The 72,089-nt window shown below is 36.0% G+C and overlaps 3 protein-coding genes across 3 annotated transcripts; 1 reads left to right on the forward strand and 2 right to left on the reverse strand.

Moving 5' to 3' along the window:
- Window positions 1-13,856: 13,856 nt before the first annotated feature.
- On the reverse strand, window positions 13,857-15,696 carry LOC107610918 (uncharacterized). The gene is made up of 5 exons (XM_016312895.1): window positions 15,596-15,696; window positions 14,851-15,273; window positions 14,570-14,807; window positions 14,226-14,374; window positions 13,857-14,166 (listed from the first exon to the last, which is right to left on the reverse strand). Exons 1-5 carry the CDS (start codon window positions 15,694-15,696, stop codon window positions 13,857-13,859), a joined length of 1,221 nt encoding a protein of 406 aa, XP_016168381.1.
- Window positions 15,697-25,445: 9,749 nt separating this feature from the next.
- Window positions 25,446-27,583, reverse strand: LOC107613657 (coiled-coil domain-containing protein SCD2-like). The gene is made up of 5 exons (XM_088496397.1): window positions 27,547-27,583; window positions 26,636-26,746; window positions 26,410-26,513; window positions 25,783-25,932; window positions 25,446-25,514 (listed from the first exon to the last, which is right to left on the reverse strand). The coding sequence occupies exons 1-5, from the start codon at window positions 27,581-27,583 to the stop codon at window positions 25,446-25,448; spliced, it is 471 nt and encodes a 156-aa protein (XP_088352523.1).
- A 6,164-nt stretch (window positions 27,584-33,747) lies between these two features.
- LOC107610919 (uncharacterized) lies at window positions 33,748-43,952 on the forward strand. Its single transcript, XM_016312896.3, has 3 exons — window positions 33,748-34,235; window positions 41,216-41,371; window positions 42,478-43,952. Exons 1-3 carry the CDS (start codon window positions 33,833-33,835, stop codon window positions 43,950-43,952), a joined length of 2,034 nt encoding a protein of 677 aa, XP_016168382.2. The 5' UTR covers window positions 33,748-33,832.
- Window positions 43,953-72,089: the final 28,137 nt, after the last annotated feature.

A 72,089-nucleotide genomic window follows, 5' to 3' on the forward strand; every position in this document is an offset into this window, starting at 1 on the left:
GCAGGTAAAAACTTTTTAGCAATGTATAATAGTCCATACTTTGCTTCAGATTAAAAGGCCCAAAACTGGCGTCCAACGCCAGCCTCCTGCCCCCTTCCAGGCATCCAGCGAGCAAAGGAGAAGACCAAGCATCCAAACACCCAGAGAAGACCCTCTAGCCAGTGTTCAATGCCCTAGAGGACTCATAACATGTGGATCTCATCAAAGCTCTGTCCAAACACTCACCAAGTGGGCTCCAGAAGTGTATTTTAGCACTAAAAGACTGTTTCACCCTTTCTTATGTAATCCTTAGTCATTAGCTTAGTATTTAAAGAACTTTTACACCTCTCATTGAGAGAGGTCTACCATATTTTATTTTTACCATTGTATTTCCTATCAGCATGAGTTTCTCCTATCAGTATGAGTTTCTAAACATCCTAGGTTGAGGGAAAGAGCCCTGCTGAGTTCTATGAATTAATAAAAGTATTACTATTTCTCTTCAGTCTGTGTTTGATTCAAATCTAAGATGTGTATTCGTTATTCAACATGATGAATGGGATGATCCGTGACAATAAGCTCCGTTCTTCATACTAAAACCGCGTGCCTGACAACCACCCGTGTCTACTTGCGTTCGTGTGAATACGAGCCAGGAAAGCATCGAACCACCAGCTTGATTATACATCTCTTAGATGGCTAATCCATGACTTCAATGGGGACTTCTCGAGACACCAGTTTAGCCAATTTATGGGGAGATTAGGGTCTTTGTGATAAAAGCTAGAACCCAAAGATGCAGCATTCTCTGATCCGAAAGATCCGACCTTGTCTGTGGCATTTTGAGTAGGATCATTAAGGAGAATGGACTGTAAGAGCTTCACCCTCAATCAGACTGGATGCGCACTAACCCTGGTGTTCAGATCTAGAGATTGGCGACCGCGGCCGTACGACGTTGATCACATACAGCCTGCCATAGAAGAAATCATTTACAATTAAAGGAAACAGTAAGACCAGAGTTAATCCAGAAGGACAAAGCAACTCCAAGCCTCATCCATCTAGGTTTCAAGATTATCATTGTAATTCCATCTTCCAAATCAAAATCAACAACTCTTCTATCCGCCTGACTAAGACCTGCAAGATAACCATAGCTTGTTTCAAACCACAATCCTCGTGGGATCGACCTTGACTCGCTCAGGCAATTTCTTGGACGACCCAGTGCACTTGCTGGTACAGTTGTACGAAGTGTGGGGATTCGTGCACCAAGTTTTTGGCGCCGTTGCCGGGGATTATTCGAGTCTAGACAACTGATGGATTATCTTGTTCCCTAGATCAGGTATTATCTTTAATTTTGTTAGAGTCTTTTATTTTGTTTTATTTTCTTCTTCTTTATTTTCGAAAAAATTAAAAACCTTTTTCAAAATTATTTTTCTTTTCTTTGTTCAATCTTTGTTTTTGGTTTGAGTCTTTTGTTTTTATTCTTGTGAATTTTCGAATTTCTTGAGTTTTTCTTCTAAAAATTTTCAAAATCTTTTTTTACCTTTTTCTTGTGTTCTTTTTCAAAAAATTTTCAAAATATTTTCTTTTCTTTAGTAATGTTTGCCTTTTGTTTGAGTCTTATATCAATCTTTGAGTTTGGTGTCCCTTGGTCACTTTGGTTTTCATTTCTTTTAACCTGTTCTTGGTTTTTCTTTCTTCATATTCGAATTATTCTTGGTTATTTTCCTTGTTTGATTTCAAAAATTTTAACTTTGGTGTCTTTTAGTATTTTTATTTTAAAATTTTCGAAAATAGTGTGTTTGGTTTTCAAAAATTTTTAGTTTGGTGTCTTTTGCATGTTCTTATGTTCTTTGAATTCTTTGAATTTTGTTCTTGGTGTTCTTCTTGATCTTCAAAGTGTTCTTGTTTTTCTTTTTGCTTTGATCTTAAAATTTTTAAGTTTGGTGTCTCTTTGTGTTTTTCTTGTTAATTTTCGCACACTAGGTCCCTTAGATCTAAAAATTTTAAGTTTGGTGTCTTTTTGTTGTTTTCCTCTTTCCTCATTAAATTCAAAAATAAAAGAAATATTTTTTCTATCTTTATTTTAACTAAAATTTTCGAAAATTACATAAAAAATTCAGATTTTAAATTTAAAGTTTTATCTTATCTTATCTTAGTTTTCAATTTTCAAAATCAAATCTTTTCAAAAATCATATCTTTTTCAAAATCTTATGTTATCTTTTTATCTTCCTTTAAAATTAAAAAATTTAAAATTCAAAATTCAAAATCTTATCTTATCTTATTTCAAACTTTAAATTCAATTTCAAAATTTAAAATTTAAATTTCAAATCTCAAATTTCAAAATCAAACCTTTTCAAAAATCAAATCTTTTCCAAACCTTTATCTTATCTTGCTTCAATTTCAAAATTCAATTTTCAAATTCTTATCTCATCTTATTTCAAAATTCAAAATTTCAAAATAAAAGTTTTGCAAGATTCAATTTTCAAATTTTAAATTTCAAATTTCAAATTTCAAAACTCAAAATTTAAATTTCAAATTTCAAATTTTAAAATCAAATCTTTTTTAAAATTCAAATTTCCAATCTTATCTTCTTCAACTTCTTTTCAAATTTTTTCTTTTAAAATTTGATTCTTTCTTATCTTTTCTTTCTTTTAAAATTTAAATTTCAAATCTTTTTAAATTAGAAACTAACTATTTGATTTTGATTTCAAATCTTTTTAATTTAAAACTTATCCTTTTTTTTAACTTCCTTATCTTATCTAACTTATCTTATCTTTAATTTAAAATCTTTTCTATCTTATCTTCTTCTAAATTTTAAAATTAAATTTTTTCAAATCTTTTCAATTCTTATCTTATCTTGTTGACTTTTTCAAATATTTTTAAAATTAAATCTTTGCTAATCTTCTATCTTATCTTATTTTCAAATCTTTCTTAATTAGTTACTTGTTTTCTCTCTCTTCTTTTTCAAAACTTCCTAACTAATCTCTTCTATTTTCTATTTTCGAAAATTCTCTTCTACTTCTCTCTCTTCTATTTTTGAATTTCATTAATTAATTTTCAATTTTTTTAATTAATTAACTTTTATTTTTGAATTAATTAAATAAATAAAACAAAAACAAAAATATTTTAATCATAATTTACATCTTATTCCTTAATTCTTCTTCTTCTCCTACCTTTCTTCATCATGAACCCAAATAGGAATGAAGAGTTTAGAAGAACCCTGGGGTCCTATACAAACTCTATTGCTGACTTCTATGGAAGAAGTATTAGCATACCTCATATCAGAGCAAGTAGCTTTGAACTAAACCCTCAACTCCTTGCTTTAGTGCAACAAAACTGCCAGTATTATGGACTTCCACAGGAAGAACCTACAGAGTTCCTGGAAGATTTTCTAAGGATTACTGACACAATACATAATGAGGGAGTAGACCAAGATGTCTACAGACTATTGCTCTTTCCTTTTGCTGTAAAGGACCAAGCAAAGAGGTGGTTAGATAACCAGCCCAAATCTAGTTTAAAAACTTGGAAACACCTAGTGGACAAGTTTTTAAATCAATACTTCCCTCGAAGGAAGATGATCCAGTTGAGACTGGACATCCAAAGCTTCAAACAAGGAGATAATGAATCTTTTTATGATGCCTGGGGGAGGTATAGAAGGATGCTAAGAAAATGTCCCACTGAATTGTTTTCAGAATGGGTACAGTTAGACATTTTCTACTATGGACTTTCAGACATGGCTAAAATGTCTCTAGACTACTCTGCTGGTGGTTCCATACACATGAGAAAGAACATTGAAGAGGCTCATGAGCTTATTGAGACAGTTGCTATGAATCAACATCTGTACTCAACTGCTGAGACTTCTATGAAAGGAGAGGTTAAGGCAGTATCTACTGAATCTAACTCTCTGGAATAGAATGAGTCTTTAACTCAGCAACTACACTCCCTTGCACAACAAATTTTGAAATTGCAAGAGATACTGCAAGAAGCCCGAGCCTCTAACAGAACTATAGAGGCACAGTTGAGTCAAACTAGACAACACTTATCTAAACAGATAAGAGAAGAGTGTCTGGCCCTCATTAGTACCAAAAAGGCTGAGCCTCAGATGGTACACACTGTTGAGGAACTAAATAAAGAAGAGACTCAAGAAGAGGCTGGGAGCACATTGTTACATGCCCCTCTTATGGGAAGAAAGCCTGAAGTACCACACCTCAGATGCCCAAAAAGGAGACCAAGGATGAACAATGCTCACAATCCTTGGAATGATCTGAAAAGATGCAAATCAATATTCCTTTTGTTAAGGTTGTGGAACAATGGTCTCTATCAACTGGAAGAAACCTCTCTGATGTTGAGAGAGGTGAATTAGTAATGATGTTACAGAAGGATTACATGGTTATCAAGGTCCTTCAACCTCCACTACCCCCTGACAAAGGAGGTACTTCCATACAGAGTACAATACTAGAGCCTCCTCCCCTGGTGAAAACTCATACAGTTTCCCCAGACATCAAACTTAAGTTTGGTGTTGGGCAGTCATCACCCACCAAGGAGGAAGGTCCCAAGAGGAAAATGCATAGAGGATGGAGAAACAATACAACCCCTACCCTGACAAGCAAGGAGAATCAATCTCATCACACTAAAAGAAAGCTTGTTAGGAGGAATTCAAATCTGAGGGCACTAATCTCCTCCTCTTCTCCCTTAGAGTCATTTCTATTAACCAACTAAAAAAAGAGGAAGAAAGTCAATAATCGAGTGTTAAGCTAATGACATTAAAGAAGCTCTTGGTGGGAGGCAACCCAACCATAAGTAATGTATTTCTGTTCTTTTTTCTTTTGTTTATTTTCATTTTAGTTTATTTTTAGAGTTTTCCCTTGCTTTTTAATGTTTGTGATCATGTGTAATAGTTATAACAGAAACAGAAACAGTCAGAGCTAGAAACAGAACACCCTGGAGCAGAAACCTTGTTGGCATTGAACGCCAGAGAAGGAGCCAGAGTGGGCGTTCAACGCCCTCTGGGGAGCAACAAGCTGGCATTGAACGCCAGCCATGGTGTAGCAGCTGGGCGTTCAACGCCCATATGGAGGGCAGGGAATTCAATTGTCCTAACCTCTCAGGACTAGTAGGTCCCACAAAATCCCCACCTACACCACACCCTTCTACTCTATTCTTTCCCATTGTTCATATTTGCTCGAGGACGAGCAAAACTCTTAAGTTTGGTGTTGCAAAAGCTTTGCCTTTTGACTTCTACCACTCCTAAAGAGCTATGAGGGAAGAACAACAAAGATAAAGGAGTGACATTGAAGAGATCAAACACTACATTGGATCCTCAAGGAGGAGCCGCCACCATCAAAGGTGGATTCGTTCTCTTTACCCCTTCTCCTTATGTCAATTTTTTTTTCTATTTTCTGTTATATTTTTTGTTCTCTTATTCTTGTTGCAAGATCATCTATGTCTTAAAGTTATAAAGTGTTCCATATGTCTCTCACCTTGCTTAAAATGAAAATTTTAAAAGAATTGAGAGGTACATGAATTTCAAGTTTATAATAAGAATAGTTCAATTATCTTGATGTGGTGGCATTGCTTTTATTTTCTGAATGTATGAATAAACAGTGCATATTTGAAGTTGAAATTTTAGAATGTTGGCTCTTGCAAGAATGATGGAAAAGGAAAAGTATTATTGGTAATTTGAAAAATCCAAAAAAATTGATTCTTGAAGCAAGAAAAAGCAGCAAAAAGAAAAAGAAAAAGCATGTTGCAAAAGAAAAAAATTATATGCATGCTAAAAAAAAAAGAAAAATAATAAATAAGCAGAAAAAGCCAATAGCTCTTTAAACCAAAAGGCAAGAGCAAAAAGCCAATAACCATTTAAACTAAAAGGCAAGGGTAAAAGGATCCAAGACTTTGAGCATCAGGGGTTAGGAGGGCCTAAAGGAATAAAATCCTGGCCTAAGCGGCTCAAACAAGCTGTCCCTAACCATGTGCTTGTGGCGTGAAGGTGTCAAGTGAAAAGTTTGAGACTGAGCGGTTAAAGTCGTGGTCCAAAGCAAAAAGAGTGTGCTTAAGAACTCCAGACACCTTTATCTGGGGATTCTAGCAAAGCTGAATCACAATCCGAAAGGGTTCACCCAGTTAAAGTGTCTGTGGCATTTATGTATCCGGTGGTAATACTGAAAAACAAAGTGCTTAGGGTCACGGCCAAGACTCTAAAAGCTGTGTTTAAGAATAAAAAAGAACTGAACTAGGAGAGTCAATAATATCATCTGGATTCTAAGTTTCTAAAGAGACCAACATTTCTGAGTTTCAATGGATAGTGAGATGCCAAAACTATTCAGAAGCAAAAAGCTACTAAGTCCCGCTAATCTAATTGAAACTGAGCTTCATTAGAAACTCTGAGATTTATTGTATCTTAATCTTGTTTTTATCCTACTGTGTTTTTAGTTGCATGGGGACAAGCAACAGTTTAAGTTTGGTGTTGTGATGAGCGGATATTTTATACGCTTTTTGGCATCATTTTCATATAGTTTTTAGCATGTTTTGTTTAATTTTTATTAAGTTTTCATAGGTTTTAGTGTTAAATTTATATTTTTGGATTTTACTTTGAGTTTGTGTGTTTTTATGCAATTTCAGGTATTTTTTGGCTGAAATTGAGGAGTTGGAGCAAAAGTCTGATTTAGAGAAAGAGAAAGCACTGTAGATGCTGTCGGGATTTGACCTCCTTGCACTTGAAAGAGCTTTTCTGGAGCTACAGAAGTCCAAATAGAGTGTTCTCAACAGCTATGGAAATGTGACTTCCAGAGCTTTTCAGCAATGTATAATAGTTCATACTTTGCTTCAGATTCGAAGGCCCAAAATTGGCATCGAACGCCAGCCTCATGTCCCCTTCCAGGTATCCAGCGCCCAAAGGAGAAGACCAGGCGTCCAAACGCCCAGAGAGGACCCCCTAGCCAGCGTTCAACACCCTAGAAGCCTCATAGCACATGGATCTCATCAAAGCTCAGCCCAAACACTCACCAAGTGGGCCCCAAAAGTGGATTTTAGCACTAAAAGACTATTTTACCCTTTCCTATGTAATCCTTAGTCATTAGCTTAGTATTTAAAGAAATTTTACACCTCTCATTGAGAGAGGTCTGCCATATTTTGTTTTTACCATTGTATTTCCTATCAGTATGAGCTTCTAAATCTCCTAGGTTGATAGGAGGAGCCCTGCTGAGTTCTATGAATTAATAAAAGTATTAATGTTTCTCTTCAATCTGTGTTTGATTCAAATCTAAGATGTATATTCGTTCTTCAACATGATGAATGGGATGATCCATGACAATCATCTCCGTTCTTCATACTAAGACCGCGTGCCTGACAACCACCCATGTCTACTTGGGTTCGTGTGAATACGAGCCAGGAAAGCATCAAACCGCCAGCTTGATTATACATCTGTTAGACGGCTATTCCACGACTTCATTGGAAACTTCTCGAGACCCCAGTTCAACCGATTTATGGGGAGATTAGGGTCTAGAACCCAAAGATGCAGCATTCTCTGATCTGGAAGACCCGACCTTGTATGTGGCGTTTTGAGTAGGATCATTAAGGAGAATGGACTGCAAGAGCTTCACCCTCAATTAGACTGGATGTGCACTAATCCTAGTGTTCATATCTGGAGGAGATTGACGATCGTGGTCGTACGGCATTGATCACATACAGCCTGCCATAGAAGAAATCATTCACAATTGAAGGAGACAGTAAGACCAGAGTTAATCCAGAAGGACAAAGCAACTCCAAGCCTCATCCATCTAGGTTTTAAGATTATCATTGTAATTCCATCTTCCAAATCAAAATCAACAACTCTTCTATCTGCCAGACTAAGACCTGCAAGATAACCATAGCTTGCTTCAAACCACAATCCTCGTGGGATCGACCCTGACTTGCTCAAGTATTACTTGGACGACCCAGTGCACTTGCTGGTACAATTGTATGAAGTGTGGGAATTCGTGCACTAAAGACTTAAGAAGACCATTCATGAGGTGGTCAAACAATATCTACATGTAAACGGTCTCTCTGTAGTCATGATACATGACAGAGCACAATGGCATCGTTTGATTCATGTAGCCGACCCCACCTAGTGGAACAAGGTTTTGTTGTTGTTGTTGTTGTTGTTGTTGTTGTTGTTTGTTTTGTTGTAATTTATTATAATTTTATTATTTAATTAAATATACTACATTAATTATAATTCGTTATATTAGTTAATTGATTTATTCATTTATAAAGTCTAAAATAAAATAAATAATTTGTTGTTTATTCTAATTAAATTCATTAAATTTAATTATATATTATATATGAATTAACGATAATTGATAAATCACTTTATATTATAATATTCAATAAAATAATTTGTAAATCACTTTATATTATATATATATATATATATATATTAATAAAATATTATATATGTATTAATTAAATATTATATACGTACGGTGCAATGAATACAAAGGTGGTTTATATAGTATTAATAATATTACATATGTACAATACATTTTTTTATTTTGGTATTATATAGTATTGATAATATACTAATCCCAAAAAATCTACCATATCCTATTTCAACTCGCCCGACCTAAAGAATGACAACTTCAAAATGACAACATAAGAGCTTTAAAGACGAGAAGACTGGTTACTCCTACGACAACGAGATGACAATGAAGTTGTGCCGGCGAAGAGATCAAGGACAATTGGAGATGTTAATGTGATCAGAGAAGGTAGATAGCAGACTGACAAAAAGAGACTTTCACTGATGCTGTCGTCGTTTAGATCGTCGTCGCATCGAGACGCTTCCGATCGTGTAACTGATGAAGGTGAGTTATTGAAGGAAGGCATAGATTCAGTCTCACATGCACAAGGGAAGAGGGAATCTAGCTTGAAATCTGGGTCGGGTTGGGTCAGAGGGCTTCTGTTCTGGGTCTAGGCCATATTGGTGTCTTGGATCCATGGTAAAAAAGAAAGGGATACATGAGTTACTAGCTAGAACTAATCAAGAAGTGGAAAGAGATTTGAGTGAGGGATTGAGAAGGAGAAGAAGTTTTTTTTGTCATGGGCTATAAACCCAACAAGACAAACCCATCCAAAAGCCTAAACCCACTACTCGACCCGCTCATCATCCCCAAGCTATCTGAAACAAACCCCAACCATGAACCAAAAAAAAAAGGAAACAAGGAATGTGATAACAGTACGCATGACCAAACTATGAACATGGAAGATAAAGATAGATGTGGCATTGAAGATTTAAGGTAAGAGAACAGTACGTATATAGCTCTTTGAACATGCATCATTCTTGATGCCCACGAGTAGCTGTTTCCAATGGTTCAAATTTCCATTTACATACACACAAGTTCTGAGCCTTCTAGATTTCCCAGCAACGACAAGCCACTAGCTCCATCTTCTTTATAGGTAAGTTGTTATAGAGCTCCTTTTCGATAGTTCTTGTGATTCACAGTACCTAATTAGTGCATATAAATATGGTCATTTTTCTCTTCTGTGTCACGTTTGTCGTTTGTGCAACTCTAAATATGGTAAGACATATTGCTTCTTATTTTAATAAAATTAAACTCCATCTTGCTATGTAAATGGAACACAATAAAAGTTAGTCGTTAATTACCATCCTAAATTTGAAAATTATTTTATTGACTTAATTCAGATTCTTTAACCTTGGATATTGCAAAAATTTTCTTTTTTTTTTCTTAAATGGATTTTGATAGATACATCAAGACTTCTGCAATCTTTGTCAATAGTGGGACTGAATAGTGCTGTGGCTCTCTATTAAAATAACATAAATGATCACCATACTTACTCTTTATTTATACTAAAATTCATAGTATTTTGGTAATTTTGTTGTGCAGGTAGCAATGGCAGCTAGATAAGTTCATGTGCTATGTGGTGAATTTTATAATATTTTTTATCTTTTGCTAAATCTGAGGACCTTGATTTTTAGGTATGATATCATCAAGCGTATTAATGCTGGTCCAGAGCATAAGGTGTGAAAGCTCATAGTATGTGTCATTAGACTTTGGACCGTTTTTCATTTTGTAAATTCTGGGATGAAGGCACCTATAACCTATTGAGATGGTTGTCCTTGATGAAGAGGTAAAATTTTCTCTTTGCATTTGAGATTTTCTTTGGTAATGATTGAGCAATAACCTCATTTATCTATGATCCTATAAAACTAATGCATTCAGCGGGAGACAATTCAATGCTCTATTAAAGGCATATTTGTTTTTATCTTCGAGAACCTACTCGTTGAGGACAATGTGTACGTGGTCACAAATTTTGCAATTGCTTTGAATACTATCAAGTTTAAGCCTACTAGACACGAATTTAAAATCCACTTCAAGAAGGACATGATTGTACCTCCGATACAAGATTTTTTAGTTTCGTTGAATGGATTCAATTTTGTTTTATTCAAAAATATTCATACAATATCTAAAGAAGATGGTTATTTAGTTGGTACGTACTTTGTTAGAGTAATCTATAATGCATGTGATATTTAATTCCTTGAAAGCTAATTTTTTAAGCAAAATAATTTATCAATATAATTGTATTACATAATATGTCTATATTTAATGTATATTATTTGAATTGGCTGATGCGTCATTTTTGGTATAGGTATAGTATCAAAAAAATTATTGTATTATTTAGTAAAACTTTTTTTCAATTCGGTAATGACTTTGTTTTTTATTCTTATGCGTTTTATTTTAAGATATCTAAAGGCAGATTTCATATATAGCAATTAAAGAATTGGTACCTTTAAAAGTATCGTTAGTAACAAAAAAATGTTAGAAATTATTGAATAACATCAATGTTATTAGTTCAATATATTTTTTAAGTTTTTTTTTTCAATAGAAGTATCACACAGTCAACGATAATTTCTTTTAATATCCATATTTAATTATTTGTAATTTTTAGAGTATCAATTTGGGTCATTGTAAACTAATTTATTTACTATAAGGCATTATCCCATCTTATTATCCAAGATGAGTTATTGTAATAAATTTAATATAAATTTATCTATGTGCATGTGTAGTTAGTTTTGATTGAATTAGTTTTTTTATAGGTAATTTTTTTGTGTTTTCTAAGTGTTTTTTATTGTTAGATTGGTCTTGAATAAATGTTTGTATTTTATATTTTTTGTGAGAATGTCTTTGGTTGTACTACTTTTGAACCTTCTTATTTTATATTGGATGGCAGTGAATCTTTAGCTTATACATATGTATTTTCAGTTTAATTTTTATTCTACATTTGCTTTGTTCAGTAATATTTTTTAATTTATTTAATTTGATTAATTATCTCTTTCTTATTTTATACTAATTTAACTAATTAAAGTTAATAAATTTCAGTTATTTTAATTCTTGCAATTTTTTATTCTAATAATATATTTCAATTAATGCATTAATACAATTTTAATATTTATATGTCATTAATAATAATAATCTCATTTTAAAATGACATTTTATCCCCAATATATATTGTTAGAGTATGATTAGGATCAATTAGGATTAATTAGATCAATTAGTATTATTTAGTATATCTGAATATTTATTATAGGATATTACGTCTTTATTATTTCGATTCTCTTAACACCTATAAATACATTTCTATATTGTATGCTTTTACACAACTTGAATTCACACAAATCTTTTCTCTATTCCGCTTTCTTTCTCTCTTACCTTTCTAACATGGTATTAGAGTCATGGTATCCTCCTTGAGGAGGATAAGTTGATTTTCTTCTAGTGAAATCACCGTATTTTTTATACTTTCTTTCGTGCCATTTTTTCCCTTCTCTTTTGTCAATACTTTGATACTTTTCTTACCTCATCGAATAGCTCATCCACTACTTACTTATTCTCATGAAGAAACCATATGTTTTTCGTCACCTTCCGATAGTTTGCCAACTCTTCGCATTTTGTCACTACTTTTTAGCAGTTTTTCGACAGTTTGCCATTACTCTTGCGACAATTTCATTTGCATTCTCTTCTGTCAATTCTGTCTGCGTTTCTTTTCGGCGTGTTCTCTTCCAATAATACCGTCTGCATTTTCTTTGTGACAGTTTTTATCACTATCACTATGATAGTTTTTAAAAACTATGGTTTTATGAATTATTATTACACATAATGTGACATTTTTTTAATTAATTCAACTACAGAAATATGTCTTAATTTTTTTTTGAAGAAAAGGAGCTCAACACACTAACGCGGAGCATGAATGAACAAACGCAACAGTAAACAAGACAATAAGTACAATACGAACACAGTATAATCCGTTGTCATCTCCGACATTGCCATCAACAACCAAACGGATCATCACCACGCCATGCCCTGTAACTCAAAAACGAATTATTCTTGATACCCTCAACACCTGTCTCAGAGCTTTGGAATATTCTGCTATTCCGTTCCAGCCAAATGTTTCAGATAACTGCAAAGAACCCTACCAGCCACTTCTTTTGTTCAGAATTACGACCAGGCACTTCCAGAGTCTCTTGCTGCAACACCTGCATAAAAGAATTAGTAGAAAAAATACCTCTTCTGTCAAATTTCCATATAACTGTATCCTCTCTATCAGATGATAGTCTAACTGGCGTAGTCGCTCATGAACTTGATTAAGTAACTCTAGCTCCCATTGAAATAATTCTCTCCTCCACTGAAAGTTTCATACCCAATCCAGCCCATCCCAAAACCCACAGTCCCTAATAACAAATCCTTGCTGATTTGAATCAGAGAAAAGTCTCAGAAAAAATCTTTCAACGTGCCACTTTGTAACCAATCATCCTCCCAAAATCGAACACGTCTACCATTTCCCACCTCCATAGACAAACCACTAATCATCCTTTCTCTAACCTGATGCTCTTTAACATTGAGCTGGCAAATATCTTTCCACGGGCCACCTCTTGATGGTAAAGGCTGTTTTGACAGGTTCAAATGATTACAAGAACATACAACCTTCTTCCACAACGGGCAAGCTTCTTTCGAAAAGCGCCACCACCACTTGAACAATAGCGACGCATTTCTGATTACAGCATCTCCCACCCCTAAACCTCCTAGCTTTTTCGGAGCTTGCACTATTTTCCATTTCACAAGAGGTATACCGTTATTCCCATCTTCTTTACTCCACAAGAACCTTCTCTGTAGCCCAATTATTTTGTCCGCAACTGCCTTTGGCATCTTATACAAGCTTAAGTAGTATACTGGTAAGCTATTAAGAACTGATTTTATGAGAACTAGTTTACCAGCTTTGTTAAGAGACTTCGCTTTCCATAGACTAAGCTTATCTTCCACCTTGTCTATAATCGGTTTCCAAGTCTTCACCAAGCGAGGGTTTGCACCAAGGAAAATTCCTAAAAACCTAACAGGTAGAGTAGCTTCTGCACAACCCAACAAATCACACATATTCGTTACCCATTCCTGCTCGCAGTTAACCGAAATCAAGCTTGACTTATCAAAGTTTATACTCAACCCAGACATCCACTCAAAGCAACACAGAAGTCTCTTATAGTTCACAATTGTCTCCGTTTCCTGTGGGCAAAATAGAATTGTGTCATCTGCAAATTGGAGATGCGACAACTCTATGTTGTCTCTTCCCACTAACAGTGGAGAAATGCGTCTATTGCTGACTGCCTCACCCACCATTATGTGTAGGACATCAACAACAAGAACGAACAGAAAGGGAGAGAGAGGATCTCCTTGTCTAAGACCTCTCTCCATCTTGAACGGCTTAGACGGTGACCCATTGATCAATACCGACATAGACGCTGTAGTCACACATTCCTTCACCCATGCCCTCTATCTAGGACCAAAGCCCATCTGTTGTAGCACGATATCCATAAAGCTCCATCTCACCCTATCGTACGCTTTCTAAAAGTCCAATTTGATAATTGCAGCTTGCTTCTTACGCAACTTTAGCCATTGCACCGTCTCACAAGCAATGAGCGCACCATCATGTATTTTGCGACCTTTTACAAAAGCAGACTGAGTCTCTCCCACTGAACCTGGCATCACTAGACGCATTCTTCTCACCAGAACTTTGGATATCACCTTATAGACACACCCAACCATGCTAATCGGCCTTAGATCTTTGATCTCCTTTGCTCCCACAAATTTTGGAGCTAGTGCCACCCATGTTACATTAGCATCTGTTGGTAGCTTGGCGCTTAGCCCAACACAGCTACAATAAATTCCTGACCAATCTCATCCCAACATTTCTTGATGAAGTTCATATTATACCCATCACTACCTGGTGCTTTACTTGACTCGTAATCCCACACTACCTCTCGTACTTCTTCAGGCGATGGCAACACCTCTAGTACTGCTGCCTCGTCATTAGTAATCCATTTTACCAACCCATCACGAATCCCAATCATAGGAGCAGATCCCTGCCGATATAGATCTTTATAAAATTCTGTAATTGCAACCTTTATTCTGGACTGGTTTCTCACCAATCTGCCATTAATTACAAGAGAGTCGATTCTATTGTTCCACCTTCTAGCTAACATCAGGTTATGGAAGTATCTAGTGTTCTTGTCCATATCTTTAGCATGTTAAGATCTAGACATCTACTTCCAATGAACCTCTTTTCTGGCATACCATTTCGCACAGCAAGTCACAAGAGCGTTCCGTCTAGCCTCCACTGTTCCGTCATAACTACCAGTACTAAGCATGTCATCAATCTTCCTAATCTCTTCCTCAAACCTCTTTATCCTGTTGTCTATGTCCCCAAACTTATCCTTATGACATCTCCTCAGCGGTACCGTTAAGGCCTTCAGTTTATTAGTGAACTCACCCTCACCCAAAAAACCTCCACTCATCCTTTACCATCCTCAGAAACCTTTCATGTGTAAACCATGAATACAGGCTTCGAAATGGTCTTGGACCCGCACTAAGTCTTGTATCTTCCAAAATCAACGGGCAATGATCTGATAGACCTCTAGGTCCCCCTTTCAACATAGTATCTGAAAATTCCTCTAGCCACTCCACACTGACGAGAATTCTGTCAATACGGTTGCAAGATTGACCTCGAACCCATGTGAACTTTCGATCAGTTAGCGGTAAATCCACCAGTTGTAAATCTTGCACCCATTCCTTGAAGTCTTCTGCCGATGCTGGTAAACTAACAACACCTTTCCTTTCCTCCAACCTTAATATCTCATTGAAGTCTCCCATAAAGCAAAACGAAACTTGGCACAGACCCACAATGTAGCTTAACTCCTCCCACATCACCAGTTTCTCACTCCGTATATGTGCTCCATACACTAGGCAGAATGCACAGTTCAAGCTATTTTTTGTCAACAAACCTTCAACGCATAGCTAACCATCCCCTTTGTAATAGCTCGATCTTTTAAACAACAAGTCATCCCACATTAGCAATAGATCGCCAGAGGCACCTACTGATTCTACAAAATCCCAACCCACCGTGTCACAACCCTACAATCGTGCGACATCAAACTTAGTTACAACCTCCTTCCTAGTTTCAATCAATCCTAGCATGTTCAACCTATATTTTTTCTTTAACTCTTTTACCTTACTCAACTTCTCATCCCCTCTTAGACCTCTAACATTCCAGCAACTATAAATCATTTAAAATAATTTTTACACACCTTTTTTGATGTTTAGGCCTGCTTCTCCTGGCTTTCTCCTTTTGTTTTGCCATCTTTCTTTTTTCTGCAATTGCTTCATTTTGACTTTGTAGAATCGCCATGATGTCTTCTTCTTCATCATATAAGACCGCACCAGACTTCACTGCTAACTTTAAAGCTTCCTTATTTTCAGTTAACTGACCTTCATGCGTGCGCCGCTCATCGACATTCTGGGTTTTGTCTTCTGCATCTGTTTCGGAAACTCCCTCATGTGTACCATGTTTTTTTGGTGTTGTCCTATCTCAGAATCTCATCATCGCCTGCAACATTAATTCTGTGATTCTCCCCTTCGTGCAGTTGCAACATTTCCCTCCCCTGGTTTGTCCGGCCCGTTTTTTTTGCCACTAACCCCTCCAAATGCAGCCCTTGATTACACCCCTCCACATTGTTAGCCACTACCTCACTCTCCTCAACAACGCTACATGACCAAGCTTGTTGGCTTCCATCCATCTCATTGCATAATTGTCCGCATGCCATGACTCCTCGCTGCGCCATGGAGCAAGTTGCACATTCCTTAACAGCTGCGTGAATGTGAACCTGCGTGGCTCCCAGCGTCCCGCCGCGTACTTCCTTCTCCATGGATGAGCTGGCTTGTCCTGGCCCGGTCCTTGCATTGAGTTCCTGACCCGGCTCACAGTCACTGGTGCCTACCTGCTTCGAAACGGATGCCTTGTAGAGTTCAAGAGCTGGCCTCAATTCACAGCCCCTTTTTGTTTTGCAAACCCATAGTTCAATAGCGATACAATTTGGGAAGGTTGCATAGGCCCAACCGAATCATGGCCCAGGAGGATGCAATCATTGTGACATTGTTTGTGGGCTTCCATGCTTTTGCCCACCCTCCCCTTATCACTCCCCTTACGGTTTCTTTTCTCAATTCCTTTGGACCCACTTTCCTTATCAATCCAATCTCCGGTAACGGTTCTTTCTGAGTCAATCTCTCTATAATCACCCAATCCCTCAAGATCTGCCTCCCCATTAATTTCCTTAAATTTTAGGAATCCCGCTATTCGTTGCATATGATTCCGATTTAAATGTTCATTATTACATTCTTTCAAAAAAAATATCTGGTGTTACCATTCTACCCTTGTCTTCCTCCCCTGCCTTAGATCGCATTGAGATTAGCTCAGCTGCCGGATCCCATACTGCCGCCATTGCTACCCTTCCCCCAGCTTGTGAACTAGAGCTTTCACCCGTTGGACTAGCGATTGTCTTTTCCATGAAGCATGTTTCTCCATATATCTCCCGTCCTACCTCTTTTACGAAGACATCAAAGCCACTAGTGCCTACAGAGATATGCACCCATTCCTGAATTACATCAAATACACAGGTATTAATTAGCAATCGACCAGCACTGAAAGATAAGGCAGATTTCGTCAAATCATCACACTTGACTACTTCCCCCCAAAGACCACCTATTGCGTTGAATGTCTCTGCTGACCAGACATGTAAAGGCACTCCATAACATTCTAACCATAATCTTCTTGTCTCACTACGTTCTGATTCTTCCCATCTCCATACACTATGAAAGAATTGTAGGAAACTATTCTTCCTCCGCATTCTTCACAGTATCAAAAACTAGTAATGCTTTGTATGCTCCAAGTTCTCTGACTTCTACTACCTGGGAAAAGTTCTTGCTAATCGCTCTTTGTAGCGCTTTGAAATCAATGGCCGTCGTCGTCCCACTAAACTTCGTAGCAGCCAGTTAAAATTCTCTTTTGCTATTGGAACTTCAACCCTCTTCGTCCAACCATTCCCATTCGGGTCCCTAGTAGTTGTGATCTTCTTTGTTTCCTCCAGTTTTGCAGGGCTTTTGCCTTTCTAAGGTTGCCTGCTCTCTACAGCCGCTTTTACGGTGTCTCCCCGACGTATTCTGGTATTCTTTCCCTCTATAGGCCTTCTATACTTAGCCTCAGCTACAGAGATCGTCTTCCCCCTTATACTCGTATGATGCATTTCTGCTATGGCCTTCATCGCACCCCCTCTCGTCGTATAGCGAACAAACGCAAACAAATAAACTTTCCCATTTTTTAGCTTCCGGCCTAGATAGACGTCATTGATTCGTCCCGTCCAATGGAACAGGTGAAACAATTCCTTCTTCAAAATGTCCTGCGGTAAGTTGGTGACAAAAACAGAAAAAGAATCGTTTTCCAGACGTTGATACTCTTCTCGATTCCAAATCTTAGGATCCTTTGTCTGTATATTCCTAAATCTACCCCACTCAATGTTTCTCCGATCCCCGTCACTCTCACATTCTCTCTCTCTTTCTCTCTCTCTCGTTCTTTCATTTTTCTCTCTCTCTCTTCAATATGTCTTAAATTTTATATTACAATATTAATTAACATACTAAATAACTGTTATATTTTATAATTTTATTTTAATATAATAATAAATTTTTTTGTTATCTAATATGATATATCATTTTATTTAAAATATTTTGATTATATTCTAATATTTTTTATTTAAAAATTTTGAAAATACATTCATCCTGTGCAACTGAACCGGTCATCACGCCAGTTCGAGTCAAAACAACGCGTTCCTAACATCAACTTCAACCAAAATTAAAATTAACCCATCCTGTAGAATTATAGTATGGACATGTTTCGTTAAATTTCAACAAATAATCCACTTGGAATTTCGAAGAAGAATGATGGATACAGACTTGATTTTAACTTTTATCAAATTGACACGACGATTTGACTAATTAATCAGAAACGTGAGCACTGGGTCATTTTATTCAACATGTTGCGTATTAGTAACCCATAAATATAAGCATTGCACGCATATTTAATTTCCTAAGGAGAAGAGATCAGCTAATTTAAAAATCAGAGTAAAAAAATAATTATTTTAATTATTTCAATAAAATAAATTGTTATAAATAATATATACAAATAAGTAACTACTGATTTGATAGTTACTTGGTATTGGTGGGAGTAACATTACTTAGCATCATCGTTTCAACAAGTTCAAGTGTTTGGGAATAATAATAATAATAATAATAATAATAATAATAATAATAATAGTCTTTTTAATATATATTCTAAGAATATATTTTAAAAATATTATTGATCCGCTACCTTATATTTTTGTTGTATATGAAGAGTTATAAGCAGATTTTATTTGTCTTTATCTTAAATTTATAACAGACGAATTCAATGAGCTTTGTTACCGATTTAATAATCAAATGATTATATCAATGTTATTTATTAATTGTTTATCTATAAAAAATATCTTCTAATCTTAATAATAGACATATAACTAATATTCTATATTTATAGAATTATTATATATCTTTTAAATATTTATTAATTTTAAAATATATTTTAAATTTTTATAATATAAAGAATTTAAATATTATTTAGTAATTATTAATTTATATTTTTAAATATTAAAATATTTCATTTAAGTTCATATATTTTTATTTATTTATTTAATTATTAGATTATATTTTATGTCCGTGAGTTTAAAATTTTTTTTATTTTAACTTAATAAGAGATTATAAATACTTTTAAACTATTATATATAGCAATAATAAGGAGAGATTAGAAGAATGTTAAAACATTTTTTGATTTCGTGATAAAATTATAGTATGGACAAATGAGATTGAGTAATTCTCTCAATTCAATTTCAATCTATCCATTTTATTTTCTATTCCAATTTCAATTTATATTTTTCATTTAATTTCAATACTTATCTTTTTGTTTATCCCTTTTTTCATATTATTTAGTATCAAACTTCAGGTATTAAATTAATTTTTTAATCTATATTTATTCTTACGTCCTAAAAAAAAATTTCAGTGTCCCTCACATCTTTTTTTATGTCCTTATTGTCCTTTCTTTCTTATGCCCCCATAAAAAAGAATTACTACATCTTCATTGTTCTTGCGTTGTATTCTTCTATTCTTGTGTTCTTTATTTACATCTTTCAATTTTTGCTTTTCAAATTGAACAAAAAAAAAAGTGTCTACATGTCAAGATGTTAATTTTCTTGTCGTGTAAGTCTTGGTATTTTTTTAATTTAAAATAATAAAAAAAAATAAATATATTTATTCTGTTTATATATTATTTTTCAACTACAAGATTTAAATACGAATATTTTTTGAATAAGAGAAAAATGATACGTGTTTCAAATATTCATGATAGGAAGAGTTCAAGTATTATTTAGTAATTATTAATTTATTTTTTAAATATTAAAATGTTCAATTTAATTTTGTGTATTTTAATTTTGTTTATTTAATTATTAGATTGGATTTTATATTAGTAAGCTTAGAATTTTTTTTATTTTAATTTAATAATAGATTATAATAAATACCTCCCAAACTTTTATATCCATCATATAAATAGATTAGAAGAATGCCAAAACACTTTTTAATTTTGTGATTAAATTATGGTATGGATAAGAAAGGTTATTAGATGAATCTCTCTTGTTGTACCAGAAAATTGTGTAGAAGGTTAAGTTGATTCTATTCGATTTAATTTTCGAATTATGGTGTGGACAAGTTGGTTGAATGAGTCACTTTCTTATTGCATCAAAAAATGAATAAAAAATAGAGTGATTTTCTTTGTATTCAATTTCAATCTATTTCTTTTGTTTTCTATTATTTTTCATTCAACTTCAATAATTGTTTTTTTGTTTATTTCTTCTTTTATATTGGACTTGAACGTTAAAGTTTATTTTGTAGGTATCTATTTTTCATGTTCTTCTTTGCCAAAGTTATACCTCCTTTAATTTGGAGAAGAAGAAACAAACTCAATTACTTTTAATATGAAATACATCTCAAAATTATTATCATACAAGAATAATTATAAAAAATATTTTACCAAAAATAGTTATTTAATTTTTTTTATATTTTTAATATATTAAATATATAAAAATTTTAAAAATATTTATTATTGTACTCTTAAAATATACTCAATATAGCTAAATTATAATTTTTAAATGAATTTTGCTAGGGAGACAATAAAAAATCTTAACAATGTGTATAATGGACTATAATTTTGGCCCAATACAAGAAATTAAAAAAAAGTAAAAAAAATTCCCAAAGTAAACATCCCTAACCCTAATTTATCGGCACCATTCACCCAAGGACCCTCTTTCCCCCAAAATCGCCACTGTCACCCTCAGTAATCATTCCATTCACCGGCAGTAGAAGCTCTGCCACCGTCAACCATCGTCGGCCCCCGTAGTCCTTCCCCCGTGCGTCTGTCCTTCGCTCATCGGCAGACAAAGTTGGAAAGGACCCCATTCATCCCCATCGTGCGTCTCTCTCTCTCTCTCTCTCTCTCTCTCTCTCTCTCTCTCTCTCTCTCTCTCTCTCTCTCTCTCGCCGGTAGCCATCAACGCGGAAGGTAGGTCATCCCACCATGCGTCTGTTTTGCAAGGGTTGTCTCTCTCTACTGCGCCAGAAGCCACCCTCAGGTCGTTTCAACCACCGTAGTATCTCTCTTCATCAGTCATATTCCTCGTCGATTAATGCCTCGGACCAGTAGATGCTACGGCACCCATCCCCATCCGGCGTCGACCTCTCAGCAACTGCGCGGCCAGCCTTATTCGTGCGTTCCCAGTTCGGCCAGAAGCCCCCGCACCCAATGGTGTCACTGTCCTCTTCAACGCACATCTACGTGGCCGCACAGCTTCCTAGTTGCATTGCCGTCACTCCCAAAATCCCCCTATCGGCAGGGCTATCCACCCTCATTGGTGCATTAAAAGGTTAGGTGGTGACTAAGGGTTTAGTTGATAACTAGATGTTTATTCAATGAATTTTGATGTGTTACTTGATTGTTCTGCTTCTGTACACTAAATGTTGGATTGTGAAAAATTGGACTTTGTTAAACAGATTGTTGTTGTTGTTGGTTTGCTTGGTTTTTCTATTTCAGCATTCAAAATTTTGTCAAATTTTGGCTTAGTTAGTACAGTAATTTTGGTATGTGGTATGGACTTTTGAATGCGAAGTCACTTAATTTAGGTGACCGTAGTCAATCTTTATTTGATTCAACATGGAAGATTACTTTATTACATATCCGGATGGTTGGTTTTTATTCTAGCAATTCCTGTTTTTTTTTTCTTTGTGCTAAATAATTGATTTGTTTACATCATATGCTCTATGGATTGTGAGTTTGTTGAACACTTGAGCACATATTTAGTTGCGCACAAATTATTGATTGTTTTATTAAATTGTTTAGATTGGTTATTGAAAATTTTATACTTGATGACTAGGGCTTTAGTTGATAACTAGATGTTCATGCAATGGCACTACAAAAATATCACTTTTAGTGGCCATTTATTTTGTTTTTAGCGGCAATAAAAATAGCCACTAATACATTTACCAGCAATTAAATATTAGCGTCTTATGCTTTGTCGCTAAAAGGTTTTAGTGGCAATTATAACATTTGCCGGTAAAGACTTTTTAATGGCCGCAAAAAGTATATAATTTTTAGCGGCCATTTTTTTAGCAATTTATATGGCCACCAAAAGGAATTCTAGGATTGCAATATTATTCACTTTTAGTGGCCATTACTATTGCCGCCAAAACTCATTTTATCGGCAATTTATATGGCCACTAAAAATGATTCTAAAATTGTAATATTATTTACTTTTAGTTGCTATTACTATTGCCACTAAAATCTTAAGATTTTTTTAATTATACTCACTTTTAGAAATAACAACCTATCATTTTTCTAAAATTTTAAATTATTTTTACCAACAATTATTATTATTGTACATAATATAAATATACTAAAATTAATTATTATAAAATGAAATATTTCATTAAATTCAATTAAATATTTATACACAAAGTTCTCTTGAAAAGTAATAAAGCATAATACAAATTTAAACAACACAAATACTACAATTCTATGTTACATCAATGATTAGCACATGGTTAATGATCAAAAGTAAACAAATAGAGTCTAGCATAGATGCAATACAATAATACAACAGAGAGAATGAAGCAAAGTTTTCAATTTTTAATTAACCAGGATCCAGCACTAACATCATCTTGGGCATAGGTGCAGAGAACAAATCTGTCAAGTCATAATGGGAACAAGATTTACTTATATACACAGTTGGATGGTAGCTAAGAATTTTCATAGCAAAAACTGGTACTGATAGGAGAAAAAATATCGGTAAAGATTTTCACAAAAATATCGCGTTGCAAGTATATTTCTAAACCGACAATTAAACCTCAATCAACGTTTAGGTTGTTTGTCACTTAAGTAAACCCAATAAAATTAACCAAACTATTTAAATCTCGGGTCGTCTCTCAAGGAATTGCAGGGAAGTATGTTTATTATTGGCTATGGAAAAGTATATTTTTGGCTTTTGTAATAAGAAACAAGAAAGTAAAATGGCAAGAAAATAAACTAATAACTGAGAGAGCCCTTAGCAAGGAAAGAAAATTAGAAGTCCTATCCTCATTATCATTGTCAATTGTGATGGTAAATGTAAATTGCCTTCACTTAGTTAACCACTAACCAATGAAGGAAAGTCAAGTGTGTGCAATCAACTTGAGTTCACAAGTCCCTGTCAACTCTTAGTGAGAGACTAGATTTAGTGAAGTTTAAGCTAACCGGAAACCTTCAATTACCAATTAACAAAAGGGTCTTGATAACTCAAGAGTCTCCAAATCATCAACCCAAGCTAAGAACACAAAAATCTAATTCAAAATCCAACCAAGCATTTTATCAAATACTTGGAAGGCACAAAATGAAAACATAGAAAATTAACAAGGAATAATAAAACCTAAGACTAACAATTGCAAGAAATCAATAACCAACTATTAAAGAAAGAAGCCATAAATATGAAACATAAAATTGCATTAAAAAGGGAACTAAAAGTAACACAAGAGTTCATAAACTAAATGGACAAAATAAAGGAATCAATAAGAGAAGTAGATAACTAAAGTGTTAGAGCAAATAAAAGTAAGAGAAAGCTAAATTAAAATAAGACCGAAACTTAAATCTAAGAATTAATTGAAAGAAGAAATCCTAAACCTAGAGAGAGGAGAGAGCCTCTCTCTAGAATTCTACATCTAAAACCTCAAGTGTGTATGAATGAATAGTGATGATTGGTGGTCTCCCCCTTCCAACTCCATTCTGCAGCCTCTTGTCTAAGTTTTCGGGTCTGAAACTAGGTCAAAAGCAGCCCAAAAATCGCCCCTAGCGTTTTCTCGTAACTAAGGCACGTGACGCTTGTCACGCGTACGTGTCAGCCACGTGTATGCGTCGTTGAACTATGCATAAGGTCACACGTACGCGTTAGTCATGCGTATGCGTCGCTTGGAAAATGGCTTGATCACACGTACGCGTCAGCCATGTGCGCGCGTCACCTCCAGCTTCTTAAATCTTCAATTTCTTGTGTTCCTTCCACTTTGGCATGCTTCCTTTCCATCCTCTAAGTCATTCCTGCCCCATAAAACCTGAAAACACTTAAAATACATATCAAGGCATCGAATGGTAATAAGAGAAGATTACAAATTAGCAATTTTAAGGCCAAAGAAGCATGTTTTCAATCATAGCACAAAATCAGTAAGGAAACTTAAAAACATGCAATTTATATGGATAAGTGTGAGAATAATTGACAAAATCAACTTAATTCAATACAAAATAAACCTTAAAATAGTGGTTTATCAGGTACGAACCTGTTTATTGATACAAATTTAGCCAAGGCTCGTGATATGACATCTCTCCTGGTGCATGACAAAAACTACAACCTTAAATGCAAACAGGAAGTGCATACTTCAGGTCTGTCATCATCTCCTTCATCTTCTAACATCTCTCTAGCCGCTTCCAATTTTCTACGTTTTCTCGGAAAATTTTTCTGCATTGGTTAAAAATCCATCATTCAATTACTGAATAATGCATGGAAACAAGTTTGAATATATATCCTAATAGGTACAATAATATATATCAAATTTGAGAAATATCACAACTATGAAACAAGAAATTTTACCTTTGCTGCTTTTGTAGCAACCTTTTTTTCTGTCTCTGTTACAAACCAGGTTCTTTTGGAGCGGGAAAAGATCTCTTCCTTATGAGTAATCATGTTTTCATCCTATCCATTTCATAAGAGCATGATTATATTTAAATGGAAAATCTTATGAATGAGAAAATGCAGAGAGTGAATGGAAGGTTCAAAGCCACATAATATAATACTACTACTAGGAAGTACTATTTCTTAAACAATAATGTGAAGTGAACACACAAAATTGTAATCCAAGGCATCCCAGAACTCCAAGCAAATAAAACAATGAATCGCTGATCTATACCTTTGTGGCCCCTATTTCAGATTTTCTTAGGGCTCTTTCTTCCCTGAACCCCAAAAAAAGAAAAATTGAGAATTTGAGATGTAAAAATACAGTATAGTAGTTAAAATAAGAGAACCATTAACAATCAAAAACCTCTCTTCTTCATGTACTTCTGCAATTTGATGCTCCAATTACTCAATTACATGAGACCATTTATGTATGAATTGCTCTGCTATAATTCGGCTCTTCAGCTTTGAACCAGCTCTCTTCCTAATCAATTGAAAACCAGCTTTAATAGAAAGACTATAAAAAGGATAATAAAAATCACTGACTTTATTTTTACTCTTAGTTTCTACTTCAATTCTGTCTAAGCAAAGAATCAGTAAGGTATTCAACTAGGAACATCTAAATAACTAGTATTAAGATCATGCATCAGCTTGTTTAACTATACTATCTTAAAAGAAAGACAGGAAGAAATTATGAAACTAAGCTAAAAAAAGGAGAAGTAAAAAATTAACAATCATGGGAAAGAAACTCACAATTGCTTTTAGAAGTGACCAGTCATTATCAGTCACAAATGTGATGGCACATCCTTCTCGGCCAGCTCTTGCTATATGACCCACTCGATGAACATAGCTTCAGAATAAATGATTGGTTAAAGTTAAAATAAAAAATGAAAAATAAAATTCTGAACTCTGCATATTGCATAAGATATCAACTCAGATCAAAACTAGAATGTCAAAGAGAATAAAAAAGATGCAAATCATGTACAGGTAACAACCGAGGTCATAAGTTGTTGTCTACCATTAACAAATGAGGTCAACTACATGGATCAAACAAATCAATTTGGCCAACCCGTTATGCTTATAGATATTTCTTAAAGTAAGGTTTATTTGTTAATTACCTGTTGCATAATCTTGGAGAACTCAGAGCAAAGAATCTTCTTGCCAGATTCATCAAGAACTTTGTTGAGCATAATGTCTTGAAGGGCGACAAGAGTAGTTTCGAGCATGTCAAGTTCGGCTTGGTTTGCAAAGATGAATACTGGGGATGCCTGCAAATATTTTGGCAGTTAGTATATTGCTTAAGATGCACTCATATGACATTAGTTCTGCATATTCAGCTAAAAAGAAAAGAAAAGAAAGGTAAAGAACAGCTAGTCTGTAAGCTTCAAGAATATTATTACGTGATGCTACCCCAGAAGGATTAGTATGCTTCACTACTACACATGTGGGATCCCTAAACTCACACACACAGTTCCAAGCAGCATCAGCATCCAAATAGTTATTATATGACATCTCTTGCAAGAAAAATGTTAAGGGTGTAAGACCATCTACAACATTAACTTATATGAAGATCAATAAAGGATTACATTCATTCAGAAACCCTTCATCCACAAACATGATATAATGGGTTTTGGGATAGTATATATATCCTTCAAAGAATGGATAACTCACAAAAATAAAACCATTAAACTAAACTCAAAGAAGGGCATGCTTGGACAGTTTTAAACTAAAGATATAAAAGACACCTTTAGTGAAGCTAATTCCCGTAACCCTTGCTTGAAAAAAAGCATGCTCTCAATATTTCCCTCCCCGGTAAGGTCCTTCAAGTCACATTTATTTTCTTCCTCATCTACACTGCGACCCATGTGTAGCAGAAAAAAAAAGAAACAATTGAGAGTAGTCAATCACTACAACTAATTGAATAAGGCAAATAAAAAAAGTTAGAATAAAAATCCTAAGTAATGTCACCACCTCCTCCTGGTAGTTTTGCTTTCTTTCCTGCAACTAATACAACTTCAAAAGGATTAGCCGCAAAGGTAGACCAGTAGTTGTATTTTGCTTCAGCAATATCAGTGAGAATACCTGAAATATATTTCAGAGCTATCAATTGCAACAAAATGGAAGTTTCTTCTAATACAAAGCTAATACTTTCTAAATATTTTATGAAACAGGAAGATGAAATTGCATTGCATTTTATAAGGGTTCTTCTTCTTTGAGTCTCACTTCTTGAATAAGGGTATTTTTTATGCCCAAAACAACAACATTTTACTTTGATAATTCCTATAATCCAAACCATGAAACCTATTTACATTACTTAGCATTCACAGGAAATAGAAACCTACAACTTCACACTTTTGTGACTATTATCAAATAAAGTAATGAACACTCCCATACCTCCCTATGTACACCATAATACAATAGAATGATGAAAATTTTGTCTTGCAATTGACTCTAGGCTGCAAAGATTTTGGCCATCAAATGAAATCGCCATAGGCTCATAGATGCAATTTAAGACAAGGGATGCTGCAAATTTATTGGTTGCTCTGCTATGGCGGGAAGGACCTTATGCAGTGGATTGTCATAATTGAAGAAAGCAGAGAAGTGAATGTTGTCGTCCATCATCAGATTAGGGTTCTTAATGTTGGAAAAATTAGAAAGAGACCAGAGCACAAGATTTCTTTTAATTCTCAAAGTTCTTCACACATCAAATTTAGATTTAGTTAAGTTTGATACTTAATCTTGAATTTAGTCAATTTCGAATAAGAATATAATGCACAACTAAAATTGAATTCTTTCTATAGCATGTCACATAGAGATCATTAAACAAAAGGATAAATTTAGTTCAATTGTTGAACATAAAAGATACATGGAAAACAGTTCACTTTTCCGCCTTGGCAGCAGCTTTCGTAGCATTGCCATATAACTATTTTCTGATAGATAGCTGATGCTTGAGCTTCCTATCTTTCAAAACCTGCAAATTAAGATTAAGAGATAATATTCAATTCGGTGTAACAATTCCTAATTTCAAAATTCAGAGTTCAAAATTGTAATGAAATCAAGTTCAGCTAAACCTAGCTATTAGATATTATCAAATTTATGCAGAATTTCACATCAAGAGAAGACCTTGTGCGTCTACGTGCAAGAACGGCGGTGGTGCAAGCGGCGGAGATGTGGTGTTGCGACAAAAGCAGCAACGGTGGCTGGAAGACCTTGGCGACATAGATCTGAGATGAACAAACAATGACATAGATGCGGATCTGAGGCGGATTGGATGGAAACGAAGTCCAAGGAGTAGGATGATGGACGGCGGCTATCGGCAATGGTTACCATGGTGGTGAAGGTGGTCGGCGATGGCAATGGTTGCGGGAGTTAGCCCAGGCAAGTAGCGAAATCAATCTTTCATTGATGAAGAAAAGAGAGAGTGAGAAAGTGAAGAGAAACAAAGGATGGAGAGGGTTTGGGGAAGCTCGCAGGTGAAAGAGGAAGGCAACGCGTTGTGTGAAAGTAAAATTTTCATTTCTTTCTCTTACAGTGTTTCAATTTGATTTACGGATGAGATAAAAAAATATGTGAATAAGAGTTTAGTGGCAATAATGACAATAGCCACCATAATAATTTAAAAAAATTAAAATTAAAAGTAAAAACATATAATAATTTCCTGACAATAGTAATAATGGCCACTAAAATATACAGTAATAATGACAAATATATAATTGCCGCAAAAATATAACTTAAATAAAGAAATTAGTGGCCATTATGTTATTGTCACTAAAAGTTTGTCACTAAAACATAATTTTCTTGTAGTGTGGATTTGGCTGAGTTACTTGGTTGCTATGCTTGTGTACACAAGGGTTGGATTTTTAAATATTGGACTTATGTCAAAATATTGTAGATGTGGCTGGTTTCCTTCCTTTTTGTATTGTAGCCTTTAGAATTTTAAATATCAATTTAGTTAGTACCATAATGTGGATGGTTATTTTATTAAGTATTTGGATGATTGGTTTTCATGCTAGTATTTGGATTGTAAGTTTATTGAACACTTGAGAACATATTTAGTTGAGCATAGATTACTGATTGGTTTTTAAATTGTTTAGATTGATTATTGAAATTTTTTATACTTGACGACTGAGGGTTTAGCTGATAACTAGATGTTCATGCAATGGATTTGGTTGAGTTACTTGATTGTTCTGCTTTTGTACACTATGATTAGAGTTTGAAATATTTGACTGATTTAAATAGATTTCTTATATTATTTGACCTAGTGAATGGTTATTCAAAATAAGATGGATGATCATATTACAATGTATACGAATGATTGAGTTTCATTCATTCAATAAATTAATGTTTGTTTTAATTGAGTGATTGATCTTTTGCTTGTTTTAGTTTATGGATTTGTGAATAACCATTGGTTTACTGAGCATTTCACCCCGTAGTTACTTTCAGTTATGTGAAAATGTGTGAAATGAACATGTAAAGGAATTTTCTTGTCTTGTAAGTGGTTATATTTTTTTAGCTTAAATTATTGATTGAAACTAATTGTAGTTGATCTAGAGACAACCTATATCTATATGTTTGTTAATTTAAGTTGGGTTTTTTTAATTTGCAGGTATGATTCCACAAAATTTCAGTAGTTATTTCTTGGTATAAGATCTTTAATGGTCCCTATTTGTAAAAAGAAAGATGAAAAAGACAGCCTTTTGATTTTTTTCTCTGGGAATTTATCTTCTCCTATTAGTTCAGTTGGAGAAGAGTCTGTTTCTGGACCAAGTAATGAATTTGATCAACATTCTGATGCAGCTTAATCTAGTGATGTATGTTTTGCAATGCATTATGAATCTCCTGGAACTGATTTATTGTGTCACAAGTGTATTACGTACCTAAATAATACTGACATCCACTACTATATACCCACATATTGTGGGACTTTTTGTTGGATTCTTCAATAAGTTGTCTTTCTATAATATTAATTTTGGGAACTCTGCTTCTAGTGATACTTCTAAGGTTTCAAACATTTTATCAACTTTTGGGTCACAAAAGTTTGGCTTCTCAAATTATTTCAAATTTGGTTCCTCTGATTCTGCATGCATTCCACTGGATCATTTTTCATTTGTTACAATTTATACTACTGACTTTTCATAATATATAGTGCACTTATATATGCTATTCCTGAGTGGAGAAAATATTTTACTCTGGGGACAAAAAAAATTAAAAATTCCAAAATTAACATGAGAAGAATAAGTTCTAGATTTTTTCACATTTCACCCTCAAAGTCCAGACCCAAATGTATGGATGCTTCATTCTTTTTTCGACTTCGATGATTCTATTGTTAAATTCATTTCAAATCAAATAAATATCCAAATTAGAATGAAAATAATCATCTGTCTAACTAGTAAAATGAACACCCGCCCTATTTTGGATTGACCACAAATTCTAAACACACCAATTAATTTTTTTATTTATTAGACACTTAATTTAATAGTGACATATATTTTATAATTTATTAATTTATATTTTAAGAAAATAACTAACTTAAACAGGTTAAACGTGTTAGTAAAATTTCAGTTTATAATAGGCGCACCATACTCACAATATTTTTAAACAAAGTCTTCTAATCATGCAAAATTATGTTAAATTCAATCAAAATCAAATAAACATCCAAATTAAAATGAAACTAACCATCCGCCTACCTAGTAAAATGAACATCTGGACTATTTTAATTTTTTTTTTAATTTTTCTGTTTACATCAACACAGCAGGATAATAAATTGTATTATAAATAGTATACCCAAAATAACCATATACTTTAGAATAGAAAAAACCATCTGCAGTTATAGTAAATGAACATCCGATTTAGTTTAAATGACTTAAAGAAAAATACAATTTAGTATTTGTATTACAAACCTAAATGTCACATTTATTTATGTCATTATTTCAACCGACATAGAAAGAAGGAGCCGGTCAGAATCAAATGAGTATTTAGTATGAATCACATCAATATCAAAGTATAAAATATCACATCATAAAATGTCGAATAAATAAGATTAGGTGAAAAAGGGTAGCCAAAGATAATTAATAATAAAGTTAAAGATCAAAGTGCAAAAATATCACACTAGAAAAAGCAATCTAATTAGGTGATAATAAATCTCATATCTATATTAATTTGAGTAGATCCAAACACGGAAAAATAACATGAAAAAATGATGTGTAACTATCTTAAGTGACAATGAAAATACAAACTAATTAGGACTGATTTTGTTTTCATGCCACAAGAGAAATAAATACAATAGTCACACTTTATACAGGTACATAAATACACTAAAAACAACAAATGATATGTTTATGTTCTCAATTTTTCATGTTCTCTAGGAGAAAAAGTTGGTAATGGAAAGTTGATATAAGCTTTACATAAAATTAAATTGAACTAATTTTTGCATAATTACTTGAAACTTTTGGCTTTGAATTCCTCAGCTGCAGCTTTAACACCAGTTTCAGACAGGAAAGTACATTTAAGAGCACTCTTAGAGTTAAGAGTCTTTCTAATCTTAACAGCAGTCCAAGCATCACTCAAAGTATGACCAGCAGCACCAAACCCTTCTTTTGTCACCTCAGCAGCCTGATCTCCATATCTGCAGTATAAAAATGTCCAATATCACTTCCAAATTGTTAGAGAATAAATGGAAATTCAACCACACATCTAACGTATATTTATTTAGACAAAGTTTTGTGTTATCTGTTGGAATTTAGATCCTCTAAATTTTAGATTTTCACTTTAGAGGACAAATTGAGATCTCTCACTATTAAATATTTTCTCTCTCATATTTTCTCTTGGTCCCACCTCTAAAATAAATGGTGATAGATTATAATTTACCCTCTAAAGTGAAATTCAAACCTTTAGAGAATCCAAATCCTATCTGTTGACTACTTACTAACACAATCTTCTTTTATGTATTATGTAAAAGTTTGCTACGAAATGCAACTTAAATAAAGACATTAAGCATTAACTATAAATAGTTTCCAATTGGTTTATCTAAGGTTATTACTTTCAGTTACTAACCATATTATTCTACCAGACAACTCTTGACAAATGTGATGCATATACTATCTATTTCATTCGCTCAATGAACAATTCATATTACTCTACACATGATTAGTTTGCAATAGGTATTTTTAATAGGTATTTTTAATGATTAGTTAATCACTTCATCAATGAATATTCATCCACAAAATAAGCAAACAATCCTGATTCGATACTTGTTGGAGACCAAGAGGATCAAAGACCTTGGCTCTTTTTTAATATCATCCCAAAAGCTTTGGTCTTTTGAAAGCCATAAAATAATAGTTTCTCTAAGTCTCATCCATGAAAAAAAATTCAACAGGAGTAAATTAAACATCAAATCTCATGAAAAAGAAACTCCAAAACATAAAAAAAAAAAACACGAAATATCCAACACGCTTTTATTTAAATCTGAAAAATTAATGACACGAAGAACATAAAAATTGAAACATCACTGCAAAGAGGAGATTATCGTGTTGGTAGGCGTCAGTCAAGAGAGCAGGATCACAACAAGCCCGGTGCCGAGCAGGGAGGAGGCCGTTGGGAAGCGTGGGGTGGCGAGGTTCAACGGCCGCGCTAACGATGGCCGGTGTCGCGGCAGCATGGTGGAGGACGACACGAGGGAGGACGCGCTCGTTGAGGCGCGATTGAGGAGGGCGACGCGGGGGGGGGCTTGGTGCGGTGGAGGGTGGCAACGCGAGGGAGGAAGAGGGGACGTCGGCACTGAGAGAAAAGAAGAAGAAGAACGGCGATGAAAGAGAATTAGAATTAGGGTTAATGTTAAAAAAAATGACCCTAATATTTGAATTTAAAATGGATAATTATTAAAAATTAATTAAATTAATTATCATATTATTTTAATTTCTTTTTTATTTTTATTGTACACATTATACATTAATATTATTATCTCTTCATACTTTCTCTTTTAAATATTACCAAAATTTTATAGCTAATTAATAGCCAAAGTAATAATAAGCTCGTAACATTCACCTAACACCTAATAGAATTCTTTTTGACAGCGTTATCTATTTATCGAAGTTGTCTTCAATAAACAACCAATTCAAGCTAAGTTAAATAACCAAAAAGAACCAGTGATATTACTAACTCAACCGTTAGCAGCGGGGTTGATTTTCCTCAAACATATTAGGTAATAAGAAGGAAAGACCGAAATAGGGGAAAGAAAGCAAGAAACTACAATTAAGTGATTAACCACTGAGACAAAGTAACAGATGATTTTCGAAAGCAAATTTATTTGTTGAAGGGCTATGACGGATAGACATTAACAGAGATGAGATATGATAAAATATGGGACACGCGAATACATAAATTTTAAATTTTTTAAAATATAAAAATACGGTGTATATATATAAAATATAAAATATTTTTTACATAAATTACAATAATATTTTAATAAATAATAATATATATTATTTTTAAATTCATTTCAAAAATACATGTTGAAAATAAAAGTTAGATTAGCAAACACGTGATTATATTTATGAATGTCTAAAGTCTAGAGAAATTTTTTTTATTTTTTGTTAAGACACAATTGAACACAATAAACACGTTTATCGAACGAGTGTCATATTCTAAATATGTCCGACACGCGGATACGATAACTCAGCGAAGTATCCATGCTAAAGGGTAAAATAAAACAAAAAATAAACACTTTTATTAAATGATCAATTTTATGATGTCTATAAATTAATATCTAAATTTTACCTAATTTATTTTTTATAATAAATTTTAAATCTTTTAAAAATTAATTATTTTATATTTTTAAATTAAATATTAATTCTCAACCTTTTTAATAAATCAGACAACATTTATTTTGGTGAAATTTTTTTTACTTAAAAAATTAATGTTTTTTTTTTAATCAAAATTTCACTTTTTTGTGGTAGTATTATTCTTTTCAAAATTCTCTTACAAATAACAGTGCCTACTTGTCACTATCATGCACAAATTGTTTCCAACTTGGACGTTTATATATGGACCAAATGAATCTTCAATAATGAAGGGTAAAAATTATTTCATTTTGCTTATTACAAATTTTTGACTTGTTCGTGCTAAACTTGCTCAAACCGTGATCAGTAGCAGGCTAATTGATTGACTTAGATGGAGTGTCCTTGGAAGAAGCCATGGGTGGTATTGATGGGAGCAATAGCACTGATTCAATTGTATGGGAGTATCAATAGCCATGGTTGCTTTACAGAAGAGAAGAGGTCACTGCTTGAATTCAAGGCTGCTTATTCTAATGATTCATTGCTTCCTTCTTGGATGGATGGCCCTAACAACAACTGCTGCGATTGGGAGCGCGTCACTTGTCATCCCTCTTCGGGGCGCGTCATCCATCTCTCACTCTATGCTCTCTATAAACTTGGTTCTTTGCCGGATGACAACGGAGAATATGACTGTGATGGCTCTCCAACCTTAAATGGGACCATGTTTCTGTCCTTCAGAGAACTGAGAACTCTTAATTTATCCTACAATTGTTTTGGAGAATTCATTTCGAAGCCCGGTACACTCTAGTCTAATCCATTAATTATTGATGAACTATTTTAGAGCCTGTATTTTTTTTTTTGACTTATAAAAAAAAATTACATATATATTTTTAACTTTTTAAAAAATTATTTAAAAATTTTTGAAAATGCCAAAAAATTTGACTTCTTTTTTTTTTAAAAAATATTTTATCACTTTTAATTTAGGAAAATAACTTTAAAATAATATTTTTATGACAAAAATCTTAATACAAAATAATTTATTTATAAGTTGATTTTAACATAAAATTTTATGTAAAAAAAAAGCTTAATTAAATTGTTTACTATTTGATCCTTAGTGATTTAAATGATATTTTGTTTTTAACTTTTGTGATAAGGAAAAGTTTTTTTTTTTATTTTTTTTTATATTTCAGGGTTGAAATTGGAATAAATATTCTTGCATATTGTATAACTACTTTTGAGAGTGGAGTTGTAACAGCCCAGACCACCCGCTAGCACGATATTGTCCGCTTTGGCACACATGGCCTCCCAGTTTTGCTTTTGACGATAGGGATGCTAGCCGAAACCCCCCCACACTCACTCGTCAAAACGCGTCATGATAGGGAGAGGTATCCACACCCTTATAAGGCATGCTTCGTTCCCCTCCCCAACCGATGTGGGCCTTACAATCCACCTCCCTAAGGGAGCCCAGCGCCCTCGCTGGCACATCAATCCGGGTTCTGCCTCTGATACCATCTGTAACAGCCTAGACACCCGCTAGCACGATATTGTCCGCTTTGGCACACAAGGCCTTATGGTTTTGCCTTTGATGATAGGGATGATAGCATAAGCCCCCCACACTCACTCGTCAAAACGCGTCATGCTAGGGAGAGGTATCCACACCCTTATAAGGCATGCTTCGTTCCCCTCCCCAACCGATGTAAGGCCCACATCGGTTGGGGAGGGGAACGAAGCATGCCTTATAAGGGTGTGGATACCTCTCCCTAGCATGACGCGTTTTGATGAGTGAGTGTGGGGGGGCTTCGGCTAGCATCCCTATTGTCAAAAGCAAAACCGTGAGGCCTTGTGTGCCAAAACGGACAATATCGTGCTAGCGGGTGGTCTGGGCTGTTACAGATGGTATCAGAGCCAGAACCCGGATCGATGTGCCAGCGAGGGCGCTGGGCTCCCTTAGGGAGGTGGATTGTAAGGCCCACATCGATTGGGGAGGGGAACGAAGCATGCCTTATAAGGGTGTGGATACCTCTCCCTAGCATGACGCGTTTTGACGAGTGAGTGTGGGGGGGCTTCGGCTAGCATCCCTATCGTCAAAAGCAAAACTGTGAGGCCTTGTGTGCCAAAGCGGACAATATCGTGCTAGCGGGTGGTCTGGGCTGTTACAGGAGTAATTGTCAATTGGAGAAAAATAAATTCCATTTATCAAAGATTAAACTATCAAATTAAAATGGTATTCAAAAATTTATATCACAGATAAAAATAATTCTAAAAGTTACAAATGATAAATTAAATAAATTTTTAAAAAATTTAAAAACATGATAAAAACAATTTGATATTAAATATATATTATTTAAAATAACTTTAGATGTTTAATTTTGATGCAAAATTTTTAAGTATTATTAAAAAAATAAAATTTAAAAATTTTACCTCAAATAAATATATTTAATTCTAATTATTTTGAATAACTGAATTTTTTTAAAAAGAAATTGAAATAATTTCTATGAATCAAAATTTGCTTTAATGCTTTGTTAAATTAAAAGTCGTTTGTGAATTATAAAAGAATAGGATACTTTTTGAATACTTTTGTCATATTTAAAATCAAAATTAAAAATTTATTTAATTTATCTAAAAAAATTGTCAATTCCAATTACGATCTGCAGTCAATAAGTCTTTAACTCGGTAGACTTCAGAATGGTTATAATTGGGGGTGTTTATAACAAAAGGGTAAGGCAGGAGAAGTCATGGATCATTAAAAATCTTCATATTGTCTCCAATACTTATACTCTATTTGAGACCTTTTTCTATTACCTTTTTATCCTCAAGCAAATTCTGCCTGCTCCAAGATGACTGAGGATTTTTCTCCACTTTAAGTATTGAATTGAGCTTGAAATACTTGCCTTTCAACAATTGAGTGAGCAAATTATTTGGTTTTATAACCACCCTCCAGGATCACTTCCCAAGTAGAGCTAGATTATGGGCTCTTTAAATCCTTAAATCCAATGCCCTTTCTGATTCTGGCCTAGTCATCTTCTCCCAACTGATTCAGGTCATTTTATGTTCTTTCCTTTTCTGTTTTCACCAGAATTGATTAAGAATTCTGTGAATATCATCTAGTAGGTTATCATACAATTTAGAATAGGATAAGGTGTATATCGAAACCTCTTCTCCTATTACTTTTATCAAAACTCACCTTCCCTCAGTTGACAATAAGCTTCTTTTTCATGCTTGTACTCTTTTCTATACTTTTCCTGGATAATTTCAAAGGTGGCATTTTTAGAATGCTGGACAATAGAGAGTAAGTCCAGATATTTATCCTGTGCTCCTATGTGATTGATTTGTAATTGTGCAGCTAGTTGTTCCCTTAATTGAGGCAATGTATTTTTATTGAAGAAAATTACTAATTTGTTGAGAGTGATTTTTTGCCCACAACTACTTTCATATTGCAGGAGGAAGGTTAAGATATTGTTTCATAACTTTGAGAATGCCTTATTGAAAAGTATAGAATTGTTAGCAAAAAATAAGTGGTTAACTGATGGACTTCTTCTATGTATTTGAATCCCTTGAATTGTACTATTTTGTTCTCCCTTATGTAGCAAATAGGAAAGACCTTCTGCACAAATTAGAAAGAAATATGATGATAAGGGATCACCTTGTCGAATGTCCCTAGATGGCCTATAAAAGTCATACGATTGACCTTTCACAAGAACATAATAAGAAATAGTAGAGACAAATTTTCTAATCAAAGAGATCCATTTATAATGAAAACCTATCTTTTCCATCATAAACCATAAAAAGTTTCATTTGACTCTATCATAGGCCTTACTCATGTCAAGCTTTATTGCCATATCAAACTCCAACCCACTTTTCTTATTTTTTAGATAATGCATACATTCATGAGCAACTAAAATATTATTTGAAATTAATTTGCCTTTTAAAAAATCACTTTGATTCGAGCTCAGAATCTTATTCATCATAACTTGCATTCTATGAACAATAATTTTGGAGATAATTTTATAAAATACCGAGGATAGACTTATAAGTCTCACCTGTGTCATGTCTTTTGTATCAGAGACTTTTGAAATTAGGCAAATTTGCGTGTGGTTAAAGTTTTTAAGCATTCTACCACTTCTAAAAAAATTTTGGATAGCCTTGTACATATCGTAACTAACCACTTCCCAATAGTATTGAAAGAATTTTACTGTGAAACCATCCTGAAACACTTGACAAACATTGAAAGCCACTTTCTTAGTTTTCTCCATAGAGACAAATCTCAACAATTTACGGTTCATGAAAGCTGTAATCGTAGGTTGAAATTCTCCTAAAAACTCATCATTAGGGTTAGCTTTCTTAGTAGAAGAGAAGATGCTCTTGAAGTAACCTTCTGATACTTTTGTAATCCCCTCCAAGGTGGAAAAAACCACACCATCATTTCCTACTAGTTCCCACATTTATTTTTCTGGTTCCTAGCATGAAATTTCTGGTGAAAAAATTGTGTTGCGATCCCCTTCTTTTAGCCATTTGCACCTCGACTTCTCTCTCCAATAACTTTCTTCCCTCCCATACGCCACTTCTAATTGGACTTCTAGTTCATCAATCTCCTTTTCCCTGTGAATGCCTGCGACTCTCAGTTCTTCTAACTTCATCAAAATATCATCAATTTCTTGTTTAGAATTAATCTTATTTTGTCTTTTTTAATGGAACAATTTATGTCTACATTCCTTAAAAAAGTTTTTGTGCCAAAACATGCATTGAGGATCATTTCACCTTTATCCTCTAAGCGTCTTCAATAATTTACTTAACCTCACTTTTTTTGTACCAACATTCTTGAAATTTGAAGCGTCTCTTTCTCGGCCACCTTGGTGGGGTCAAGAAGTAGTGAGAGTGATCTAAACTATTTTCAGTAAGTCATCTAACCAACGCTACATTATATATCTCCTTCCACTGTGTTCCTGCCATCACTCTATCCAATCTTTCCTCGATTAAAGTATCTCCCTTGCGTCTATTGGTCCATGTGAAAGGTTTACCAATCATTCCTAGATCAATAAAAGCATTATCATCAATAAATCTATTAAAGTTTTTCACAGAACTAGGGAATTTTGCACTACCTCCATGTTTCTCACTTTGATACTTGATTACATTGAAGTCCCCTAATATCACAACGTTGCCTCCAAATCTTTGTAGTTCCGCTGCAATATTCTAAAACTGTGTCTCTCTAGTAGCTTCATTTGTACTAAGGTGAACTCTAATCAAGCCACATTCTTCTCTTTTAGTACCATCCTTCACTCTGTTGGAAAAGGCACCATGCTGGATAATCTACACTTCAACACTCTCCTTCTATGCTAAAGCCATGTCTCCAGATAAACTAATCGGATCAATAAGTCTCCAATAATTAAAACCACATGATCTAAGCTTTCTTTCCACCAAGTAAGGTTGATTCTTTGTTTCACATAAAAAATAACTTCGGGGGAGTGGGACTGACACATTCCTTTAAGGGAATGGACTGTCAGGGATCTCCCCAAATTCCGACAATTTCATGCTATTATTCTCTTGGTGACTTAGGTGCCATTGAAAGATTGCCACCCTTCACCATCTCAGCATAATCTTCATCTTTGTCAAAACACCTCCTCTTTTGACTCGCCATTTCAGCATCCACCTCAATTCCCTTCTTTTCTCCTAACACCCCTATTAGTTTGCCACCATTGTTTCTTGCTACGTTCTTGAATTTTCTCATTCTTCCAAGTTGCTATCCCTTAGTCTTCTCACTATTCTGGATGTTGGTTAAGTTGTCTTGAAGTGTGCTTTTCTCTTTGTTTATGTTATTTTCTTTAACGCTAAGTCCGGAAAAACATTCAACAAGGCAATCCAGCATTGGCTTCTTCTTTCTCATACCATCACTTGCTTGTGATTCTTGAAAGTTCGACCCCTTAAACTCTTCTTCTTGTTCCACCCTTTTTCTTATTTGATTTCCTTTTATCCATTCTCCAATTCTATCTTGACCTTGTTTATTGTTGCGGGTATCCTCCATCAGCATCCTACAAGTTCTGTGATGATATCCAATCTTCGCGCAATACATGCATACCACCTTAACCCTCTCATATCGCAGAACCACCTCTGCCATGCAATTGTCTGGCTTGGTTATCTTCATATCGTCTTTAATTATCTTCTCATTATCTAGCTCTACTTTACCCTTCACGATCTTTATTTCTCTCCCTTTGACATTAAACATTCTAACCTCCAAAACTGTGCCAACTCTTGCACCCAGCTTCTTAGCCACCTCTAGTGTCTTGAGGTACTCATCAGGGAGTTCCCAGAATTGCATCCAAACTGGGTACTTATAAATTTTCTGGTTGTTAACAATTATATTAACTGTCCATTATGTGTATGGAGAACAAAGTCCTTGAACAGCCATGCTGAGCCCCTTTTCTATTCTCATAGCTTCTATTTCATTATCAAAGAAAAATTATAAACAATTGTGGCCAATCTCACTTACTCTGAAACTGTCTGGTCTACCCCAAAATTTCTGGAATGCTACATCTATTGTTCCAATAAAAAAGGTTTTGTCTGCAAACAGTTGGCCAACCAAGCTATTGAAGCATCCCTTGAGGTCATCGCTAAAGTCACATTCTTCTAATTGGATCGGGTTGTCATCCTCGTTGTCGCTCTTGATGTTTGGTTCCATTTGTTCGCTTATTGTATCAGCCATGCGGATGATACATAATTGCTTAAAGTAGTGGAGAATTCTTCTATCTTTGACTAAGAATAGACGTTGGCCCATCAGTACTTGAGACTCTGTCACATAAGACCTAACAGAGCAAAAAAATCCTAAGAAAGCATTATAACTTAATTGCCCTTCCAGATCATTTTTTTTTAGATTTTTTATATTCGTTTGGATGTTTGAATATTTTTTTTATATGTGTTAGTTTATCTGAACATTAGCCTAAAAAAATGAATTTAACAGTTTTTATTTTACATTCGAATGTTCTTTTTTTTATTATTTTAAATGTTCTTCTGATATGTGTTTTAAGACTATTCATTTAAATGTTATTATGAGTTAAAAATTGAAATTTTAAAAACTTGATTAATATTAACCGACAAATAGTTTGTATTATTGATTGACTTTTATATGTTCTACACAAAGAGTGATTAGTTCTGTACAGAGGTCAGGAAGATAAGCTAAAGCTTAAGAAGGAACTGTTAATACAAATATCCGTGCTTTGTTTTGTTTTCATCTTAGCTTATACCCAAAAGGTTGAAGTTAGAGGAAAAATTTGTAAAGGACTAAAAGTATGCAAATAAATATACTTAACATGCTTCCTCACGAGTTTCTTTTGACTTAAAGCACGAGTTTTGCATAAATTTTTTTCTTTTTTATTTTTTCTTATGCAACATTTGTTCGAACTTTAAACTTATTTTGTTATAAAAAAAACTAATACCTAGTCATAAGACTACTTATTTTAAAAATTTAAATGTATGAATCATTATATCTAATAAGAGGATGTAGCTTTCTTTTCTAATGCCTGGTGTTGGAACCTTGATCCAGCTTTAATTTGTTGTTTTGTCAGCTTCACTCTGATTATCTGTTTTTCTATTGCTCTTCTTGGATCCTCGAGCCTTATTGAGTTTGAGCATTTTGAGTGGTTACCGAACAATTAAAAGAGTAAATCAATAAAAGAGAGAGAACATGAAATTGTGTTTGAATTTGTTGTTTTTAGCAAAATAAGGTATTGAATTTTAATATTTTATTGCTAATGGCTCATAAATGTAATGTTATGGACTTTCGAAGATAATAGGAGCATGTCAACATTGAGGAGTTTGGAGGCAATAGATCTCAGTTACAATAACCTCGACCAGAGCATAATTGAGTTCTTGTGTGGTCTCACATCCCTCAAGAGTTTAATTCTTGCCGGTAATAATATCGTTGGTAGTTTTCCTGGCAAAGGTACGATGAATGTATCTCGATACATTTAGGTTTAGTTTAGTAAAATTTTTATTTTTTAAAAATTATAGTATTTATGTTTGATAAATTAAATAAAAAATTTAAAAATAATTTTAATAAGTACAAATAACAAAAAGTGTATTTAATAAAATAATTTTTAAAATTTAAAATACTATAATAAATATTAATGTAAAAATTAAATCTTAATATTAATTCCTAAACGAAGTTATATTAGATTTTTTAGTTTGATAAACACAAGCTAATTTTTAAAAGCTCCCTTTTAGGTATTTTTAAAACTATCCTCATTTTTAAAAGCCGTAAGTACAAGCACATGAGCTTTTTAATTTATCAAATATAAAATGAAGTGCTTCAAAAAGTTTTTTTACCATACCAAACTATAAAAAGTTTTTTTAGGTGTGTGTTAGTTGTGGTATTATTTAATGTGCTACATTAACAAATTTTGATACCATCAACAAAAAAAGTGACAGAATAACTAATATGATTAATTTAAAATCTTTGAAGATGAATTTAATTAAAAAAAATTTAGAGATTAATTTAAAAAACAAATAATCTTTTAGAGACAAATTTAATTATTTACTAGTAGAAATAGAGTACAATTTTTTCGGTTCACTTTGTCTTTCCGTATTTTATTTTCAGTTTTTGTAATAAGTTTTATTTTATTGTATTGAACATTTTTTTAAAAGAAAAGAATCTAAAAACAAAGAGAGGGTTACTTAGTAATTTAAATCTAACAATAAAGGGAGATAATCAAATATACATGGTCCAGAAAATGATTAAATCATATTAGAATTATCCTTCAGAATTTAATTTTAATGTACTGTCAGTGTAAAATTGTTTTATATGTGCATCTAATCACATAATGCTATATTAAGAAAAATAACTATCTTTTATATTGACTGTTTGAATAGTGATACAAAAAACCAATTTTGATTGCACGACTGTGTAAAACGTTTTCTACCATCAGTATATCAAAATTAAAATCTTACCAATATAGCCCATGCTTTTCCTTAACTATTATTCGTATGATTTCATTGTTGTTCTTGTTCTAATGAATTTAATTTATTGAATATTACAACATTTAATTGTAGGATTGTGTAGATTGAAGAAGCTTGAAGTGCTAGATTTGGGTGGTAATGATTTCGAAGGAACTTTAGATGAATGTTTTGGCAACTTGACATCCCTTCAAACTATTGATTTCTCATATAACGGATTAAATGGAAGCATCGCAACACTACTTTCGTTTGTTAGCCTTGTATCACTAGAGTATATTTTACTTGGTGGTAACTACTTCAGCGGGCCTTTTACATTACCCATTATTGATTCAGAATATCACATGAATCAAGTGCATACATTGGACATATCAAACAACCAGATGGATGGCCAGCTCCCCGATAACATAGGCTCCTTTTTCCCACATTTAGAATATTTGGATGTATCAAGCAATTTGTTTGATGGCCATATTGCCGCTTCAATTGGAGAGATGCCAAACTTGAGAGTGTTGAATATGGAGAAAAATAACTTTTCTGGAAACATATCATTGTTATTTCGTTTGCACCGGGAAAATAAGACCTTGAATGAAAAACCTCGGCTTGACACCTTAATTGCATCCAGGAATAGCTTTGAAGGTCCAATAACTCATGACATATGCCAACTTAACCTTCAAGTCATAGATCTCTCTCTCAATAGACTATCTGGCTCTATACCCTCTTGTTTCAACATGTCATCAACACAATTCATTGATTTGAGCCACAACAGATTTATCGGTACTATTCCTGATAGCACTTGCTTCAACATGTCATCAACACAAGTCATTGATTTGAGCAACAACAGATTTATCGGTACTATTCCTGATAGCATTTATGGGGTTGGATCTTTGAGGATACTTTCGTTGAGAGGAAATCAACTGCAAGGCCAACTTTCTAGTCAAATATGCCGTTTAAGAAATCTTTGGATCTTAGACCTTTCAAGCAATTACTTCACCGGATCCATACCTTCTTGCTTTGATAAGAACATGTTTTGCTCCGGCACAGATACAATTGCAACTACTAAGATAAGGATTTTTTCGAGTTTAGATTTGTCGTCTAATCAATTGACAGGAAAGATTCCTTATCAATTAGGAGATCTAAGTGGCATTATTGCTCTCAACTTATCTCACAACAATTTGAATGGATCTATTTCTGAAAGCTTCCACAAGCTATACAACATAGAGGCCTTAGATTTTTCATATAACAATCTAAGTGGACAAATTCCTCTTAATTTACAGGACTTGCATTTTTTAGAAGTCTTTGATGTATCCTACAATAATCTGTCAGGTATAGCACCATCCAATGCACAATTTAGTACCTTCGATGAGAGCAGTTACCAAGGAAATCCGTATCTCATTGGATTCTGGAACAAGACAAACCGAAAAATCGTAGCACCGTCACCAGCCCCAACTCCATTTGAAGGGTGGAAGACAGATAATTCTGCAATTGATTCCACCTCCTCCCATAGCAGTTTTTCTGTATTCCACTTCCCAATGCTCTTATTATCAATGACTATGCTTTGGATAAATCCCTACTAACAAAGAGAATATCATTTAATTTTATAGTGTTGCTGTCTCTCCTATGTGAGATTGAACTATGTCAGCATTTTTATTACCGTCATTAATAAATATTAGCAGGAATAATGCATTATTCTTCTGGTGAATTACCGAAACCACAAGGTTTTCTTTTGTATTCTTTTTTAGAAAAATCAAATTAACTTGAATTTTGAGTCTGTGTCAAGGAATGCAAGTAGAATTCCAGTTTCATCACAATGAATCAATAAAATTCGTATAAACAAAGAAATTACATTCAACTTATAATTTACACACAGAATAGTCATATTGGTTATACTCTTTTGGTATACTTCCATATGCATTTATACAACAATGAAGGGTATTTATTAAAATAAAGTACTAAATTGGCAAGACGTAATCCTGTTTAAATTCTTAAGGTTTAAAGTATCATATTTGAATCTAAAAAAATTTTATTTAGTTTCACTGTAGTCTTACCGTGAGGTTAAAGTTAAATAATTAATGGAATGTCCTACATGACAGCAATATAAAACCAAGATCAATAATTTGTAAAACAAGTATAAGCTCAAAGGCACAAAATTAATTGTGAATGTATCAATACATTTATTTATCATTTTTCATACAATTTAAATGAAATATTTTCTATAGAACTAGGGAGAATGATAAATAAAAGTATTGATGCTAATTTTGTGCCTTTGGAGCTTGTACTTATTCCCCAGATTATCGACCTTGTTTTTGTACTACTGTCATGTAGGACATTTCGTTAATTATCTAACTTTGACCTTACAGTGGGATTAAATTGAAGTTAAATGAAACTTTTTTAGATTCAAATATGACACTTTAAACCTTAAAGACCAAAACAGAATTACGCCCAAATACAAGGGGACCAATTTAGTATTTTACCCATTTTTAAGTTATTGTTTATAAGTGTTTTTGTTCTTCTGAATATAGAAATTATCTGAACAAAATTGTAAAGAGTAGGTTGGAGACATGATGTTACCGTCATCCTCTTATTTCGAGTTTCTAATATCCTAAGTTCGTTACACTACAAGAAAAACGTTGAGTATCATCAGATTTACTATCGTCCTGAATTTGACGGTATACTGAAAACTGTTTATCGGTGAATTATTTTCATCCGACACTAATTACTGGCGGATTCTTTTTTGTTTTTTTAATGGATTTGTCGAGACTGAGTTGATGGTTACCGTTAGATTAATCCGACGTTAACTTTGGAGAGATTTCATGTTTTTAGGCGCCAAGTTACTGTCGAATTTATCCGTCGATAAATCTTATAGTAGTTTTTTTTAAAAAATTTTTTGGATCATTTAAGCTACGATCAGTAATCAAATTAAAACTCTTATTAAAAAATAAATCTAAAATTACCAAAAATCAACAAATTATTTTATTAAAAATAAATGTTCAGAATATAATAATATATCACAGAAGTAGAATACAATGAAGTAGACAAAAAGAAATTCCTAAACCCTTTCGATCCCGGTAATTGTCGTCGCCATCGTCATCGTTGTTGGAGTCCCCCTGCTGAGCCGGTGGAGTAGGTACTAATGTTGGTGCCCCACCAGCAGTGTTGTCGTAGAAACCAGCAGCGCCACTGTTTCCAGCGCGCATCTACTGGTTGTACACCTCCATCTACTCTCGCAAATGATCTAGGTGCTCCAGCTTCTCCGTCAAGTCCAAGTTGATAGCAACAACTCTTCCCACTCATGCAAGAAGGTTGTTGTATCTTTGCTCAGACTGCTCCGTGAGACACGTCATCTTAAGCGATTTTTCTATTTTATTTTTTTAGGTTTTAATCAAACTTCTTACGTTTTCTACTGGAATTTAATAAATAATCAAATATTTGGAGTTGTGATAGTAATTTTGTGTTTTCGGAACTTTTTGGCTAAAAAATAAGCAATAATCAAGCTTTTTCGTAATAAAAACACAAAGACAGCAAAAGCATGGCCTAAAGAATCCAAAACATGCCCTAAAGGAAAGAAGTCACGCACGCCTGGCGGAAGGAACTCCACGCCCGACAGCCCCCTCACACACCCGACAGCCTCCCTTGCACACCCTAGCACGCCCGATGGCCTCTCCCCACGCCCGACGGACCATCTTTTCCTTTTTCTCCCGCGCGGGCCTCCTCTTGCATTCCAAAACACACGCTCAGCGTGTGTCCTCCAAAGGAAGAAAGAATTTTGGCCTTTTTTCTCAATTTTCTCTAATACAAGCCCTACTTAAGTGCAATTACAACTATTGGATTCAACAATTAAGGCCCAAGACTAATTATCCACATCATTGGAAGGCTTAATCACATCCAAAACATTTAAGACTCTAGAAGATTAATTATTGGTTCTTTCTAGAAACATAAGAGATTCGGTTGCTAGATTTAAATTTGAATTATTGTTTTGAATTTGAAATTGAGGTCAATAAGTAGTTATCTTATCTTCCTCTCTAGAAGATAAGTGGTTATATTATCTTTCTCTTCGAAGGATAAGATTATGATAGTTTGAATTTGAATTGTAGAATTTAGGATATAAATAAGCAAACCTAGTTAAGAGAGAAGAGCAACTAGTTCCTCGGACTACTTTCTTCTCATTGTTTTCTTACTTTTTCATGGGTAAACTAATCCTTTGTCAAAGGGCTATGAGCTCTGTTTATATTTTCTATAGATTATTAATCTACGCTTATTTTATTTTGAAGTATTGCATTGATCTATTTCATGATTGAGTTATTCGTTTTATGCACCATACCACAAAGGTTACAAGTGTATGAATTTTTAAGGTAAAATCTTTATCAATTGTCACGTTTTGTTTTATGAAACTATTTTCCCCTATATTACATCCTTAACACCCTATATTACACCCTTAACTTCAAAAACTCAAAATTTTGAAAACACCTCAACCCAAATTAACACCTCCACTTTAGAACCCCTTTCCATTAGGAGTGTACCTATTTCAATTCAAGGGATTTAGATAGTTCTTTCCCCATTATCTTCCAATCCTACTACTGATGAGTGGATATTTTGTATCCTTTTTAATACCATTTTCTTAGTGTTTTTTAGCACATTTTTATCAAGTTTTATTATGTTTTAGTGCAACAATCATATTTTGGATGCTACTTTGAGTTTTTGTTCTTTTTTTTATGATTTTAGGTGATTTTTGGGTCAAATTGGCAAGTTTTGGCAAAGTTTGATTCAGAGGCAAAGAAAGGATAGTAGATGTTATCAAATCCATACCTCCGTGCATTTCAACGAGTATATCTTGAGCTAAAGAGGTCCAATTGATGCATTCTCTACAATTTTGGAAAGCTAACTTCTAGAGCTTTTCAACAATATATAATAGTCTATACTTTTCTTTTGGAATCACTACCCAAAATGGGCGTTGAACGCCCACCTCTGGAGTTCAACGCCCAAGAAGGACCAGCCTCCAAGTTGAACGCCCAAGACTGGAGTTCAACTCCCAAAGAGGAGCAAGCCCAGCGTTGAACGCCCAAGACTAGAGTTCAACGCCACCCAGGGAGCAAAGAAACAGCACACTCACCCCCCTAATGGGCATTCAATGCCCGGAAGCCCAAGTTGAACGCCAGGCATACGAAGCACTTGACCAAAGTAGGTTCAAAGTGGATTTTAGCACTTTTTAGCTTATTTTATTTTCTTTTTGTAATTTTTAATTAAGAACAATATCTTTTAGATTTAGTCTTAGAGTTTTTACTATAAATAATGGACTTCCTTCCTTCTGAGGATCATGCCTCCCAGGAGGGAAGAAGCACAGACACATTACATTACACCTTCTTATCTGTTTTCTTTGTAAAGCATGAGCAACTAAACCTCCTAAGTTAAGGATAGGAGCTCTGCTCATTCCCATGGATTAATATTATTACTTTTCTACTCTAATATATATTTGATTCCATTCTATGATGTATTGTCGTTCTTCATCTTTATGAATCTGGGGTGAAACGAGAGTATGAGCCCTTATTCTATATGAGCTCTTGTGAAGCCTTAGCCTGATAGTATTGAGCTACATCTTGAGAGTGCATCACAGGTTCCAAGAGAGTATCTGGGCTAATTAGGATACGTGACAAAATTTCGTTAGTCGTGGGTTAATGAGGTCTCTGTGGCGCTAAGGCTAGAATCATGGAGCGTTATTCTCCGATCCGAAAGATCTGACCTTATCTGTGGCGTTTTGAGTAGGATCATCAGAGATTGAATTGCATGAGCTTCACTCTCATTCAGATTGAATGACCACTGACCCTGGCATTTGGTTTGGATCAGAGGAGATTAATGACCACTGACCCTGACTTTAATGACATACAACGTTGCCATTGAATGAATCACTCGTTGTTAAGGTAGACAGTAAGAAGTATTAATCCGGAAGAATAAGCATCTCCAAGGCCTTAACTGATTCTCCATCTTTGTTTCTACATCAAGTTGGTATTACTTTCATTCTTATTTTGTTCTATGCTTTTTTACAACGACCACTCTTTTCTATTCGCCTGACAAAGATTTGCAAGATAACCATTGCTTGCTCAATCCGACAATTCTCGTGAGATCGACCCTTACTCACCTGAGGTATTACTTGGACGACCCAGTGCACTTGCTGATGTAGTTGTGCGAGTTCTAATTTTGCACACCAAGTTTTTGGCACTGTTGCCGGGGATTGTTCGAGATTGACAAACTACCGGTTATCTTACTCCTTAGATCAGGTACTTTTTACTACTTTTTCTTTTGTTTGTGTTTCTTGTTAAACTTTTCAAACTTTCTTTGGGTCTTTTCTAAAAAAAAATTTCAAAATTGTTTCATCTTTAGTCATCTTTTTCTTTTGTTTGAGTCTTGTGTCAAATCTTAAGTTTGGTGTCCTTGTGGGTTTTGATAAATTTTCGTTTCTTGATTTTTCAAAAATTGTTCTTGGTTATTTTCTTCTTGTTCGAAATTTTTTTAGTGTCTTCCCTTGTTTGATTTCAAAAATCTTAAAGTTTGGTGTCTTTTAGTGTTTGTCCCTCCACTTTTTCCAAATTAGTGATAGTTTGATTTCAAAATTTTGAAGTTTGGTGTCTTTTGGAGTTTTTCTTTTAAAACTTTTTAAAATCAATACTGTTTATCTTTTCCTTTTTAAATTTTGAATTTTCTTGTTATCTTATTTTAAGTTTTGGTGTCTTGTCAGTAAACGTTTTGTTTAAGTTTAACTTTATTTGATCTTATCTTATTTATCTTTTGCAATCCTTAAATCTCTATCTTATCTTTTTCTTTGAATTTTCAAGATTTTGTTATCTTATCTTATTTTAAATTAAAATTTTAAATTCACATTTTAAAAGTTTAGTATTTTGTTAGTTTTTCTTTCTTTCAATTTTAAAATTTCAAAATATTTGTTTGACTTTTGTTCATACACCGGTCCGAGCTACAAGGTCCGAGTTGGTCGAAGAACAACAGGACCGATCTCTTGGAAAGTTGCCCCATTACCAACCTCTTCACAAAGAGTTCGAAAAATTGCAACAGAGGCCCAAGGAGGCCCAGAGCGAAGGATCACCGCCTGCTAGAAGGCGGCTGACCAAAAAGATAAGGATCTCTTCCACAAAAGATAAGATAAGATAACCAACTCATCTCAAAGGAAGGCCATTCAGCGCTACCATAAAAATACTAGAGCACCCAGGTATAATTGATACTCCAATTCTACAAAAAAACCCTGCATAAAACCCTTGCTGACTTAAGCATCGGAGTCTCTTGCACGTACCACCCCCTCTGGTGAATGAGGACCGACAATACCTCCTATTCCAACAAGTCGGACACGGCAGCCTTGGCCAGTCCAGGAGATTGATAAACTACTATTTTATGGTTTATCTTGTACTTAATTGAGTGAATTTTATCAATTTTTCACATACTTGTTCATATAAAATGCATGGGTTTACATTCTCCTTCCTAATTTTGTGCTATGATTGAAAACATGCTTCTTTGATCTTAATTTTGCTATGTTTAATCCTCTCTTATTACCATTCGATGCTGTGATATGTGTGTTAAGTGTTTTCAGAGATTACAGGGCAGGAATGACTCAGAAGATGGAAAGGAAGCATGTAAAAGTGGAAGGAATACAAGAAGTTGAAGAAATTGCTAAGCTGTCCAGCCTGACCTTCTGGTACTAAATCGACCATAACTTGAGCTACATAGGTTCAAATGACGTGGTTTCAGTTGCGTTGGAAAGCTAACGTCTGGGGCTTCGCGATGATATATAATTTGCCATAGCTGCCCCAAAGTCAAGTGACGCGAACGCGTGACCTGGCAAAAATGCAATCCGCGCAAACGCGGAGGCGTCGTCCACGCGTTTGCACGGATTGCATTTTTGCCAGGTCACGCGTCTGCGTGATCCACGCATTTGCGTCGCTTGACTTCGGGGCAGCTATGGAAAATTATATATCTCGCGAAGTTCTGGACGTTAGCTTTCCAACGCAACTGAAACCGCATCATTTGGACCTCTGTAGCTCAAGTTATGGTCGATTTAGTACCAGAAGGTCAGGCTGGACAGCTTGGCAATTTCTTCAACTTCTTGTATTCCTTCCACTTTTGCATGCTTCTTTTCCATCTTCTGAGTCATTCCTGCCCTGTAATCTCTGAAAACACTTAACACACATATCACGGCATCGAATGGTAATAAGAGAGGATTAAACATAGCAAAATTAAGAACAAAGAAGCATGTTTTCAATCATAGCACAAAATCAGGAAGGAGAATGTAAACCCATGCATTTTGTATGAACAAGTATGTGAAAGATTGATAAAATTCACTCAATTAAGCACAAGATAAACCATAAAATAGTGGTTTATCATCCCATGTTCCCATAAAATTTCCCACACTTAAATTGTACACAATATCTATCTTAAGCTAACCAAGGATTCAACTTGGGATTTTTATTTTGTTTTTCTGCTTAAGGCTAGTGATGTGGTTATAGAACAAGAGGGGATTAAAAAGCTCAAGGGGGCTAATAATGGCGTTGCAAGTACAACTCTTGACCAGCAAAAATCCACTTGCCAATTTAGAAAAGAGTTATCACAAACTTTAGAAATAAAATACTGGGAGTATGAGTCCCAGGTCGTCTCCCAACGAGTTGCAGAAAGATGTGCTATTTTATTAATCAGAGGTTTTCCAAAATGGTTTGAGTTTGATAAACAGGAAATTAAATCAGAGAATTTATGTAATTTAAATAAAAATCTTGACTGGGAGAAGATTAATCGGAAGTTCTATCCTTGTTGGAATTTTCTCAAGATCAATTAATAATTAGTAGTTGTTTCTACTTAGTTAACCCTCAACGAATGAAGGAAAGTCAAGTTAAAAGTCAACTTCTATTCATAAGTCCTAATCCTCTCCATTGGAAAGGATTAGAGTTAGTGACTAACAAGCCAACCAACAACGAACCAATTACAATTAAACTCTTGAGTATTCCAACTCAAGGTTCTCCTTTTAATCAACTCCCAATCAAGTTGGGGAACTACTCCGTTATCATAAATGTAGACTTTACAAAATAAAAAGGGGAAATAAAAAGAGACATGATAAACAATAATCAAAGAGATCAATTAAAATAAAAATAATCTTGTATTAATGAACTCTAAAAGTAATCCAATGTTAACTCTGGACAGATTAAGGATATGAAAGAGTAAGTAAAAAGTAGGTAAACAAACTAGAATGACCAAGTCCGGAGGTAGACTCTTCTCAATAACTGAAGCCAAAATCTTCAAATCCTCAATTATGAGTATCTAGGAAAACCTAGAGGAAGAGTGAAAATCAGATCTAAAAACTAAAAAATTATGCGGAATGAATGTCGTCCTTTGTCTCTGCATGTTCCCTGGCTCTAATCTGCATTTCTGGGCCGAAAACTGGGTTAGAACGCGGCCCATAATTCACGCCAGCGACTTCTGTAAATTCTGCAGATCACGCACGCCACGCGACCGCGTTGTCCAAGCGTTTGCGTCATCCGGCATTTTTTTCGTGCCACGCGTGCACGTTGTCCACACATTCGCGTCACTTGAGCAGCTTCCAATCCACGCGATCGCGTCAGGCACGCGAGCGCGTCACTGCGATTTTCTCCAATTCGCGCGGTCGCGTGAGCCATGCGCCCGCGTCACTTCTCGCTGGTCATCTCCTCAACTTCTTATGTTCCTTCCATCTTTGTAAGCTTCCTCTTCATTCTCTAAGCCATTCCTGCCCTATGAAACCTGAAACACTTAACACACGGATCAGGCATCGAATGGTATAAAGGAGGATAGAATAAAAAAAACTATGCAATTAAAAGATCTTTAGGAAGCAAGTTTTCAATCATAGAACAATTTTAGGAAGGAATTGTGAATACATGCAAATCATATGAATAAGTGGGTGAAAGACTTGATAAAACCACTCAATTAAACACAATATAAATCATAAAATAATGGTTTATCAACCTCCACACACTTAAACATTAGCATGTCCTCATGCTTAGTTGAAGGAGATAAATATGAATGAATAGGGACATGTAAGACTCATGCAATACAATGCAACCTATATATGAATGCAACTATATGATTTTGTCTATCTGATTAAAAATAAATAAGTTCTCTAAGACAGAGCATAGAACAGATTCCACTAATTCAAATCATACAGTAAAAGCAAGTAAATTTGTAAGAAGACAGCTCGTGAAAGCAGGGGATATAGAGTCAAGCATTGAACCCTCACTAATGGTGTGTGTGTACTCTAATTTCTCTAGTGTATAGGGTAATCACTCTATCCTTCTCTAATCATGCTTTCTAATTTTTGTTCTTCTCCTAACCAATCAACAATATTTAATGTACCAATACAAACATCATGAGGTCTTTTCAAGGTTGTAATGGGGCTAAGGTAAGGGTGAAGGTATATATGGCTAAGTGAGCTTATAAATTGAATCTTTAATTAACCCAAGCTTTCACCTAATCATATATGTGTATTCTATATAATTTCAAATTTCATACCTAGCTACCCAGAATTTCCTTTTCACATTCCATACTCATGTATTAACTTTTTCTCTTACTTGTATCACATATGCATTGATTATATATATATATATATATATATATATATATATATATATATATATATATATATATATTGTTTTGAACATGAAAATAAACATAGCTTATCAATGCACATGGGTTTTAAATTTTTTTATAGTTTCACATGAGTAGGTACCCAAATTTCCATTATATTATCATGACACATTCCCTTATTAACCTTTGTTCTCACAATCTTCCCAAACTCAATTAACACACAATTTCTATATTAAGCTAACCAAAGATTCAATAGGGATATTTAATTATTTTTCTGCTTAAGGCTAGTAATATGGTAAAATGTAGAACAAATGGGATTAAAACGGCTCAAAGTGGCTAACAAAGGTAATTAAAAGGGTAGGCTTATTTGGGATAAGTGAGCTAAACAAATAATGGCCTCAATCATATGCATGCATATAACACATTAACATTGGACATATAGGATAAAACAAATTTCAAATTACAATCATAGAGAAGTAAACACACAAGAAAAATATTTATGGTTAAATAATGTAACCGTGTATTTAGGCTCAAAGTCTCACAAGTTGTGTGTTCTTTAGCTCAAAAACCATGTTCCAATTACAACTTCAAACAAATTTAACATAAAGATTTTGATTTAATTTAGTGAAATTTTTCAAAAAAATAGGGTCTTAAAAGGAACTTATTATCTTTTCAATCAAGTAGAACATGCATGCAATTAACATATTACTATGCAATCTATCCTATTCTAAAAAAAATTGAAAAACTAACTATTTTATTGGTGTTAAGGAAGAGAAATTACCTCCGGAAGTCAGGCACTGACCGACCTCCCCACACTTAAGGCTTTACACCGTCCTCAGTGCCATCTGTCAGGAATAAAGGGGGGCTGGTCTGTGAGGATGCACCATAGTAGAACGGCCATGTCTGCAGTGAAGGAGGACTCATGAGTGCTCGGAAAGACGTAGTGGGACATAATCTGTGCCCATACTCGAGCCTCCAAGGTTAGTGCTGAAGCCGATATTCCCTTAGGGCGGGAATGATGGTATCCAAAAATCCATCTGCTGTCAGGTTGTGCAATAACTCTGAGAACAGCGTCCCAGTCAAATTTGTACGTCTGGCACTTGAGTGCGGCCTCTTGAAATGTGTCCAGTCCTTCTAGAGTAGGGGGAAGATCTAGAGCTCGTTGAATGGCCTCTTCTGTAATGGGAACTTACTTCTGACGGATATAGACAGACTGTAGGGTTGGCAGGTGGAAATTAGAGTAGAACTCGACTACCCAGGAAAGATTAACTTGCCATGGCTGCCTCTGTAGGAATCCCCATTGTCGTCGCTCAATTCGTGGCTCAACAAATTCAGCAACACGGGTTGGGAGGATAAGAAGGTATTCGTTGTTGTAACTCCTTTCTGCCAGGATGGGGAACATCTGCTCACAGTGGCGGTTGGTTAATCGCGCAGTGTCCTTTGCTGGGAAGGCTTTCTCTTTTTCATCAACCTTTATAATTGGTGCACGAAATTGTGATCATCAACAATTGCGCCAAAGGACTTGGAGCTTTCAAACGTGAATCACACTTTGTCACAATTCCGCACAACTAACCAGCAAGTGCACTGGGTCGTCCAAGTAATACCTTACGTGAGTAAGGGTCGATCCCACGGAGACTGTCGGCTTGAAGCAAGCTATGGTCACCTTGTAAATCTCAGTCAGGCGAATTCAGATGGTAATGGAGAATTGATAATTAAAAGATAAATAAAACATAAAATAAGGATAGAGATACTTATGTAATTCTTTGCTTGGAATTTCAGATAAGCGTATGAAGATGCTTTGTTCCTCCTGAACCTCTGCTTTCCTATTGCCTTCTTCCAATCATTCATACTCCTTTCCATGGCAAGCTTTATGTTGGGCATCACCGTTCTCAATGGCTACTTCCCGTCCTCTCAGTGAAAATGTTCCAAATGCGCTGTCACCGCACGGCTAATCATCTGTCGGTTCTCGATCATGCTGGAATAGGATCCATTGATCCTTTTGCGTCTGTCACACGCCCAACAATCGCGAGTTTGAAGCTCGTCACAGTCATCCCTTCCCAGATCCTACTCAGAATACCACAGACAAGGTTTAGATGTTCCAGATCTCAGGAATGGCCGCCAATAATTCTAGCCTATACCACGAAGGTTCCAATCTTAGATTAGAAACCCAAGAGATACGCATTCAAGCCATTGCTAGTAGAACAGAGGTGGTTGTCAGGCACATGTTCATAGGTGAGAATGATGATGAGTGTCACGGATCATCACATTCATCAAGTTGAAGAACGAATGAATATCTTGGAGAAGAAATAGACTTGAGTTGAATAGAAAAACAATAGTACTTTGTATTAATTCATGAAGAACAGCAGAGCTCCACACCTTAATCTATAGTGTGTAGAAACTCCACCGTTGAGAATACATAAGAACAAAAGGTCTAGGCATGGTCGAATGGCCAGCCTCCCAAACGTGATCAAAGGATCAAAAGATAATCCAAAGATGAAAATACAATAGTAAAAGTTCCTATTTATAGAGAACTAATAGCCTAGGGTTTACAGAAATCAGTAATTAATGCAGAAATCTTCTTCCAGGCCCACCTGGTGTGTGCTTGGACTGAGCATTGAAGCTTCCATGTGTAGAGACTTTTCTTGGAGTTAAACGCCAGCTTTTGTGCCAGTTTTGGGGTTAAACGCCAGAATTCTTGAGCTGTCTTAGAATGCCTGTTTGGGCCATCAAATCTTGGGCAAAGTATGGACTATTATATATTTCTGAAAAGCCCAAGATGTCTACTTTCCAACGCAATTGAGAGCGCGCCAATTAGGCTTCTGTAGCTCCAGAAAATCCACTTTGAGTGCAGGAAGGTCAGAATCCAACAACATCTGCAGTCCTTTTTCAGCCTCTGAATCAGATTTTTGCTCAGGTCCCTCAATTTCAGCCAGAAAATACCTGAAATCACAGAAAAATACACAAACTCATAGTAAAATCCAGAAGAGTGATTTTTATTTAAAAACTAATAAAAATATAATAAAAACTAATTAAAATATACTAAAAACATACTAAAAACAATGCCTAAAAGCGTATAAATTATCCGCTCATCAATAATCCTCTTAATTCTTTTTGATGAGGGCTTAACTGTAGTTGAAGATGGCTCTGCCACTAATGCTCTTTTTGTTCCTCTCCTTGCTGTTGATTTGGGAGTAGCTTTCTCCTTGCCTTTCTTGGTGGCCATCCTAAAAAAAGAAAAGAGAAAGTATGTTAAAATGTCAAGGGTTAGAGCAAGGAAGAGAACGGGAAAGGTGGTAATCAATGTATAGCAAGAAGAATGACGTTAATACATGGTCATGACTACATGTGAAAAGTTCATCAATGGAAATATAGCAAGTGCATGTAATGACAATTAAATGCAAGATGTTTATTGGCATGCTGGCAAAGGCATGAGTAGCATAGATCAAGCATTCAATGTCCGAGGGAGATTATCAAGTCTTCCAAACTAACAATCTGTTTGTATTAACAATTATATATAATTAATAAAATAGAAAAAGGGTTTTGTGAAAAGCAAGCATTCAGAGTAGTAGATTAAAAGAAATCTAAAAATAGTGCACAATGTCATACGGGCTTTTTCACAAACACTTAGCATGCATGATAAATAAGGTATAGAAAGTATTAAATTGAACATGCAAGCAACTCTATAAAAATAATATAAATAATTGTTAAACAATTCCTTAACAATCCATAAGCAAAGTATATATAAAAAAAATAATGACCCAAATAAATTCCCAACACCAATTAAAAGAAAAAGGAAGAAGAAGAGAACATAATAATAAAAGAAAAAAGAAAAAGAAGAAGAGAACATAAAAAAACAAGAATAAGAATAGACAAGTAAGGAGGGAAGAAGAAAAGAAAAACCTTGATAATGATGGTGAAAGAGAGAAAGAAGGAAGAAGGAAGAAGGAAGAAAAGGGGGGAAAGAAAGAAGAAGGGGAAAAGAAAAAGTAGGATTTGGGAAGAAAAAGATAAGATATTTTGGCAGATTTGGAGAAGTTGTGCGGCGCAAGAGACGCGGACGCGTGGGGTACGCGTTCGCGCGAATGACACTTAGATGAACCGACGCAGACGCGTCGGTCACGCAGACGCGTGACATGATCTGTGCTAGTGGCGCGAGGGCAGTCTCGCGCTCGCACAACTCTCTGTTCGAAACTCATTGTTGCCAAATTTCAGGGTGACGCGTTCGCGTGGTGGACACGATCGCGTGAATGGCCAAGATTGGAAAATGACGCAGACGCGTGGGGCACGCGTTCGCGTGGGGCACGCGTTCGCGTGGTAGGGCTTGTGCGTCTAGCACCATTCCGGCCCAGGTCCAGCGTAACATTCTGCCATACACCCTTTCTTACATCGATTTTCAAGGCACGCGTTCGCGTGCTTGACGCGGACGCGTGGGAGGCATTTTTCCCACATGACGCGGACGCGTCAGCGACGCGGTCACGTGGGTCAAATTGTGCCAAAGGCACGCCTCCAGCCACGCTCTCGCATGACTCTCTGTAAAATCTCTTTTCTTCTTTGAGGCATAGATGACGCGGACGCGTCGGCGACGCTGTCGCGTCGCGTGCCAAATTATTATTATTATTTTTTTTATGCAATATGCAAATGCAGATGTAAATTATAGGCACTGGTACTGAGAAGAGTTATTGAAAAAGGAAATTAAGGAGAGGGGGTGGAACGATCATACCATGGTGGGTTGTCTCCCACCCAGCACTTTGCTTTAACGTCCTTAAGTTGGACGCTCCACTAGCTTAGTCTTCTACTGTAGGTGGATCTTCCAAGAGGAAGATCTCTAGCTCCTGGTTTTTCGCCATCTTTTCGCCATAAAATAACTTCAAGCGATGTCTATTTACCTTTATAAGTTCGGAGCTTGAAGGATGACTCAAGTGAAAGACTCCGTATGGCTCCGCCCTCTCTACTCGATAGGGACCGTCCCATCTGGATCTCATCTTGCCTGACATGAGCCGTAATTTGGAGTTGTAAAGGAGGACTAAGTCCCTAGGTTGAAACTCTCTTCTCTTGATGTTCTTATCATGCACAGCTTTCACTTTCTCTTTATACAGCCTGAAGTTTTCATAAGATTCTAGGCGAAGGTTCTCTAATTCTTGCAGTTGCAACTTCCGTTAAGCTCCGGCTTTCTTATAGTCCATGTTGATCTCTCTCACCGCCCAGAATGCTTTGTGTTCTATCTCTACTGGGAGGTGACAAGCTTTTCCATAAACCAAGCGGAAGGGACTCATTCCTATAGGTGTCTTGTATGCAGTCCAATATGCCCAAAGCGCGTCTTGTAGCCTGGCGCTCCAGTCCTTCCTATGAGGCTTAACTATTTTCTCTAGGATACACTTTATTTCTCTATTTGACACTTCCGCTTGTCAATTAGTCTGCGGGTGGTATGCTGTGACTACTTTGTGAATCACGCCATGCTTCTTCAATAGGGTGTTCAGTCTCCTGTTACAGAAATGGGTACCTTGATCGCTCACGATTGCTCGTGGTGATCTAAAGTGACAAATAATATGGTTTCTAACAAAAGAGACAACAGTGTTAGCATCATCGGCACGGGTAGAAATTGCTTCCACCCATTTAGAAACATAATCCACAGCTAACAATATGTATGTAAAACCGCTTGAGTTTGGAAACGGTACCATGAAGTCAATGCCCAAACATTAAAAATCTCACAGAACAACATAATTTGTTGGGGCATCTCATCTCTCTTGGATATGTTACCAAACCTTTGGCATGGGGAAGAAGATTTACAAAAAGCAGTAGCATCTTTAAAAAGAGTGGGCCACCAGAATCCACAGTCTAGGATTTTTCTAGCTGTCCTTTGAGGACCAAAATGTCCACCACTTTCAGATGAGTGGCAGGCCTCTAAAATGGACTGGAATTCTAATTGAGGCACACATCTCCTAATTATCTGGTCAGCACCATACCTCCACAAATAAGGGTCATCCCATATATAATATTTGGACTCGCTTTTCAGCTTGTTCCTCTTGTGCTTAGTAAAATTTGGAGGGAAAGTATGACTAACTAGATAATTAGCTACAGGTGCATACCAAGAAACTACTTCAGATATTGCATGCAAGTTGTCAAAAGGAAAAGCATCATTGATAGGAGTGGAGTCATCCTTGGTGTGCTCAAGGCGACTCAAGTGGTCTGCTACTAAATTTTGAGAACCACTCCTATCCTTAATTTCTAAATCAAATTCTTGTAGCAGCAATATCCATCGTATTAGCCTTGGTTTGGAATCTTTTTTTGCTAATAAATACTTTAGAGTTGCATGGTCTGAGTACACTACCACCTTAGTACCAAGTAAATAGGCTCGGAATTTATCCAGAGCAAAAACAATAGCCAAAAGCTCTTTCTCAGTAGTAGTGTAATTAGACTGAGCAGCATCTAATGTCTTGGAAGCATAAACAATTATGAAAGGATCCTTACCTGCGTGCTTGGCCAGCGCTGCTCCCACAGCATGGTTGGAAGCATCACACATAATCTCAAAGGGCTGGCTCCAGTCTGGTCCTCTCACAATTGGAGCTTGAGTTAAGGCGATCTTCAGCTTGTCGAATGCCTCTATACAATCCTCACCGAACTCGAACTCAATATCTTTCTGCATAAGTTTGGATAAGGGCAGTGCTACCTTACTGAAGTCCTTGATGAACCGCCGGTAGAAACCTGTATGGCCAAGGAACGAATGAACTTCCCTTACGGAGGAGTGGTAAGGAAAACTAGAAATGACATTTACCTTTGCCGGATCTACAGAAATACCAGTGTTAGAGACAACATGTCCTAGTACAATACCTTGTTTGACCATAAAATGACACTTTTCAAAATTTAAAACAAGGTTTGAACTAACACACCTGTCTAACACTCTAGATAGAGTATCCAAGCGAAGATTAAAGGAATCACTGTATACGCTAAAATCATCCATGAAAACCTCCATACAGTTCTCAATAAGATCAGAGAAAAGACTCATCATACATCTTTGGAAAGTAGCTGGTGCATTGCAGAAGCCAAAAGGGCATTCTCTTATAAGCATAAGTCCCAAAAGGACATGTAAAAGTGGTCTTTTCCTGATCTTCAGGAGCTATATGAATCTGGAAATAGCCTATGTTACCATCTAAAAAGCAATAATGTGATTTACCTGACAGGCGATCCAGTATTTGATCAATGAATGGCAGGGGGTAGTGATCCTTACGAGTGGCCTGGTTGAGCGCCTGTAATCAATGCAGACCCTCCAGGAGTTCTGTACTCTGGTTGCTACGAGCTCTCCATGCTCATTCTTCACTGTAGTGACTCCAGACTTTTTGGGCATCACTTGTACTGGGCTTACCCATTCACTGTCTGAGATGGGGTAGATGATATCTGCCTCAAGTAGTCTGATTACTTCCTTTTTGACAACCTCTAAGATAGTGGGATTCAGTCTTCTCTGGGGTTGACGAACAGGCCTTTCTCCCTCTTCTAAAAATATTCTGTGCTCACAAACTTGAGGGTTGATGCCCACTATGTCTGCCAAGCTCCACCCAATTGCCTTCTTGTGTCTCCTCAGCACACTAAGTAACTGCTCCTCTTGTTGGAAAGTGAGTTCTCTTGCAATTATTACTGGGAGCTTCTGATCATCCTCAAGGTAAGCATACTTGAGGTGGGGTGGTAGAGGCTTTAATTCTAATTTTTGCTCCTGACCGGGCACTGGGTCTTCTGGAGCTGGTGAAAATGGCAAGGTGTCCTCATTGTGTTCAATGTGTTTCTCCACACTTGGACCTTGCTCCATGTGCATCCCTTCTATCTCTTCCTGATGAACTACAGCTACAGTCTCATCAATGATGTTGCATTGGAAGACGGAATGATCTTTCGGAGGGTGCTTCATGGCTTCATTCAGATTGAAACTTACTGCTCGGCCGTCTATTTCAAAAGAGTAGGTTCCCGAAAAGGCATCTAGCTTGAACTTTGAAGTCTTCAGGAATGGTCTTCCAAGGAGGATTGATGACGGCTTCCCTGAGTCATTTTGGGGCATCTCCAGGATATAAAAGTCAATGGAAAATGTGAGCCCCTTAATGCCCACCAGCACGTCCTCAGCAATTCCAACCACTGTAATAATGCTCTTATCTGCTAACACAAAACGAGCTACCGACCTTTTTAAAGGAGGGAGCCTCAAAGCATCATATATGGACAAAGGCATTATACTAACACACGCACCTAAATCACACATGCAGTCAGAAAATATTACACCTCCAATGGTTAAGTTAACTATGCATGGTCCTGGGTCACTACATTTTTCAGGTATATCCCCCATTAAAGCAGATATGGAACTACCTAAAGGAATAGTTTCTAATTCATTAATCTTATCCTTATGTACGCACAGATCCTTTAGAAATTTTGCATATTTAGGTACTTGCTGAATAACATCAAAAAGGGGAACAGTTACCTCAACCTTTTTGAAGATTTTTACCATTTTAGGGTCAAGTTCCATCTGTTTCCTAGATTTCCTTGCAAGGTGTGGAAATGGGATAGGAATAGCGGCTCTTACGACTTCTGCTTCTTTTGGTTCTCCATTCCTTGGTTGAACTGCTTCTTTTTCAACCATGTCTTGTATTTCATCTTCCTCTTTCACATCCTCCACTTCAACCATGTTTGTATCTGGGGCGTGTTCCTGTGGGCTTGGCTCCTCCTGATTTCTCTCTTACAGTGTGGTTTCGGACCTTAGGGTGATGGCATTGATGCCACCCTTTGGATTGGGTAAGGGTTGAGAAGGAATTCCACTAGAGCTTGCAGGTTGAGTGTTAGAAGTGCTGGATGATCCCATATGAGAGATGAGAGCTTGTATAGTGGATGTTAGACCGTTAAGTGTACCTTCCATGTTCTTTTGTCCTTGTGTAATGGACTGAAGCAACTCGTCATTGGAAGAAGAGGGGTAAGTGATTTGAGGGACATGCTGTTGGTTGTTCTGAGGTGCTTGGGCTTGCCTTAGGTGAGGTGCTCTGTAAGGTTGGTTCTGGTTCTGCTGTCTGTTGTTGTTATTATTCCACCTCTGATTTCCTTGGTTGTCTCTGCCTCCTCTGTTATAGTTGTCTCTCCAGCCATGGTTGGAATTATCTCTCCAGCAATGGTTGGAGTTGTCTTGCCAACTCTGGTTATAGTTCCCACCTTGGTTGTAGTTGCTGCCTTGTTGGTAGGGGCTTTGATTTGGGCAGTCATAGAAATTGTGAGTGGATGCCAAGGTGTTGTCCTCTTGTTGGAGCTGTGGACACTCATCAGTATAATGACTATAATCAGTGCATATCCCACATACTCTTTGTGGAACCAACTGTTGGCTTTGCTGTGGTGGAGAGGGCTGAGCTTGCTGTTGACTCAACTGCATCTGCTTTAGTAAGTTGGTCATTTCACATATACTCTGAGTTAGAGTAGTAGTCTCTTTGCTAGAAGATACCTCTGCAACAGCTTTTGACCGGCTTTGTTTCTGCCTGTGATTCCGAGTGGATTCAGCTAAGTCGCTGATCAATTGCCATGCCTCATCAGTGGTCTTATACTTTTTCATAGACCCATTGCTAGCACTTTCCAATATGGTCTTATCTTGAGGCTTCATGCCCTGTGTGACGTAGCCGAACAACACTATCTTGTCAATCATATGGTGGGGACATGCTTCCAGAAGATCGTTGAAGTGCTCCCAGTATTCGTAGAGAGTCTCGGATTCGTCCTGAACAATCGTGGAAATGTCTTTCCTCAGTTTATCAGTAACTTCAGCTGGAAAGAATTTTTCAAAAAATTCTCTTCTAAGAGTATCCCAGTTAGAAACAGTTGCTCCGGGTTGAGTGTAGTACCACTCTCTCGCCTTTCCCTCAAGAGAGAATGTGAAGGCTTTTAACAAAATAGAAGTTTCATCTGCACCATCACGCCTGACAGTAGAATAGGCTGCCTGGAAATCCCTAAGGTGCTTGATAGGCTCTTGAGCAGGTAAGCCATGAAACTTGGGCATCAAGTTGAGTAGTGCAGTCTTTATTTCAAAATCTACAGCCACCGCTGGGTGATGCGCTTGATACGGTTGCAGTGTAAAATCAGGGGCTCCAGCTTCCTGGACAGTAACTCTCCTAGGTGTTGTCATGTCACCTGCATGTAAATCAACCGAATCAATAGAAAGGGAGCTTGTTTCTTCCTTAAGTGACGTTTCGGATTCGTCCTCGGAGAGGACTAACCGATGCTGAGCTTGCCTTATACATGGAATAGTTCTTTCAATCTCAGGACCAAATACTGGCAAGCTTAGATTAGGAAGTGAATGCGTCATTCAATGAAAGAAACATGCAGCTCATAGTAGCAAGATAAAATAAAATGCAAATAAATAAATTCCAATCAATAACTTAGCATTCTATTGTAACTCCCCGGCAACGGCGCCAAAAATTGACGTGGCAAAAATTTGCAGATTAAGAATTATTAAGAAAAATGGCTTGCAAGTATAGCTCTTGACCAGCAAAAATCCACTTGCCAATTTAGAAAAGAGTTATCACAAACTTTAGAAATAAAATACTGGGAGTATGAGTCCCAGGTCGTCTCCCAACGAGTTGCAGAAAGATGTGCTATTCTATTAATCAGAGGTTTTCCAAAATGGTTTGAGTTTGATAAACAGGAAATTAAATCAGAGAATTTATGTAATTTAAATAAAAATCTTGACCGGGAGAAGATTAATCGGAAGTTCTATCCTTGTTGGAATTTTCTCAAGATCAATTAATAATTAGTAGTTGTTTCTACTTAGTTAACCCTCAACGAATGAAGGAAAGTCAAGTTAAAAGTCAACTTCTACTCACAAGTCCTAATCCTCTCCCTTGGGAAGGATTAGAGTTAGTGACTAACAAGCCAACCAACAACGAACCAATTACAATTGAACTCTTGAGTATTCCAACTCAAGGTTCTCCTTTTAATCAACTCCCAATCAAGTTGGGGAACTACTTGACGATCGGGCTTTCTATCGGTAAAGAAATTCACAAATACATAATCGCGTTGTAAGTATAGCTTCTAAAGCAACAGAAAATCTTTTCGTACAAAAGTTTTGGTTGTCACAAGTAACAAACCCCTTTAAAATTGATAACCGAAGTATTTAAACCTCGGGTCGTCTTCTCAAGAAACTGCAGGGAGGTATGTTCTTATTATTGGTTATAAGTTTTGTAAATTGGGGGTTTTGAAATCAGAAGCAAATAATTTAAATGACAGGGTAAATAAATTAATACTAATAAAAGAAAAGAACTCCTGGCAAGGTATGAAAATTTGGAAGTCCTATCCTAGTTATCCTTATCGGTGGTGATGAGAATTGAGTTTTAATCCCACTTAGTTAACCTTTACTAAAGCAAAGAAAAGTCAAGTGGACTAATTAGTTTGATCCTCAAGTCCTAGCCAACTCCTAAGAAAGGACTAGAGTTAGTGGAATCCAATTCAATTAGCAGAAATAACAATTGTCAATCACGATGAGTTTGATAACTCAAGAGTCTCCAATTAATCAATTAAAGCCAAGAATATAAAAAGCTAAATAAGAATCATAAATATGAAATACCTCAATTGCATTAATAAGATAAAATCAATCTAAACATAAAGAGTTCATAAGCCAAATTGGTAACATAAGTCAGATACGAATAAAAGCACTAGAATAAATACAGATATAAAAGGAATATTGAACCTGATAAAGAGTTGAAATCCTAAATCCTTTAAGAGGAATCCTAATCCTAAAACCTAAGAGAGAGGAGAGAACCTCTCTCTCTAAAAACTACATCTAAATTATGAAAAGTGAATAATAGAGGGCCTCCCCTTTGAATGGATGCATTCCCCCACTTTATAACCTCTAATATGTGTTTTCTGGACTTGGATCTGGGCCAAAAGGGTTTCAAAAATCACTGGGGGCATTTTCTGCAGTTTCTGCACGTGGCGTCTGTCACGCGTCCGCGTGAGTCACGCGGTCGCGTCATCTGGAGTTCTGCTCTTCCACGTGGTCATGTCAGGCACGCTTCCGCGTCAGTTGTACTTCGTGTGAGTCACACGTTCGCGTCATGCGCGCGTTCACGCGGATGCCAGTTTGCACAAAGCACGCGTTCGCGTCGTCTACACGGACGCGTCACTTCCAATTTCTTCAAAAACTCCATTTTGTGCTTTCCTTCCATTTTTGTATGTTTCCTTTCCATCCTTTAAGTCATTCCTGCCTTAGGAGACCTGAAAATACTTAACACACAAATCACGGCATCGAATGGAAATAAAGGATAATTAAAATTAATATGTTTATAGCATAGGAAACATGTTTTTCACATATATCACATAATAAGGAAGGGAAAGTAAAACCATGCAATTTACATGAATAAGTGGGTGAAGGATTGAATAAATCACTTAAATTGAGCAGCTTCCAATCCACGCATTCGCGTCACTTGAGCAGCTTTCAATCCACGCGGTCGCGTTAGCCACGCGAGCGCGTCACTGTGATTTTCTCCAATTCACGCGGTCGCGTGAGCCATGCGCCCGCGTCACTTCTCACTGGTCATCTCCTCAACTTCTTGTGTTCCTTCCATCTTTGCAAGCTTCTTCTTCATTCTCTAAGCCATTCCTACCCTATGAAACCTGAAACACTTAACACACGGATCACGGCATCGAATGGTATAAAGGAGGATAGAATAAAAAAACTATGCAATTAAAAGATCTTTAGGAAGCAAGTTTTCAATCATAGAACAATTTTAGGAAGGAATTGTGAATACATGCAAATCATATTGGTATGCGAAATTGCTACTCAGGTTGTGAATTGTTGTTTGAAATTGATTCCCTGGAAATGGCACCAAAAACGGATGCACAGGACCATGGTCTAAACATATCTTCACAACTTCGCATAACTAACCAGCAAGTGCACTGGGTCGTCCAAGTAATACCTTACGTGAGTAAGGGTCGAATCCCACGGAGATTGTCGGTATGAAGCAAGCTATGGTCACCTTGTAAATCTCAGTCAGGTGGATATCAAATGGTTATGGAGTTTTCAAAAATAATATAATAAAATAGGGATAGAAATACTTATGTAATTCATTGGTGAGAATTTTAGATAAGCGAATGGAGATGCTTTCGTTCCTCTGAACCTCTGCTTTCCTGCTATCTTCATCCAGTCAGTCTTACTCCTTTCCATGGCTGGCTTTATGTGATACATCACCATTGTCAATGGCTACTTTCGGTCTTCTCTCGGGAAAATGATCCAAATGCCCTGTCACGGCACGGCTAATCGTCTGGAGGCATCACCCTTGTCAATGGCTTCATCTTATCCTCTCAGTGAAAATGGTCAACGCACCCTGTCACGGCACGGCTATTCATCTGTCGGTTCTCGATCATGCTGGAATAGGATTTACTATCCTTTTGCGTCTGTCACTAACGCTCCGCAATTGCGAGTTTGGAGCTCGTCACAGTCATTCATTCATTGAATCCTACTCGGAATACCACAGACAAGGTTTAGACCTTCCAGATTCTCTTGAATGCCGCCATCATTCTAGCTTACACCACGAAGATTCCGATTAAGAGATCTAAGAGATACTCATTCAATTCTAATGTAGAACGGAAGTGGTTGTCAGGCACGCGTTCATAGGGAATGATGATGATTGTCACGTTCATCATATTCAGGTTGAAGAGCGAATGAATATCTTAGAAGCGAAATAAGATGAATTGAATAGAAAATAGTAGTACTTTGCATTAATCTTTGAGGAACAGCAGAGCTCCACACCTTAATCTATGGAGTGTAGAAACTCTACCGTTAAAAATACATAAGTGAAAGGTCCAGGCATGGCCGAATGGCCAGCCCCTCTGATCTAAGAACCAGGCGTCCAAAGATGGTCAAAAAGACGCCTAATACAATAGTAAAAGGTCCTATTTATAATAAACTAGCTACTACGGTTTACAGAAGTAAGTAATTGATGCATAAATCCACTTCCGGGGCCCACTTGGTGTGTGCTTGGGCTGAGCTTGAGTGTTGCACGTGTAGAGGTCTTTTTGTGGAGTTGAACGCCAGCTTTTGTGCCAGTTTGGGCGTTCAACTCTGGTTTTGGCTCCTTTTCTGGCGCTGGACGCCAGATTTGGGCAGAGAGCTGGCGTTGAACGACAGTTTGCGTCATCTAAACTTGGCCAAAGTATGGACTATTATACATTGCTGGAAATCCCTGGATGTCTACTTTCCAACGCAATTGGAAGCGCGCCATTTCGAGTTCTGTAGCTCCAGAAAATCCACTTTGAGTGCAGGGAGGTCAGAATCCAACAACATCAGCAGTCCTTCTTCAACCTCTAAATCTGATTTTTGCTCAAGTCCCTCAATTTCAGTCAGAAAATACCTGAAATCATAGAAAAACACACAGACTCATAGTAAAGTCCAGAAATGTGAATTTAACTTAAAAACTAATGAAAACATCCCTAAAAGTAACTAGATCCTACTAAAAACATACTAAAAACAATGCCAAAAAGCGTATAAATTATCCGCTCATCACAATACCAAACTTAAATTGTTGCTTGTCCCCAAGAAACTGAAAATCAAATAGGATAAAAAGAAGAGAATATACTATAAATTTCAAACTATCAATGAAACATAGCTTCAATCATATGAGCGGGACTTATAGCTTTTTGCCTCTTGAATAGTTTTGGCATCTCACTTTATCCATTGAAGTTTAGAATGATTGGCATCTATAGGAACTCAGAGTTCAGATAGTGTTATTGACTCTCCTAGTTCAGTATAATGATTCTTGAACACAGCTATTTTATGAGTCTTGGCCGTGGCCCTAAGCACTTTATTTTCCAGTATTACCACCGGATACATAAATGCCACAGACACATAATTGGCTGAACCTTTTCAGATTGTGACTCAGCTTTGCTAAAGTCTCCAATTAGAGGTGTCCAGGGTTCTTAAGCACACTCTTTTTTTGCTTTGGACCTTGACTTTAACCGCTCAGTCTCAAGTTTTCACTTGACACCTACATGCCACATGCACATGGTTAGGGACAGCTTGATTTAGCCGCTTAGACCAGGATTTTATTCCTTTAGGCCCTCCTATCCACTGATGCTCAAAGCCTTGGGATCCTTTTTATTTGCCCTTGCCTTTTGGTTTTAAGGGTTATTGGCTTTTTGCTCTTGCCTCTTGGTTTTAAGAGCTTTTGGCTTTTTCTGCTTGCTTTTTCTTTCTAAATTTTTTTTTTCGCCTATTTTTTTTTCTCTGCAAGCTTTGTTCTTTGCTGCTTTTTCTTGCTTCAAGAATCATTTTTATGATTTTTCAGATTATCAAATAACATGTCTCCTAGTCATCATTCTTTCAAGAGCCAACATATTTAACATTCTTAAACAACAACTTCAAAAGATATATGCACTGTTTAAGCATACATTCAGAAAACAAGAAGCATTGTCACCACATCAATATAATTAAGCTAAGTTTAAGGATAAATTCGAAACTCATGTACTTCTTGTTCTTTTGAATTAAAACATTTTTCATTTAAGAGAGGTGATGGATTCATAGGACATTCATAACTTTAAGACATAGTTACTACTACTAATGATCATGTAATGAAGACACAAACATAGATAAGCACATATCATAGAAAACGAAAAACAGAAGAAATAAGAACAAGGAATGAATCCACCTTAGTGATGGTGGCGTTTCCTTCTTGAGTAACCAATGATGTCCTTGAGCTCTTCTATGTCTCTTCCTTGTCTTTGTTGCTCCTCCCTCATTGCTTTTTGATCTTCTCTTATTTCATGAAGCATGATGGAGTGCTCTTGATGTTCCACCCTTAGTTGTCCCATATTGGAACTCAATTCTCTTAGGGAGGTGTTGATTTGCTCCCAATAGTTTTGTGGAGGAAAGTGCATTTGAGGCATTTCCGGGATCTCATGGTGATGAGCTTCATACGCCTCTTGAGCTCCATGAATGGGCTCTCTTGCTTGCTCCATCTTTTTCTTAGTGATGGGCTTGTCCTCTTTAATGAGGATATCTCCCTCTATGTCAATCCCAGCCGAATTGTATAGGTGGCAAATGAGGTGAGGAAAGGCTAACCTTGCCATAGTGGAGGACGTGTCAGCCACCTTGTAGAGTTCTTGAGGTATAATCTCATGAACTTCCACCTCTTCTCCAATCATGATGCTATGGATCATGACGGCCCGGTCTATAGTAACTTCAGACCGGTTGCTAGTAGGAATGATTGAGCATTGAATGAACTCCAACCATCCTCTAGCTACAGGCTTGAGGTCCAATCTTCTTAGTTGAACCGGCTTGCCTTTGGAGTCAATCTTCCATTGAGCTCCTTCTACACATATGTCCATAAGGACTTGGTCCAACCTTTGATTAAAGTTGACCCTTCTAGTGTAGGGGCGTTCATCTCCTTGCATCATAGGCAAGTTAAACGCCAACCTCACATTTTCTGGACTAAAATCCAAGTATTTCCCCCGAACCATTGTAACATAGTTCTTTGGATCCGGGTTCTTACTTTGATCATGGTTCTTGGTGATCCATGCATTGGCATAGAACTCTTGAACCATTAGGATGCCGACTTGTTGGATGGGATTTGTTAGAACTTCCCAACCTCTTCTTTGAATTTCATGTCGGATCTCCGGATACTCATTTCTTTTGAGTTTGAAAGGGACCTCAGGGATCACCTTCTTCTTGGCCACAACATCATAGAAGTGGTCTTGATGGGCTTTGGAGATGAACCTTTCCATCTCCCATGACTCAGAGGTGGAAGCTTTTGTCTTTCCTTTCCCCTTTCTAGAGGATTCTCCGGTCTTAGGTGCCATTAATGGTAATGGAAAAACAAAAAGCTTATGCTTTTACCACACCAAACTTAGAATTTTGCTCGCCCTTGAGCAATAAAAGAAAGAATAGATGAAGAAGAAGAAGAAATGGAGGAGAGGGAGAGTAGGAAGTGTTTCAGCCAAGAAGGGTGTAGAGGGGTGTGATGTGTGAATTTGATGAAGAAGGGAGGGCTTTGTATAGGGAAGGGAGAGGGGGTGAAGGTTCGGCCATATGGGTGGGAAATTGGTTTTGAATTTTGAAGGTAGGTGGAGTTTATGAGGTAGATTTATGGGGAAGAGTGGATGGATGTGAGTGGTGAAGAGGTGATGGGGAAGAGGGATTGAGGTGATTGGTGAAGGGTTTTGGGGAAGAGTTTTTATGGGATTGTGTGAAAGAGGGGTGAGAAGAAGTGAATGGAGGTAGGTGGGGATCCTGTGGGGTCCACAGATCCTGAGATGATCCTGTGGGGTCCACAGATCCTGAGGTGTTCAAGGATTTACAACCTTGCACCAAATTAGGCATGTAAAATGCCCTTGCACACAACTCTGGGCGTTCAGCGCCAGGTTGGTGCCTATTTTGGGCGTTCAACTCCCATTTGTTGCCATTTCTGGCGTTGAACGCCAGAACCATGCTTGTTCTGGGCGTTCAGCGCCAGGATGTTGCCCATTTTGGGCGTTCAGCGCCAGAACCATGCTCTGTTCTGGCGTTGAACGCCAGGCAGGTGCTTCCTCCAGGGTGTGATTTTTCTTCTGCTGTTTTTGATTCCATTTTTAATTTTTATATTTATTTTGTGACTCCACATGATCATGAACCTATAAAGACATATAACTAAGAAAAATATTGTCAGATAAATAAAAATTGGGTTGCCTCTCAACAAATGCTTCTTTAATGTCAATAGCTTGACAGTGGGCTCTCATGGAGCCTCACAGATGTTCAGAGCATTGTTGAGACTCTCCAACACCAAACTTAGAGTTTGGATATGGGAGTTCAACACCAAACTTAGAGTTTGGTTGTGGCCTCCCAACACCAAACTTAGAGTTTGACTGTGGGGGCTTTGTTTGACTCTGCTTTGAGAGAAGCTTATTCTGCTTCCTCTCCATGGATGCAGAGAGAGATCCTTGAGATGTAAACACAAGGTTGTCCTTATTCAATTGAAGGATCAATTCTCCTCTATCCACATCAATCACAGCTCTTGCTGTGGCTAGGAAAGGTCTTCCTAGGATGATGGATTCATCCTCTTCCTTTCCAGTATCCAGGACTATGAAATCAGCAGGGATGTAAAGGCCTTCAACCTTTACTAACACGTCCTCTACTTGTCCATAAGCCTGTTTTCTTGAATTTTCTGCCATCTCTAATGAGAATTTAGCAGCTTGCACCCCATAGATTCCCAGTTTCTCTATTACAGAGAGGGGCATGAGGTTTACCCCTGAACCAAGGTCACACAGAGCCTTAAAGATCATGGTGCCTATAGTACAAGGTATTATGAGCTTTCCAGGATCCTGTCTCTTCTGAGGCAATGTCAGTTGATCCAGATCACTTAGTTCATTGATGAACAAGGGAGGTTCATCTTCCCAAGTCTCAATACCAAATAATTTGGCATTCAGCTTCATGATTGCACCAAGGAACTTGGCAGTTTGCTCTTTAGTAACATCCTCATTCTCTTCAGAAGAGGAATACTCATCAGAGCTCATGAATGGCATAAGGAGTTTCAATGGAATCTCTATGGTCTCTAGATGAGCCTCAGAGTCCTTTGGTTCCTCAGAGGGAAGCTCCTTGTTGACCACTGGACGTCCCAGGAGGTCTTCCTCACTGGGATTCACGTCCTCCTCTCCCTCTTTGGGTTCAGCCATTGTGCTTATGTCAATGGCCTTGCATTCTCCTTTTGGATTCTCTTCTGTATTGCTTGGGAGAGTACTAGGAGGGATTTCAGTGATCCTTTTACTCAGCTGGCCCACTTGTGCTTCCAAATTTCTAATGGAAGATCTTGTTTCATTCATGAAACTTACAGTGGCCTTAGATAGATCAGAGACTAAGTTTGTTAAATTAGAAGTATTTTGTTCAGAGTTCTCTGTCTATTGCTGAGTGGATGATGGAAAAGGTTTATTATTGTTAAACCTGATTCTTCCACCATTATTAAAGCCTTATTGAGGCTTTTGATCCTTCCATGAGAAATTTGGATGATTTCTCCATGATGAGTTATAGGTGTTTCCATAAGGTTCACCTAAGTAATTCACCTCTGCTATTGCAGGGTTCTCAGGATCATAAGCTTCTTCTTCATAAGAAGCCTCTTGAGTACTGTTGGATGCAGCTTGCATTCCAT

Source organism: Arachis ipaensis, chromosome B8 (assembly GCF_059453495.1).
Source record: "Arachis ipaensis isolate K30076 ecotype BB chromosome B8, ASM5945349v1, whole genome shotgun sequence".
NCBI classification, from domain to species: domain Eukaryota; kingdom Viridiplantae; phylum Streptophyta; class Magnoliopsida; order Fabales; family Fabaceae; genus Arachis; species Arachis ipaensis.

Excerpts from the sequence above, each read along its gene's own strand:
- LOC107610918 (XM_016312895.1), bottom strand. The coding sequence starts at position 15,696 with ATGGCGATTCTACAAAGTCAAAATGAAGCAATTGCAGAAAAAAGAAAG. Across the intron at positions 14,375-14,569 it reads AATGGTATGCCAGAAAAGAG|GGATCTGCTCCTATGATTGG; the intron begins GTTCATTGGAAG and ends CTATATCGGCAG. Across the intron at positions 14,167-14,225 it reads AAAGCACCAGGTAGTGATGG|CTGTGTTGGGCTAAGCGCCA; the intron begins GTATAATATGAA and ends AATTTATTGTAG.
- LOC107610919 (XM_016312896.3), top strand. The coding sequence starts at position 33,833 with ATGGAGTGTCCTTGGAAGAAGCCATGGGTGGTATTGATGGGAGCAATA. Across the intron at positions 34,236-41,215 it reads AGAATTCATTTCGAAGCCCG|ATAATAGGAGCATGTCAACA; the intron begins GTACACTCTAGT and ends GGACTTTCGAAG. Across the intron at positions 41,372-42,477 it reads TGGTAGTTTTCCTGGCAAAG|GATTGTGTAGATTGAAGAAG; the intron begins GTACGATGAATG and ends ATTTAATTGTAG.
- LOC107613657 (XM_088496397.1), bottom strand. The coding sequence starts at position 27,583 with ATGGCAATGCTACGAAAGCTGCTGCCAAGGCGGAAAA. Across the intron at positions 26,747-27,546 it reads GCTGCTGCCAAGGCGGAAAA|GTATTCTCACTGATATTGCT; the intron begins GTGAACTGTTTT and ends AATATATTTCAG. Across the intron at positions 26,514-26,635 it reads AGCAAAACTACCAGGAGGAG|ATGAGGAAGAAAATAAATGT; the intron begins GTGGTGACATTA and ends GTCGCAGTGTAG.